Consider the following 72,089-nt stretch of genomic DNA (forward strand, 5'->3'; position numbering starts at 1 on the left):
ATAAAAGGAGATTCCTTGCCATGGAAGGCTAAAACCTCAGTTGGGGATTTCTATTGAACAGTTGATGTAAAACCTTTTTCATATCTAATTAAGTGTGTTTTATGTGTTCATTGCTTCTATCGGTGCTTGATTGTTGCATGCTTTTGGTCTGATCACCCATTGGTGTGTGCTGTTAGGAACTTTAGCATTAGGAAATGTACTATTTCCTTAGAACTTGATAGAGCAGGGCTAGATAACTGCATTGCAGGGATACGGTGTAGGGTTTTAGTTTTTATTATGTTGTGATTATAATGTTGTTTAAGTTAAGCCGAGTTCAACAAGAGGGATCTGAGAATGAAGTTTAGTTTAAATTAGTCTAAACTTGCGAGACATCAAGGTTTAGTACTTGAGCCTTCGACATACAACATAGGAACATCCTTAATTAGAGAAACATCTTTAATTGCATCAACTTGTTCAGTAGGAAGACCCAACGCTTTTAGATCACTGTTTTCACACTTATTTGTTCATGTTTACTGCTTTTCAATTAGGATATATCATACTTTTACTTCAATTCACATTTATTAATTTTTTTTTTACAAAATGCCTGATTATTGAACAAAACTTTGCTAAATAAACAAGTTCCCTGTGTTCAATACTCAGATCATTCCATTTTAATTAAATACTTGATGACCCGATGCACTTGCCGGTTAAACCACTTCCGCATAAAACAAGTAATTACAAATTTTGGAAAAAGGAACTGTGGAAGGGGGTCAACAAGTATTTATGGCGCCGTTGCTGGGGAACTTTTTCCATTTGGAAAGTTTAGTTCAGTTTGAAGGCATTAATTCATTATTCTTTGATTTATTAATTTTTGTTTTTGTTAATATTTGTTTAGTTCATAATTTATTTTCTTCTTGAATTGGTTAACTGTTGTTCCTATTAGTGTTTGCATGCGTAGATCTTCTGTAGGTGAATTGGTTCCATTGGATCTAGAAATTGAAGCCACCTTTAGAAGGAACAACGCAGAGAGAAAAAGAAAGCTTTTGCACGACAGAACAATAGCATCAATCCTTGAAGAGGATCACTTTTCTGAGTCATCATCTTCTAATTCACCTACATCCAGGGAATCTCAAACAGAAGAATTTGAAGTCGAAGTCATGGCTGAAGAGCAACCTCAATGAGTGACCTTGGAAGATTACTCAAGTACTTCGGTGCCGCAATATTTCTCAAGTGTTGTGCGGCCATAGGTTCAGGCACAAAACTTAACTTACCCACCTTCATTGATACAGCTAATACAGAGCAGTTTGTTTGATGGTTTACCAAATGAAGATCCATACTCACACTTGGCAACGTATATTGAGATTTGTAATACTGTCAAGCTTGCCAGTGTACCTGAAGATGTTATTAGGCTCAGCCAGTTTTCATTTTCTTTATCTGAGGAGGCCAAGAGATGGTTGCATTCATTCAAGGGCAACAATTTAAAGACCTGGGATGAGGTTGTTGAGAAGTTTCTAAAAAAAATATTTCCCAGAGTCTAAAACTGCAAAGGGAAAAGCTGTAATTTCTTCATTCCATCAATTTCTCAATGAATCTTTGAGTGAGGCATTAGAAAGATTCTGTAGCTTGTTGCGGAAAACTCCCACTCATGGTTTTTTAGAGCCTATACAGCTGAACATCTTCATTGATGAGTTACGGTCGCAGTCAAAGCAGTTACTCGATGCTTCTGCAGGAGGAAAAATTAAGTTGAAGACACCTGAAGAAGCCATGGACTTAATTGAAAATATGGCTGCCAGTGACCACACAATTTTGCATGATAGAGTTCATATTCCTACCAAAAAGAGTTTATTGGAGCTTTCATCTCAAGATGCCTTGTTGGCCCAAAATAAGTTGTTGTCCAAGCAACTTGAAGCTTTAACTGAAACACTAAGTAAGTTGCCAACTCAATTGCATGTTAATCAACCTTTACCTTCATCTGTTTTGCAGGTTATAGGTTGCACACTTTGTGGTGGAGCTCATGGGTCAGGCTTGTGTATTCCCACTGAAGAAACATCTCATGAAGTTAATTACATGGGAAACCAGCCTAGAAAAATTTTTAATGCAGGTGGATTTTCTAGATTTCAACATGGCCAACCTTACCAACAGCATAATCAATGGAGAACTCACCCTGGTAATCAGTTCAATAAAGACCAGGGTGGGCTACCTAACAGGCCACAGCAACAAGGGCCTAGCTTATCTGAGAGAACAACAAAGCTGGAAGAAACTCTTGCTCAGTTTATGCAGGTGTCATTGACTAATCATAAGAGCACAGAGTCAGCCATCAAAAATCTAGAGGTTCAAGTAGGGAAGCTAAATATTGACACACACAATAGCAAGAGTAATGAAACTATGTCAGGGAACAAGACAAAGCAAAAAATCCCAATCAATGACAAGCCAAATTAAATGAGAAATTAAAAGTTAGCACCGGAAAGGTTTGAATTTTCAACTTTAACACAAAGTAAAACTCACTTTCTCGTAAGATGATTGCAAGTTGTTCCCAAACCTTATGACAAAGCCTTCAACAGCGTCCTGGCAATGGGGTCGAAGTTAAAGATGTCGCTGTTTAGCCTCCAGGCAAAGAGCATTAACATCTTGATGTCATCATTGTTATCAGGGTCTTGGTCGTCAACAACGCCTACCTTGGTGAGAAAGTCCTCAAGGTTCATCATCTCCCCATCGGTGGCCTCCTCCCTGCACTTGCGGTGGTCATCATCCATGACCTCCCGTCAACATTGTCTACAACGTCAGGGATAGGAATGATGTTGGTGGTGGTGAATGGTTGGATGAGGTTTCTGATTTTCGTGAAATCAATGAAGCATCGCCCACTAGTTTCAACGACACCATCAATAATATTCAATGTTTATCTCTCTTCTAGGGTTTTGGGATTTTGGATTTAGGAGTGAAGAAGTTAGAGAGTGTATTAGTGGAACCTACAAAGTAAAGACTTGTCATCGCCGCGAGATCGGAGGGTTGGTGAAGATCTTGGAAATGACAAAAAGATAGCCATTATGATTGAGTTTCCAAGTTCAGATAGCCATGAAGAGGAGAATAGATGGTGTGAGGAGGATTAGACTGAAGTGTGAAAACACAAATATGATTAAAGGAAAGGAATGCCCATTATTCATGCAAGATCATAGTAGAAGAAGATAAAATTAGGTTTTGATAAGATTTTTAATCCTCCATGTCTTAAAATTATTAATGGTATTAAACTTACAATAACAGAAGAATCAAAATGAATCATTTAAAAAATATAAAATGTCAAAATAATTTTTTAAAAAAAAATTGAAAAAAAGAGAAACAAAATAAAAAATAAAAAACAAAACAAATCATTTTACCAAAGAAAAACACATTATTAGATTTTTTTACAATGGCAACTTTGAGACCAAAATGATTTATATGTAAATTAGACAACTAAAAAATTACTTTTAAATTTAGCAACCAAAATTATATTTAGCAAAAGAAATTTTAAAATGATTTTCACAACATTTAACCAATTTCATGTGACATTTGATGATGTGGACATTGTTAGGCACGTCAATATCGTCTCTAATGACATCAATGTCGAGGAATTAAAACCAATATTTTTTAAATTTGTAGACTTAAAAAACGTACTTTTTCTTAATTTGGAGAAGAAGAAAAATTAACCCAAAAAGAATGAAAACATATAATTATTGGAAAGGTAAAATTGCATTTTTGGTCCCCCTAGTTGTCTCCAATTTCAATTTTAGTCCCCCTTTAAATTTATTCACGAATTTTGTCCTCCAATTATGTTCAATTCCGTGAATGTGGTCCCCAAGCTCAAATTTGGACGTTCGCTCTTACAAAAGAACATTGACTAACACGTGTCATATTCTGATTGAACGATGAAAAGGTGCATCATTTTAACCATTTGTGGTAATTTTTGTTTTACCCCAACCCTAAAAGGTTCTCACAAAATCTCTAAACGTTAGGTTTGGTTTTCTGAGTGCAACAAAAGAAACTGGTTTTTTGTTGATGATAGCATGGAGAAAGATCTTCCAATTACAAATAATAGAAAGATTATTATAACTTTACCCTTACGTTTACTTTAATTGTTGTTGAATTTCTGTTATATTAATAAGGATTGAAATACAATGTAAATTTTTATGTTTTGTTTAAAATAAAAAATAATATTAAGTATAATATTAAGATTTTTAAATTAACCTAATTAATTCAATGAAATCTAGCAAATTGTCAACAATCACATTGAAAGAGTTAATGATAAAAAATTAATCTTGAAAATTAAGGGTAATTTTTTTAAAAAATAACATTTAAAAGAAAATTAAAATAATATTTTATACTAATTTTAATTTTTTAAGTTTTAAGAATAAATCTAGATTGATTTTAGGTGCACCAAATCTTTAGAAGAAATGAAGCACCATTCTAAATCCAAACAATAAATCGGTTTAGTTTAAAAACCATTCGAAATGATTTGGCTTTTTTAAATTTGGTTTGGTTTGATTTGGATTTTTTACACAATATGAATTTGTATATTAAAAAAATTAGCACCCAGAACCATCAGAATTAATGTTAGAAACAGTCAGAATTACTAGTTAAGTATTTGAAATAAAAAAGAATTGAATCCGTGATAATTTTGGGGAGAATGAAAATTAACTCTAATTAAATTGTTGACCACTTATATCAACTCATATTCGCAACTAAATGCACCCCTAGAATAAATATGATTTTTTTTTTTGCAATTATGATTTGAGTTAGGCTCCAAAGCAACCAGTATAAATTTTCATTCTTTTAAGATGAGCAAAGGCTCTATCTTGAACTTTATATTTCGGTAAACATTGTTCAAATTTTACTGATTTTTTCAATATCAAAAACCTCTATATGATAAATTTTGAGTATTTTGTTTCACTTCTACAATATTATCTAGTATACTATTTTTTTTCAAAAGAAAAATGATTTCTTTGTTTGCAGATATGACTTGAGTTTATAGAGCAAACAGTTTGATGGGCTACATAATTGTTAGGAATTTTATAATTCCTAAATAATTAATATGGGCTACATATTATATTATAATTTTTATATTAGTTATTTACATTTAGATAGGTTCAATATAAAGTGATCTAACTCAATGAGTTCATTAGACTGCCAACAACAAATTGATATGGGCTTAATGAGCGGAAACGAATTTGACCCATTAGGGAATAATAGAAATCCTAATAGGTTAAAACCTAAGACATGGTTATGATCCCCAAAACACCAAATCAAGAAACTGTTTCTCCTCTCCTCATCCGAAGAGAAAACGAAAGTCCTATAAGGAAGAAGGTGATTTGGTTGAAGAAGGTCATTAAACCAATTATTCGTGACCGCTGTAAGATTTCGTTACGTGTTGATCAAGCTCTATGGATCCAGGTATTCCTTAAAACCTCTTGATAATTTGATGTAATGTGTTTTGGTGCTCATTTGGTATTTTATAAGATTTATTAAAATTCCAACAAGTGGTATCAGAGCCACCATTACAGTTAGATTATTGGGATTTAAAGTTGTTTGATATGTATTATATCTGGATCATTTTAGTTATATGAACCCAATTTTTTTTTTGGGAGAAACTACTTCGATCAATAAAATTGTAAAAACCCCTAAATTTTTGTGTTATGGTCACAAAGTTTTTCTTTTTTTTCTTTTTTAAATGAATAAAAGGCCTCTGCATTTGATTTAGGGGTTTGTACACAGTTTTTGTTTGTGTCGCGTGTGCTTACATATTATTCTATTTTGGATAAAGGTTCTATGTATCCGACGTTAATTTTCTTGAACAATATATATTTTGTGAGCAAGAAAGTTTTTTTTTGTTTTATACATATAAGGTTTTCGAAAACTCTTTACGTTGAATACAAAGTCACGAAGACTTATATTTTTATATAAGGTCATTGTGTGTGATTTGTGAATCTATATATATGCTATTATGATGATGTTTTGTACGTGGCACAATTTCATATATATATATATATATATATCTTTTTGTTTATATGAATCAGTAATAACACAATGGTCTTTTGTCTTATATAAATAATTTATTGTTTATTTGCTAACTATTTTTCCTTTATGAATCGATGATAGGCTAATAGTTTATGATATTCTTGTGGTTAGTATAAATTTGTGATAGTACCGTGGTATGTTCGTTTCGGATGCGTAATTAGTTTACCATGATGTTGTTTTCAAATATGTATTGCTATCATAATTGGGTGCAAATTTAACCATTACGGATCCTTTCCATTTATTTGCGTGTCCGGTAATTTTAATTAAATTGATTGAACCATTATGTCGCCAAAGTAACCTCTATTGTGTAAATTTATTTAATTAAATTGCATGGATGATAGTATGAAATTATTTATGCGAATTGTGTTCGGCCCAAAGGAAGACACAATTTGGCCAAACAATAACATACCTACGATGATAAATATGTGACAATTATAAAGTTTTTTTTCCATGGGAATAATAGTCGGTCCAAAGAAAGGCTATTATTTGATAAAACTAATTGTCAATATTTGATCATTGCGTTGAGAGTACCAATTACAAATTAATTTCTCTATCCAAAGACTAGAATAAATGTTGTGTTAGGTATCTTGTGATGGATCTGTTATGGGAAATATTTGCATGTCTTGTTATAAATATTTTATATGACTTGTTTGATTATTTGTGAACAGGTTATTAATTTTTGTTCTCTCTTTAGTTAATATTGTCAGTGCTGCAAATGTTATTGCCCAAGTGAATTCTATCCCAATGTTGAATGGGACAAATTTTAAGGTCTGGAAGGAAGCCGTAGAAATTGTTCTTGGTTGTATGGATTTGGACTTGGCACTAAGGACGGAAACACCCATATCCACTCCGGAAACCTCTAATGAGGTAAAAATTGAGAAGTGGGATCGATCCAATCGAATGTGTCTTATGATTATGAAACGCTGTATTCCATAGGCATTTCAGGACTCTATTTCTGAGAGTCAAAGTGCAAAGGAATTCCATGAGAAAATTGAGTAATACTTTGCCAAAAATGAAAAAGCGGAGACAAGTAACCTTTTGGCTAAACTCATCTCCATGAAGTATAAAGGCAAAGGGAACATGAAGGAGTACATTATGGAGATGTCCAATCTTGCATTAAAACTCAAGTCACTTAAGTTAGAGCTTGGTGAAGACCTGCTCGTGCACTTGGTTTTGATCTCGCTTCCTGCACACTTTGGGTAATTCAAAGTGAGCTATAATACTCAAAAGGACAAATGGTTCCTCATTAAGCTTATATCTCACTGTGTGCAAGAGGAGGAGAGGCTGCAGAGAGATAGAACTGAAAGTTCTCACTTGACTTTGACCTCTCAGAATAAGAAAATGAAGAAGATTAAGGGTGCTACGGAAGGGACTTCTCAGCAAAAGAAACAAAAGAAGGATGAGGAATTTACCTGTTACTTCTGCAAGAAGTTGGGACACATGAAGAAAGAGTGTCCCAAGTATGTCACATGGCGTGTGAAGAAAGGTAAATTTCTTACTCTAGTTTGTTGTGAAGTAAATTTGGCTTTTGAACCTAAAGATACTTGGTGGGTAGATTCTAGTGCTACTACTCATATAAGTATGACTATGCAAGGTTGCCTGTGGAGCCGACCGTCAAGTGATGATGAAAGGTTCATCTTTGTGGGTGATGGCAAGAAGGTTGCAGTGGAAGCTATTGAAACTTTTAGATTACAGTTAAAAACTGGATTTTATTTGAATTTATTTGAGACTTTTGTTGTACCGTCTTTTAGACGAAATTTGATTTCTATTTCTAGTTTTGACAAATTTGGATTTTCTTGTTCATTTGGAAATAATAAAGTTAGTCTCTACCAAAATTCAAATATGGTTGGTTCTGGTTCTTTAATTGATAATCTTTACATGCTTGATGTTGTTAGTTCCTATAATGAAATACTGCAAATAAGTTCATGTGGTACAAAATGAAAGTTGAATGAGAATTCAGCTACCTTATGGCATAAGCGTTTAGGCCATATCTCTAAACAGAGAATTCAGAGACTTGTGTTGGATGAAATTCTTTACCCTTTGGATTTATCGGACATTGAGGTTTGTGTTGAATGCATAAAGGGAAAATGAACAAACATAAGGAAATTAGGTGCCGAAAGAGCTAAAGACGTCTTAGAACTAGTGCATACAGACATTTGTGGTCCTTTTCCTACAACTTCTTGGAATGAACAACAATATTTCATTATGTTCATAGATGACTACTCTAGATACGGTTACCTATATTTGATACATGAGAAGTCTCAATCCCTAGATGTTTTTAAAACTTTCAAGGCTGAGGTTGAACTTCAACTTGGAAAGAAAATTAAGACTGTCAAATCTGATCGTGGTGGTGAGTACTATGGTAGATATGATGGATCAGGAGAACAACGTCTAGGACCTTTTGCGCTTTTCCTCAAAGAGTGTGGAATTGTTCTGCAATACACTATGTTGGGCAAACCTAGCATGAATGGTGTAGCAGAACGAAGAAACTGAACTCTTAAGGATATGGTGAGAAGTATGATTAGTCATTCTTCTTTGCTAGAGTCACTTTGGGGAGAAGCCTTAAAGACCGCAGTTTAAATCCTTAATAGGGTGTCAAGTAAAGCAGTTAACAAAACCACTTATGAACTTTGGACTGGTAAAAGGCCAAACATTAAACATTTGCACATTTGGGGTTGTCCGGCTGAGGCAAGACCTTATAGGCCACATGAAAGAAAGCTGGACTCAAGAACAATTAGTTGCTATTTTGTTGGCTATGTTGAATGCTATTGGTGGTATAAATTTTACAATCCCACCTTAAGATCCTTTTTCGAGACGGGAAATGCAAGATTTCTTGAGGAAGTTGAGTTTGGGAAGGAAGAGAACATAAGGAATGTTGTCTTTGAGGAAGAACCTGTTATTTACAGTGATCAAGTTCTCGTACCTATTACTATTCAAGACACAACTCCAGTAATAAAAGACAATGTTCAAACTATTGACATTGTTCCAGAACAAGACAATAATGAGGTTCTCCCTCAAATACCTTTAGATCAACCTCAACAACCTCAAGAAGTGCCATTAATGAGATCCATTAGAGAGAGGAGAAGTGCAATCTCAAATAATTATATTATATTTCTCCAAGAACATAAGGATGACGTTGGTTTAACAGAGGATGATCCAATCAAGTTCTGTCAAGCTATGCACAGTTCTAACTCTAAAAAATGGATTGACGCCATGAATTATGAGATGAAGTCTATGAAAGACAATGAAGTTTGGGATCTAGTCGAATTGCCTAAAGGTGTGAAACCTATTGGTTGTAAATGGATATTTAAAACCAAGAAGGATTCAAAGGGTAATATCGAGAGATATAAGGCTCGTCTAGTTGCTAAAGGCTTTACTCAGAAGGAAGGCATTGACTATAAATAAACCTTTTCTCCAATATCTTCAAAGAATTATTTTAGAACTATAATGGCACTGGTAGCTCATTTTAACATAGAGCTACATCAGATGGATGTCAAGACTGCGTTTCTAAATGGTGACATTGAAGAAACGATTTATATGGTGCACCCAGAAAACTTTGTGTTCGGTGACTCAAAGTCCATGGTATGCAAACTAAAGAAATCTATCTATGGTCTCAAACAGGCTTCCCGTCAATGGTATTACAAGTTCCATCAAGTCATTACCTCATATGGTTTTGAGGCAAATGTAGTTGATGATTGTGTATATCATAAGTTCAGTGGGAGTAAATACATATTCTTAGTATTATATGTCGATGATATACTGCTTGCTAGCAGAGATATAGGCTTCTTACAGAAGACCAAGAGATTTCTAACGAAAAATTTTGAAATGAAAGATCTTGGGGAAGCTTATTTTGTGTTAGGTATTAAGATACTACGAGATCACTCTTAAGGTATCCTAAGGTTGTCACAACTCACAAGAGAGCTATATCGATAAAGTACTTGATAGATTCAGCATGAAAGATAGTAAACCTAGAGATACCCCAATAGCTAAAGGAGACAAATTCAGTTTCAAACAATGCCCAAATAATGACCTTAAAAGAGTTGAGATGCATAAGATTTCCTATGCGTCAGCAGTAGGAAGTCTGATGTATGCTCAAGTTTGTACTCGTCCCAACATAGCATTTGTCGTAGAAGTTCTGGGTAGATACTTGAGTAATCCTGGATTGCAGCATTGGAAGGCAGTGAAATGCGTAATGCGTTACTTGAAGAGAACAAAAGGCTACATGCTCACTTATCAGAAGTCTAACAATTTGGAGATCATCGGGTACTCAGACTCTGATTTTGCTGGATGTCAAGACAGCATACGCTCCACTTCTGGATACATATATATGTTGGCTGGAGGAGCTATCTCTTGGAAGTCTGCTAAACAAACTCTTGTAGCTTCTTCAACCATGGCTATGAAGTTCATTGCTTGTTTTGAGGCATCTAATCACGGGATATGGCTGCAAAACTTTGTCACTAGTTTGCGTGTGGTCGATGACATTGAAAATTTATTGTGAGAATAACTCTGCAGTTCTTTACTCCAACAACAATAGGAGTACAACCAAGTCAAAATTCATTGACATCAAGTTTCTGGTTGTGAAGGAAAGAGTTCAGAATAGGCAGATTTCCATAGAACATATAGGGACTGATTCCATGCTAGCTGACCCAGTTACTAAAGGTTTGGTACCTAGAGTTTTTTCATGAGCACACTACTCACATGTGTGTAATTCCTAACAGTACCTTAGTTTAGTGGGAGTCCCATATATGTTTTATATCTTGTGTTTTCCAGATATTTGTATTGTTTGGATTTTCTGCAAAAATAAAGTTAAAGTTTATCATTCTATTCTGAGCATGTTTTGTGTGCAATATTTGTATTGCACTTTGGATTGATCTCTATAAAGAATAAAGTTTGGACTAGTTGGAAATAAACATGATTAAGATTACATTGTATGTAATTTTCATGTCGTTTATCCATATTTGATCTATGTCATCGAGTATGAGAAACAGTGGTGATCATTGTGGCTTAGTCACGCTAAATTGTGATGAAAACTGTAGTGGTTTCCTTTTGCTATATGAGATGGACCAAATTGTATAAAAGGGGTCTAAAAGTAAATAACATACGGTTGCACGCCTAAAGAATTTTGTGATATAAATGTCTAAGGTTAATATGAAACCCAAGTGGGAGATTGTTAGGAATTTTATAATTCATAATTAATTAATATGTGCTACATATTATACTATAACATTTATATTAGTTATTTACATTTAGATGAGTTCAATATAAAGTGATCTAACTCAATGAGCCCATTAGACTGCCAACAGAAAGTTGATATGGGCTTAATGAGCGGAAATTAGTTTGGCTTATTAGGGGATAATGGAAACCCTAAAAGGTTAAAACCTAAGGCATGGTTATGGTCCCCAACACACCAAATCAAGAAACAGTTTCTCCTCTCCCCATCCGAAGAGAAAACGAAAGTCCCATAAGGAAGGAGGTGATTTGATTGAGGAAGGTCATTAAACCAATTGTTCGTGACCGCTGTAAGATTTCACTGCGTGTTGATCAAGTTCTATAAATTCAGGTATTCCTTAAAATCTCTTGATAATTTGGCGTAATGTGTTTTGATATTCTTTTGGTATTTTATAAGGTTTATTAAAATTCCAACACCAATTTTAAAATTTTTGTTTTTTTTTTCTTTGTAAAACAATGTTCTAATTTTACTTATTTTTCAAGATCAACGTCTTTCTCATATGCTATAACTTGATTATTTTATTTTTCTCCTACAATTACATAAGTTGAAGATGCGTAAATTGTTATTTAAAAAACAATTTTTTTCATCCATAATTTGAGTATTTAATTCACTCTTTTAAGATGAATAAGGTTCTATTTTATTTTTTTGTTTATATTTCTCATAAAGTTCGATTTATCTTAATTTATGGAAGTAGAGATCAACGACTCCTTCATATGCCACAATTTGAGACATTTGAGCCTGAAAATAAGTAACGCGGGCGAAATGCAGGCGAAATGTTATGTTGCTCAACTGTTATAATATAAATATAATCATTTGGATGTACCTTAGTTTTATTTCAATTTTTATATGAAAATATTTATAATTTATTTTAATTTACCGATCAATGATTTGTTTTTAACCAAAATATATTTAATGTTTATTATTTAATTTTATTTAAATCGTAAATGTTATAGTAATAATAAAATAATAATAATAATAGGTAACTGTTACTAAAATGAAATATAAAAAATTGTAACAGACAAGTATTTAAAAATTTTCAATAACCATTATTTTGATACAAGTATTGATTAAAAGAGTTAATATATAAGGTATTATAAAAATCAAATTTAAGAACACATTTAATAGAAAAATATTTTTCATAATAAAATTTATGCACAAATTTAATGAAAAAAATATATTTAATGAATGTAGCTAAATCAAATCAAAAAAAATTTATACTAATTTAAATTTGTTACATTTACGCACGAAATAAATTTCTAACAAACGAATCACGATTAAAAAAATGAAACTGATAAATATAGGTTTTAAAAAACAACTTTAGAATTGATTTTTTTTATAAAAAAAAACTTTTGAAACGTTTGGAACATATATTTTTATTAAAAAAAATAGTATATCATCTTAAGTTACAAATAAGCATTGCATTTTTTATAATTTATTTTTTAATTGAGTTTTTTTTTAAAATTATATATATATATATATATATATATATATATATATGTTAAATAAAAATATAAAAAATTTAAATTTAAATGAACCCGTAAATGTCACGGATTTAAAATATAGTACCAAAAATATACTACGAAATACGAATCCATACAAATTTAAATAAGGTAAGTTTAATAATAATAATTTTTAACGGAAGCTAACGGAAAATCAGAAAACAAAATAAAATGTTATATACTTGAATATGTTAAAAGAAAAGTTATATGTTTTAATATTAAAAATATACAGTATAGAATACTTGCTTCTCTTTATACTATCATATTGTGTGAAGAGAGGGGAAAGGATAATTTACTCAATAAATAATAAATTATTACTCTTTACGTCATGAAAAGCAAGATATTGTCACTCGACTTTTGGAATTGGAGGCAATTATAGGATTGTTTTGTTTGTGGACAAAAGTTGCAGTGCAACTTTCTTTGAATACTATCATATGATATGTTTGGTTAAATTTTTCTAAAAATACTTCTAGGAAAAAAATAAAATAATTTTTTATAAGTTGAGATAATATTTTTATTAATTAATTTGTATATATTATTTTATTTTTTAGAGAAATTATGAAAGCCCTACGATTTAACTAACGGAGACCTCATTTTAATTTATATATAAGCTTATCTCACTTTTTTTCTTATTTTCTTTTCTTAAAAGTATTTATAAAGAAACTTATCAAAACAGGTGCATAGTGATATGAAAAGAGTTCATAATAATTAAGAATTCTCATGCATGGTGTATTTTTTATGTATCATGGTCCCGTTGATAAATCAAGTGAAACCTATACAATCCTTTTGCTGGTAACTGCAATCTTAAGTCTTAACCAGTTGGACCACAGAACAGGTACGAGGCTTTCAGCAACATTAACACTTGTATTGTAGAGACAAGGATTAAGACGAAAGGGACCACACTTTATTTTATGCAGTTTACGTGTATTTATATATACCCCTCATCACTTTCTTTTCTTTTCTTTTTTATCACTTACTACAAGAAAAATGACTTATAAATACGGACAAAAACTGTCACTATAAATAAAAAAATATGTAGGTAAATGTATGATAGACTTTGTCTTACGGACGTTTCTTCCGTCAACTTTGAGGGGGCGTATAATGACGGCTAATTATCTGTCACTATAGGTTTTACCTACTATGTATAGTGTATAGGTAAAAGTCATTAACTTCTACTTACATTTTCTAATTGTAGGGAAAAGTTTTTAATATGTACCTATCATCTTCAACTGTAGGTAAATATGTTTAACATGAACACCTCTAATAAGAAGACAATTCTATGGTGCCAATTTGAGAGCCTAACTAGAAAGACTATGACCTGTTTGGTAACTAGGGATACACTTTGACATTGCAATCTACCCTCCTCAACCTTGCCTTGCTATAACATGAGTGTCCAAGTATTATTTTTTCTTAAATTATTACTAGTTGGAAGCTTACCAATCATCTTATACGGACACACTTAGCATAGAATCAATATTAGAGAATCTCAATTAATCCAGAAGCATATCTTTTATTACATTAGAAAGCACAACTATACAAGAGAAACAGAGAAAATCCTAACTAATAAATACCATAATAAACTCTACTACGAGTTGCACTCTTCTCATAGTTATCATTACATGGCCCCACATGCAAGCCTTATCGTCACAAGCACATAAACACATTACTCCATTAATGCATCACACGGTACTCTATTTGAAAATGGATCTTTTACTTTGTGCTTGTAAGGACTGTTGACCCTTCCACTTGATAGTTCATCGCATTTAATTTAAAAGAAAATTCATTGTATCCTATATTAACTAAGAAGAAAATAATCACATTTTTTAAGAAATAAATATGATAAAAATAGAATTTAAGAAAACAAATAGAAGCAAGTTCATCAAGTAAAAGACTAGTATTTTTTGCTAAACTTAGAGTGAGAGAAATCTTCAGACAATGTCCAAATCGTATAGAAAATAAGAAGACATTCCCAATAATTATGCATATTAAGGAACACGGGCAAATATCTTAAATTGACACATTAATCATTTAAATAATTAGAATTATTTTTTCCAGTCATCAACACTCTAAAAATAATTAGACCTTTAATGTGTCAACTATTATATTCTTTAGTACTAAAATGAATACGCCATGTGTTTCTCCAAACTGCTACCACTAATTAATCCTATATTAATGTGTCAAGAAGTGAGATTTTTGAATCTGTATCTAAAAAAAAATAAAATTGAGATATTATTTAAGATCAATTTTTGTTGTTGTCAAAATCTAAGATCGATCATTTTAACGTGGGAAACAAAATGTCATTTAGGAAATACAAAATATAATTATTTAATAAATATAATACATTATTTATTATTTATATAAATATTTATTAATTTAAAACAAAAAATATATGATAAGATATATTTCATCATAATTTTTTTATATACATAATAATTTATTTCATAATTTTCATGATTAGTTATTAACTGAAATAAAATATTATGAATTATTTAAAATTTATACACATATTTATAAAATCATTACTTTTAATAATTTAAATTATTGTAACATCTAAATTATTTAATAAATTATTACTTTAAAAAAATTATTTCTTGAATGATAAATTTTAAATTATTATAGTGTTATATTACAGTGAAATAAATCAATGACTATTATGAAGTTAAAGTTTTGATCCGACAGCTCTAAAATATTAAAATGAAGTTTACATGTATAAGCGACTATTAATTGAACAACAACAAGAAGATAATCAAGTTATTCATATTTTAATTAGTATATTTTAAAATATTTATATTAGGTTGATTTTAATCTGTATGAATAAGATAACAAATGATTTTGGATTAATATGAAATTTTACATATATGATCTGTATAAAAGAAACTTTCAATCTAAGGATGAATTTTAAGAAAATATTATCTAATTCAAGATTATAGAATAATATAATAATTCTTAAATAGTCTCTCCTTTTATTTATATATATATTCAACCATACTTTTTTATTTGGTTTTGATAACAAATTGGAAAATTCAATCTAAACCTACCCATGAACACCTAGTTCACCCTTTAGTCACAACCATCCGAAATAAAATGTGAATTGTCAATCTAGAAAATTAAAGGGCCATTTAAAACAAAATGTTAGAATTTCCCCAAGCTAACAATCTTAATTAGAAATTGATTAGAGTGAAAATGAGGAGAAATTGAGAAAAAAAAACTAAAATTTTTATTAGTAGATTTAATGAAATAAGTACATAAACTCGTTCATAAACTAAACGATTTAGATCAATTAACTAACAACAAAATAATAACTAACTATCGACAAACTAACAAAGTTCTTGCCCTCGTTCCACAAGTTTCCCCTCCCGGTGGATGGTAAGCGACAACTTTAGTCTCCTTTGATATGAAGAGAAATAACCCCCCACATAAAAGATGTTTTTTCACTGTACAAGTCAAATTTGTACTTTATATTAGATATTAGACATGACGAATGATAATTATACACCCCACTAATTTCCAATTCGCATTCACCTCATTTTTCTCCAATTCTCTCTTTATCTTTTTTTTTTAGTATTATTATTCACATATTATATCTATCATATTTTTCTCTATTTTTTTTCCTCTATCTCTTTTCCCCTTCCACCCTAAAATGAGATGAACGTATAACATTTTCTATTCCATATATACACAAGATATCAAAACAACAAAACCTAAAAGTTGTTCACTGTGGAACGATTTGTGTCACTCCTGTGGAGAACTCTCATGTCTATCTTTTATTATGCACATCAAATTGATATTTCATAAATACGAACATGATCACTTAAAGGTGATATTTATAGTGTTAATCAAATTGATCATTCAAAATATATACCAAATATTGAGTTGAGGCTATTACCAAACTATATTTGGTAGAACTTACTCATAAGTTAGTGAAAAACTTAATTATAAACTATATAAGTTAAGAGTTGAAAAACTAAAAACTTATAAATTAGTTGATTTAATTAAAAGTGTTTAAAGAAAAAAAATATTTATTAACAAAAAACCACATGTTAAAATAAGACTTAACATATAATATTTTCATATAAAGTAATTTTTTAAAATTTACTTTAAGTTTTATTTATTGTTGGATCGGTCCTATTTTTGTGACAAACGTAATTTTGGAGGCTACAAACCCAATTTTCAAACATGCATTATATTGTTTAACCAGTGTTCTTGTGTTTAATTGTACCTAAGAAACTACACTTGTATGTTTAAGAGGTATCATCAAAGGGGGAAAAGCAAAAAAATATTTGCTCACCAAGATATACCTTGCTTCTGCGCAAGATTATTGTGTTTTAAAGAACTAAAAAGTACTGGCTTATAGTAGCTTATTGGTGCAAACATAATTTTAAAAACGAATAAAAAGCATGGGAAATCAGAAAGGGTAGGAGGAGTTATGGGGGTCCATATGATATATATGAGTACGACAAAGTGAGCTAGGTTAATGATAGCATGGAGAAAGATCTTCCAATTATATAAATAATAGAAAATTTATCAATAACCTAAAGGAGTTGAATGGTGTGTTATTATTGAATATAATGGACCGTTCCTTTTTCTTAGTGGAAGCCGAAGAAGCACTATAATATGATATATGGCCATGTCTTATGTTGGTTGGTTGTGTGGGGCTTCACACAAAGCACCCCATTAATTTCCTTGTCTTTCTGTTTGTCGTTATTTTTTATCCCCACAGACACTTACTGATTATTAATTAAGAGCTAAAAAGCACAGGAAAAATGGAACTACATATAGAAACTTCAAAATTGGACAAAAGAAGTGGTGCTTGTGTTTGTATACATGTTATCTGACACTTCTCTCTGACTTCCCTTTCATCATTCCCATTTCTCTTTCCTCAGCCTTCCCATTATTTATTTTCGCATCCCTCTCTCTCTCTCTCTCTCTCTGTAATCTTATCTCCTTTTAGCTTGTCTCTCATCACCACTTGATAGTGATGAATTTTTTTAAAAGTACTAATAATAGTATAATACTACCCCCTCTTGTGTGGTGTTCATATTCTTCAAAGTCCAAAGTAGCTTCTCACTGCAGATTCTTTCCTCTTTTTTTATAGTACAGTACTAGGTAAGTGCCTCTTTCTTTCCACTCATCTTTTCACCTAAAGAACTTACATTTCGTTTCACACTTTTCTTCTATAATTCGTACATGCATTTATGAAGCCTTGTGCTGCTTTTAATTTTTGGGGTCTGTTTTTGCTTCTCTTGTGTTGTGGAGTTTAGTGGAGGCTCACTCTACCTTGTGCAAGTAAAAACCTTTGGTTGTTGATTTGAGGAATTTGTGTTTAAATCTATTTTGTTTTTAATTATGGAAGCTGTTCTTGTAGTGACAAGATGCATTATGGGGTGTTTTAGTGTATAAATTAGATCTTAGTGGGAAAATATTAACGGGAGTTCTTTAATTTGATGTACTGGCATGTCTTTCCTTTTTATTTGCTTTACTGATTTTAGATGTTCTTGGTTCTAGCTGCTATTCAAGTTTGTTTTCCTAGTCTGAACCATAAACTTAGTATTGGGGGGTGGGGGTGTTATATTTATATTTTTCAACAATAATTGAAAGGAAAATCCAAAAATGAAAACAGAAAACATTTTCTCAAGCCAATCAAGTCTCAAGTTTCTCAAACTCATGGTTATGACTCTGGGTGTTATGTTAAAAGTTAAAACCCATCTGATTTTCCGATGAATAATGGTAAACTTTTGTAATTTTTTCCTAAAAGGTTACAAAAGTTTGAGGAATTATTTCGCCAGAAAATAAAGGTTGCAAAACTGTACAACTGGGAGAGTAATCTTCTTTAAGATTCATGATTTGTGAAGGACAACTCCATAATTTGTGTTTGATGCAATGTAATGTTTGTAATTGTCTATTTGTTACTAACTAGCCTGTGGGATTGCCATATCACATTCTCAAAGTGTAATCAACCCCAATATAGATGGGCCATGTTCAAGTTACCCGAAAGAAAGAAAAAGATAGCATGATGTTGACCAGTGATGAAATTGAGACATGATGCTTATTTATCTTGTTATAAGATACATATTCTCTAGTGCTTTTGGTAAATTTTACTCCATATTATTGTTGAAAAGTGAATCCAAATTTGTTAAATGAACTTCTGCGCCAAAACCTTAACTTTGTAACTTGGATGCCTTGGAATGGTGTTGGAAACCAGGATTTTAGTTTTCTTTCTTCCATTCTTTCTTTTTCTCTTAGAGTTCACATGTAATACTATCTTTGGTTTTGTGGATATTTTTGTTTAAATAATTTTTCGTACACAAACTCTTTTTTCACCAAACTGTGAAAACTAGTGATATGATTGCATATGAATATGACGCAAAGAAGTTTGAGAAAGAACATTTGGACATAGATATAGTCTCAATAACAGTTTGAGAAAAGAGATTGTGGTTTGTCAGTAGCATTACTCTATGATTTTGGTAGACACTATTTGTTGCTGTTTCTTCTGAGTGATTCTTATTTTCATTGTGTTGTGTAAATTCAATTCAATCATTTCTTTTATCAGGCTCTCACATGTTGAACATGTTATATGATAGTTTAATTACTTGCAATTTTTCACTTAGGTTTATAAGCATTTTATGTTAGAAGTTTTGAGAAATTTGTCATGGAGTTCTTTTTTGAAAAATCTAGTGTAAATCACCTTTACCTTAAGGGAGAAGGAAATAAACTACTCCTATCTTGTTGGATGAAAACTAAATACTATGAGTGAAGGTCATATTCTCTAGTGCTCATTGCTGAAGGGTCATTCAAGCATTTGAAAGTTACACTTGAAAACTGCTATGCTATATTGTGGTTATAACTTACAAAAGACTTCAATAATATTAGAAGAAAATGATACTGAAATTCTCCATGCTTTGATTCTAAATCTCTGATTATGCATCCCTACAAGGTTTCTCTTCACCCCATTTTGCTCATTCTTTTTTTATGACATTTTCTGAATTTATTAATTGGCACTAGGGGGAGAAGTGGGGGGGTCATGTAGAAAGCAAAGTTTGTTTTGGTGGAGATAGCATGCTCAATTATTCTTTCATGACAAAACAAAAATTACTCACATTTTACTTTGAGGAGTTCATGGATTAGTTACCTGACTGTCCGAGTAATATGAGAGTTGCAAGGAGTGTTGGATAGAAGTTCTTGGTCCTGATGTTATCTGTAAGAAAGTAACTATTTAACTAGGGAGAGGTCCCATTTTTTTTTTTGGGTAAATTGGAGTGGTCTATTTTCATTTGTTGTAGAAGTAGCATATTAAAATCCTTCTACAGCCCTAACATGGAGTATGTGGAATGAAAGTTTAGTCAGAGCAACCTAGCAGTGGCTGGATTGAGTAGTTAAGCACATAAAAAATAAATATGATGTGTGTAAGCTTAAAGGTATCTTTGTAAAACCACTACAAAATTTTGGATAAACAAAAGTCTAATTTCATAAAGTTGTCAAAAGAAAAAGAATTGCATAGTTTGGTCTTTAAAATCCAACGACTTTTCTTTTTGACATGGCATTTGTTATTTCTTCTATCGACAGGCATTTGATGAGGACATAACGGAAGGTAGGTGCTTGTTTGGAATAATTTACTTTCTTTCTAGAAAAGCTTTTTTCTTTTTTCAAAATTCTAAAGAGAGCCCTTTCTGAATGCAAAATAATTTACAGGGCTTATATAAGTTTATGTTTCAAATGGCAGTATTGATAGGATAAAGATTGAGTTTTCGTTAATTGTTACCAGGTTAGTCATAAATGAAAAAATTGCTGACAGTTTGTTTGGTCATCTCTGTTATTGTAGTTTCTTACCCCAAGTAATCAGTAGCCATAGTAATATATAAATACAGTTTCCAGAATTTAATTTTGACCCATGGATCAGAGTTTTGGTTTATGAATAGTATTATCTTGCTAGTCACTGTAGACAACACTCCACATTTACTATCTATCACTCATTGAATTCATTAATGTTAGTTTTATTTAAAGTATACGTATACCTATGTTTCAGTTATATCTTCTATGGTGTGAACACTGTTTGTCAATGTCTTTTCAATTTTGAAAACTTAAAAGATCTCTTCATAGTAATTGTATAAGGATGATAGAAAATATGTTTGATATGCATTGGGACAGAGGAACACAATCATATTCAGAAGTACATGAAATATGTATATCCATCATGAGACACTCTGCATCTAAAATAATACTGGTAATTTTACTTGCTGAGAGCTGGTCAATTAAACAAGACACAACATTTGTCATAGAAGGTTTGAGTCAGCTATAAGAGAAAAATAATTCTGTGTTGTGATCCTTGAAAGGAATTCTTTGATCTTATTCTTTTCTATCTTCTGTACAACTTATTCACTAATATCCCTTTCGATTACTTACACATCTGTTATTTCTAGTATTCTTATTATATATTCTATTCTTCTTTTATCTTTGCTTTGTGAATCTCCTTTTAATACATTTTTATATCATACATGCTTAACCTAGAAAAAAAAATGTTTTCTATTATAACTTTGGTGAACTGCCGTTCAGATAATAAGCTGTATGAAACAATTGGTTCATGTAATGTGACTAACAAATCAGCTTAGGCTTATCTACTGGAAATCATTGTATAAAACGTATTAGTATCCAGACATTAATTAAATGACTTTGACGTTTAGATTTTATGTGAATAAAGGTATATGAAATGTCTTATGTCATAATTTTCTATTCTGGTGCTTATTTCCCTTTGGTTTGTGTATCATTAAACCCTTCCAAGTCTAAAGAAAAACATAAAATATATGTTTAACAATGAAATTGGGCATTTTTATTATATGTTTTTCAACATATTTGTTTGAGGAGGCACTAATGTAATTGAAGCAGTTTATATAAAATAAAATTTACATGCCTGATTTATGAATTTACTTTTGAGTTGGATAGTTACTTAGAGAGATTCATGAAATGAACTGGCATCTGCATGAGATTTATTTTGCAGTTGTCACTTGGTCTTAAGATTTGACCTATGATTAAACTTTCTGTAAAAGGAAGATATATTTTGCTTATCTAATATTATCTTATAGAAGGAGCTTTCCACAAAGTCTGCTTTTCTGCAAAGTTAATTTCTTATTTACTTTCTAAAACAGGTTGTATTTTTTGCTTATATATGAACGAATTGCATGGCCATGGTTTGCATGACTTTGATTGACCACTTGATATTAACACCAGAATTTTGTATGTTCCATGCCTTTATTATTTTGTCATAACAAATAATGTGCTTCATCATCAACGCAGGTGATACCTAAATGGTAAGCTGACCTAAGCGAAAATTTGTTCCATTCTTTCCAATTTCTTAAAAGAAGTTAGCTCACAGCAGATCCATACAAACATGATGACTCCAAACTTGAATCTGGAACCAGAAGGTGGTTTAAAAGTCCTCAGCCAAGTAGGTTTCGATAAATCAATACAAGAGACATCTCATGATCTTACCAAGGACAGCACTGCTACTTCCTCCTGTCTTACCAAGGCTGATCCTGACCCAGGTTCTGTTTCCCTTGACTTGTCCCTCAACTTCAATCCCAATGATGAAGAGTTGAAAGGCACAAGTGATACTAACTGTGAAGTAGGACCTGAAACACATGCCTCAGCATCAGCAATTCCTAGAGTTTTCTCTTGTAATTATTGTCAGCGGAAATTCTTTAGCTCGCAGGCATTAGGTGGCCACCAGAATGCTCATAAAAGGGAGAGGACAATGGCGAAGCGTGCAATGCGAATGGGGATGTTCGCTGAAAGGTACACAAGCCTAGCATCTCTGCCTCTCCATGGTTCTGCTTTTCGGTCGCTTGGACTCGAAGCTCATGCTGCAATGCACCAAGGGCATGTGCATCATTCAATGAGGGCTCCTGATATGAGTGCTGCAGCGAAATTCGGGAAAGACTATTTTCGGACACCGATCTTCGTGGAAGATGATGATGTTGGTCTGTTTTGGCCTGGAAGTTTCAGACAGATTGATGAAAGGGGTTATGTTAATTTGAGGCATGGTGAGCATGCTCATAATTCAAATACTAGTTTTGTAGTAGCAACTGCACCTCAAGCACAAACATCTGTGTCTCCTGATCTCACTCTGAGGCTTTGAGATTTTTCATCTTAATTGAATTCAAATACTAGTTTTGTGGCATGCACAAACATATCTGTACAAGCCTCCTCATGTTCTCAATGTAAAGCTTTAAAGCTTTTTCATCTTTAGTTTCATTCTCTTCAGACTTTAAATTATTGATTTATGGTGATTGTACTGTACAGTGAGACTTGTATTTTCAATGGCTTATTTAGCTTATTTGAATTTTCATTATTATTAAACTTTTATTGTCACTTATATTTGGCACCATTATTGATGTTGTAGCCACTGCACCAGGGTCCATGGATCTAATGTCTGTGTTTGGATTTCTGTTAGGAATGTAGTTTTGGTAAAACTTGTTTTTTATAGCTTTTGCTTGAACCATGATTTTGTAGTTACCATGTGTCCTTATTAAAGGGGTGATATAAAGGTTTCGAATAGTAGGGATCAAAAGAGATCTTAGTCCAAGGCTTGCATTTTGAAAGAAATTTGCCTACAAAATATTGAGGTTTGTTTGGTCAAAGTAGAAATGTTAAATTGAATTAATCATGGTTGCAATTGATTTACTCAAAAACTATGATAAGTCTTCAGAACATTAAAAGCTTACAAACTTTTCCAAGCCTTGGCAATATGAGTAGGCAATCTCAAGGTTTGAAACAGTCCTTTGATTTTTATTGAAGTATTGGCATTGTTTCATTGGTTGTTCTCATGTGATTGATTGTTAAAGAGAAACGGGGTTGTGACATTATATTCAGGGAGCCATTTCTAGAGCAGAATGCTTCTCTGATTTTTGAGTTTGATTTTGGAAAGGCTGTCAGGTAGTATTCTCAGAGAAGTGGCCACGCTTTTGTGGTCTATCTGGTGTAGGAGAAATGGTAAGATATGGGAAAATATGGACATAACCATTGTTATTGTTGTTCATTGTGCAAACCAGGTTTTGAGGAATTGGGAGAGTGCTCGTCAGAAGACTTCTTGTCTTCCCATGCAGCAAGTTCATCATTTGCCTCTGCAGAAACTGCCTTCAGGTTTGGTGAAGTGCAATACTGATGTTGCGATGTTCACTAACCAAGGTAAGTTTGCCATGGGTTTATGCTTGAGAGATGATTCTAGTGCTTTTATTTGCGCAAAATTCTGTTCCTTTTTTTGGGCTAGTCAATGCCTTGGCTTTGCCTGAGGCTATTAATTGGATGGCTGATTTGGGTTACAATAGAGCTATTATAGAGTCTGATTGTAAATGGATTATTGAGGGGATTAAAGGAGATGGTATAGAGCATACAAATTTAGGTGTTATTATCTGTTTATGAAGGTATATGTTATCTTCTTTTCCTAACTTTGAGATAAGTTTTGTTAGGAGGCAAGCTAACTTTTCGCTCATCATTTAGTGAGGGCGGCAAAATTTCATACTAGCCACTAGATTTATGATTACATACCATCTTGTATTGAGACTTTTATTATTAATGAAATGGGTGTTAAATCCGACGGTCCAATATTCTATATCTGGAAAATCCAAGATTACTCATTGTTTTGATGATAATAAAAATATAAATTGTTGATGGACTAATGGTTTATGTTAAATGAGATATACTTGTTATAAGCTCAATTGGTAACATATCTCTACCCTTATGCTTTTACAAGTTATCATTCAAAAAGATATTAAAACTTTTTTTTATTAATAACTTAATTTAATGTCCAATGCATTGTTAGAAAACAAGCATCCAACCCTTTGTGAAACCCGTGTCAATACACTGAGTCATGCTTTGTACATTCAAAGGACATTCACTTTTACCAAGTGTTTTATGCTAAGCTTATATGATGGCCAATTATGAATGAAACACATGTTTGCGTACACAAGACGAAATTATATCTTGATGATTCCATTTTGTCTTTTATAATTTGAATTGCTAACTTTTGAATTTTAGGTGTACTAAGATAGAGACAAATTGGAATATCACCGCATACAAGGAATCAAGTAGTACAAGTAGTGGAGTAGAGAGCAGAAGATGTAGTGTATTGTTACCCCTGTCTCTCTCTCTCCTCAACAAGTTGTCACGTAGCAGAAAAGGACAACTTGTTGATAACAAAAACATTTGAGGAAGACTCTAATCTGACAATGGATATTTTTTGAAGCATATATAAAGACCCTTAAGCATGAGAGTGAAATACGAAGAATTATTACAAGCTATCATATTCTCTCAAGTGTGGTTACTTTGCTAAATTCATTGGACAAGAAGTCTACACAAGCTTAATTTGTTATTCTTTGCTTTGCAAAGTCAGTTTTGTGTAATATTTTTTACATTGTTATATCCTTTCTGTGAGAGTTGAATCTTTGTATTCATTTAAACCTTTGTTTTTTGTGAAAGCTAAGAGTGACTTAGTGTTAAACAATATTTGAGTGTTCTTAAACTTAAGAGGGGTTTAAGAGTGTGCCATAAGTGACCTTGAGAATATTGTTGTAACCAAAAGTGTAGGACTGAATACTTGCTTGTAATCAAGTTCGATTACTTTGTAATCAAGTTTGATTACTAGAATCATTTATAGTTTGTAAAAGAGTTTTGGACGTAGCTTAGGTTGAGTGAACCAATATAAATGAAGTGTTTCTACTTTGCTCTTTAGTTATTTAACAAATTAATTGTTTCTACTTCGTTTTTTAGTTATTTAACTTATATTCTCTTGAACATATCTCTACACACTTGGACGTACTAGTTTACACTTGGTAAACATTTGTGAAAAATTATATAAGTGATTGAACGACAATCATTGTTTTATTGAAACTATTTTTTAGTCTTTGAACAATACATCAAAAAATTCATTTTCAACACCTCGTAGTGAAAATTACATACATTTTGAAAAAAAAAATTATATTTTGTCTAACAAACTATTCAATCCTATGTATCGAGAGACAAATCAAGTGATTGATCTTTCATCCAAGTTTGGTTTAGCCTTAGGGAATGATTCGAGAATTTTCTCTTTTTGTCCTAGTTTTATTTTGAATGTCGTAATGGTTAATGTAATTTTTGTTGGATTTGCCCGTGGTTTTTAAATAAATTTTCTTTTTTGGGACCTTAGCCCCTCTTCATCACAAAAATTATCTTCAACCACGAATCTTGACATCAAACAATCCTCTCAAAATCAAATCATTTTCCAAAAAGAATTTGAACGTTAAATTTGGTCCTAAGTGTTGAACAAAATGATTGAAAAGGAAAGGGAGTAAGAAAATGATGGAAGGGAAAATTGCAAAGAATAAGAAAGAGGTTGTAAAAAGAAAAAAAGAAAAAGAAAAAGATCTGATCCTGGCCAGTTAGCTAAGAACAAAGTAAGTTTTCAATTTTGTACCTAAATTTGATAAGCATAATTTTAGTTTCTAAAATTAATAAAATAAAAAATCATTTCTGAATTTGTGTGAAGTGATTCACTTTAGTTCAACCATATATCAACTCATTTTTATTTTTATTAACATAACATTGTACATGGCACAACACAATTTGTAAACTTTCTAATTTAGTCTCTAAATTTGACATGCACCTATTATCTTATTATCTCTGAGTTTGATAAAATTAAAAAATAAAATAGTTCCTAATATATATTTCATCATTCACATTTATCCAAATATTAATTTATTTATATTAACAATGTGTTAGTTAATTTCATAAATATCATATACATGTGACATATGAAATGACATTTATGTCCAAGTTAAAAGGTTTAAGGTTTTAATTTTTTTTATTGATAAATGTTAACTTAATAGTTTTGTAAAAAATATTAGTTAGAAGAATTCGAACCTACATTTGTTTTCTCTCTTTTCCCTTTATCATTTTTCAATTATTGGACAAACCTTATATCTCCAACCAAGTAGAATCTCTTACCACATCAAATGGAGATCATCTCAAATACTATGTGAGAATGTGATAAATATAGCAAAACTGATATTCCAAAAGTGACTCTTTAAAAGATTTTAAGATTTTAAAAATAAAATAAATTTAAATACTATATTTTAACAAATTGTTCAAAATATTTATTTTAACTTTTAAAAATTTAAAATTAGTAATAAGAAAAACTAATTAGCTATTACACTGTCAGCAAAAATAAAAGAATAAAGACTAAAATATATGTCTGATCTTTATAATATACTTTTTTTTATTATTTTGTAGATTTAGCTCCTATCAAAAAATTGTTTTATTTTTCAATTTTAGTTCTGATGCTATTTTTTAATCTTTATAAAGTTGTAAATTTGTTGGTCTTACTATAAATAACATTAAATCTTGGTAAACAATTTAAAAATTTTAATTTCAAATCTTTACGATATTGTTTAGAAAAAAATATTATCATAAGAATTTTTTAGATTAAAGATATTATTTGTAAACTAGAAATTTGTTTTCTCATTTAAGAAGATACTAGATTTATAAATTAATAAGATTTGTAAATAATGATCTTATCCGTGTGGAATCCTTGTGTCATAGTTGTCTCGGCAACTAGGAAATCAAATTATGTTCCAATTGATATGGTTGTCACTCGAAGTCAAAATCCTCCAATACTCATGAAGAACAATTTGTGAGAATAATACAAAAAGTGAAAGATAACTGTCATTAGGAGTTAAAATGAAATTTAAAAATTTTAATTGAAGGGATAATTATTGGAAAATAATTCAGATTTTTTTAATTTTAAATCTCTAAAATATTATTTAAGAAAAAAAAATATCATCTTATCTTTATGATTTATTTAGATTCTGAACATATCATTTATAGATTAGAGATTTATTTATTTTTATTTAAGATTGTGATGTTAGATTTCGGTTCTTACCCCCCAAAACTTATTGTGAGATTGCATAACTTAGAATGAAAACTCAAATCATATTAAATAACTTGTTTTTAATCTTATAGTATTGCTCTCTTGTTTTATGATGTATCATCGTTGTTCGTAATAAAAGAATTGTGTATTTTTTTTTTCTCAACGTTGAGAATGTTTTTTAATACTGCATAATTATCATGTCATCGTGACAACAACTAAAACAGTTAAACAAAATTTTATATACATATTGATTGAAGCCAAAAGAAATTCAGAATATTGTCCGTTTTAATCGAGACTATAGAACATTTTCACCAACTTTGACCACGAGTCTTGACCTGAAAAAAACCCTCTCAAGATCAAATCACTTTCCCAAGGGAATTCGAACGTTAAATTTGGTCCAAAGTGTTGAACAAAACGAGTGAAAAGGAAAATGATGAACACTACAAAATTGCAAAAAGCATAAGAACGAGTTTGTAAAAAGAGACCTGGTCCTGGTCGTGTTGGCAGAAGAATAAAGTCATGGTCAAAACCAGGTCCCACTCTAGTCTGTAATTCCATCCATCTCCAAGGGCTAAGACTGTAAATTGACTTGTGGAGTAAGCCTGACCTTTTCTTATTTTGACTAACACATCAAATTTGTTTCTAATATTTAAAAGTTAAAATTACAATCTTCAGTCTTAGAAATTATATTTTTTTGAGGCAGTCTCACAAATGATAAACTATTATTTTAAAATTTATATTTATCAAATATTAATTATTTTAATGTTTAGATTTACCAAATATTAATTATTTTATTTTTATAAATTTGAAAACTAATATAATGCTCATTTAGTATTATTAAGAGTTAAAATAAAAGTTTAGTTTTCAAGTACTATTAATGTGAATTTTTTATAATATTGCATAATAAAAAATCATCTTGATTATAACTCTTAAAAATAGTTATTATAAACTCAATCAATTTATTATACATAGAATTTATAATTAAATAATAATATAAAATTATTTATTTTTACACGATCACCCAGCTAGAAAAATAGATTTTTCACCTCGATTATTAAGAATTTTTAACATAAGTTATTAATCAGTTGTTTAAAAATCAATATTGTTTTCTTCTCACCAACATTGATTTTAAAAATAACATCGATTTTTAGAAAAATCGATGTAGTCAGAAAACAACAACATCGATTTTTCTTAAAATTGATGTTGTTTTTTGGATTTTTTTAATATCCTATTTAATTTTTTAATTATCAACTTGTAATTATTCATATCACAACTTATCATTCGAAGTTGTAAAAAGAACATATAAAATAAGTCATGTACCAAAAGTTATTGACAAAGTATATCATGCACCAAGAGTACTCTAATTACAAATGTACTTTAATTACAAATTTACTTTAATATACCACAAAAAAATAGTCATAAACATTTACATATTGATGATAGTAGAGTGCTAATGTACTTTAATTATAGACAAATCTAAAATAAAACAAAGTTAGAAGTTGTATCTAGGAACTCAAATATAATTAATTTGAGTTCTAGCTTGCAAATTTTGTGATTGCGCAAAATTCCTTCATCCATTTTCAATTTTTGAAGTCTTCCTATAATGATTGTAAACTATCCTACACTTCGTAGTCCCTTTCAAGTTCAGATGAGTAAATCTTGCAGCTTTCATAAAAGAGTACATGGTACTCGACGCATCATGAGATTAACATGAAATTCATATTAGATATGTATATGATTTTACAATTTGAAATCCTGATGAGTACTTAATTACTCACTAAACTACTGCAAGTCACTTTATACTTAGTCACAAGGACTTTAAAAGTGACTGAGTTGGGAACTTGATGGTACAATGAGTGTCATTTAAGGTAAGTTTTTGGTTCAGAGTTACTTTTGAAGAAGAAAACACTTTGTCCATAGTGGGTCAAGGTCACCTGATGATTTTCTGTGAGCCCATAGAACTCTCTAAGTTCGGTCCATTTGGCAAGTAGAGTTGGGCTCACCAAATCTTGGTTATATATATGTGACAGAATGCATGTTACCACAAGAGTGTAGCAGATGTCAAGTAGGCTCTAGTTCATCCTTTCATCTTACAACAAATGACTTACTGACTTCACATTTAACAAGCAAATTAATATAAGCAAAAGTGTTATATCATGTCATGTTTATTTGAGAATAGTGTTGAAATTTCTAACTCGATCCATAACATGAACAATGTTGAATATTTCCTCTATTTTTTTTGTTAATCTTCATCATTGTGTTAGCCATTGCCTTCCCGTTCTGTTGATCTTCATCCATCGTTTCTAAATACCATTTAATATATAAAGATGACATTTAGTAGATTTTGTCAAACCAACGCAAAGTGAGAGTGAGAACACAACAAACATAGAAACAACCAAACACAGAAACATACACAATAGATTTCATTCCTAAGGTTGTGATAGAATTCTCACACAAATATGATACATTTGACACCAACATGATACATTTCCTAAGGCTGTGGCACATTTGATTCCTATTTTGGGGGCCTAAGGTTGTGACACAATTCTCACACCAGCACAAAGCCCCATTAACAAGCATTTTCATGACCAAACACAAACACATAAACAAACAAATACACAAACACAAAAACAACCAAACACAGAAATAAAACTTACCTTTTGTGGCTGAGAACTGAAACGACAATGAGAGTGACATTCGTGAGGAGAAGGAGAATGAGAGGTGTAGCGTCGACAAGAGAACACAGTGGTAGCACGGTGGGCACGTCGCGCCACGACAAGTTGAGTCACGATGAGAGAGCAAGAGAGTTGCGAGGAAGAGGAGATGAGAGGTGCAACATTGTGAGAATCGTGAGAATTGAAACGATACAAAAATGGATTTGGGCACCAGAACCCTTCTTTTATAAAAAAAAAAAAACAAACAACATCGATTTCTCTAAAAAATTGGCATTGTCTAAGCAAAGACAACATCAATTTTAAAAAAACCGATGTTAATGATGACATCTTATTTACGAAAATGTCACTGTGTATTTTTTAACATCGACTTTCGTCATAACCGATGTTATCTTGACAATGTTGAAAGTCAATTTTCTAATGGTATTAATAGATATATTATTTTATTCTTAAAATAATAATTAACAATAAAGTTTAGGCTAAATTATTATTTTGACCTCTAAAAATGTAACGCAATATTACATTAATTATTTAAACTAATTTTTTAAATAAGTTCATGAACTTTTTAATTGTTTCATTTAAATATCTAAACTTGACTATTTATTTATTGTCTTTTTTATTCTTAAACATATGTAAATATTATTACCTAAGTGAAATTTTTTTTCTTCAATTTAAGACTAATGTGATTGCCGAATTTCACGTTCATAAATTTATTTAAAATTTTCTTTTAGGAATATAACGTGACAACTCTCTCTCTCTCTCTCTCTCTATATATATATAATACTATAAAAATTTACACAATGAATCAATTGAAAATATATGTGCTAAATATATTTTTTAAATTAATTATTATAAAAATTAATAGTTTTATTAGAAAAAAGATTATGTATAAATAATATACATTTTTTACACGGTCATCTAATTATGATTTATTATGGATGATAAATTTATTGACTTTTAAAATAATTATCTTAAAATAATTCAAATAATATTTTATAATTGAATAAAAATATAAAATTATTTTATATTATTAGTATATAACTAATAAACTCAGTGCAAATGACAAATTGTGGTTAAATGGTGTTAAAAAAGTAAATAATATATATTTACTATAAAGAATTTTTATTCTTTCATCTAATTATTATTTGTGATTTGTGATGTATGATAAGTATGGTAGACATGGTAAGTATGTGAGTTTTTTGACTAAGGAAAAAGTGACTTTTATTACATATCTTATCTCATTTTATTGACTTAAATTTTTGCAGATAATCAAATACAAGAGTTATCCTACAATGATTTTTGCGGTTAGAACATGGAAAAAACATTCCGTAAATTAAAATTTTAATAATTTTAAAGATTAAATGATATTTGTATAATTTTAAATATTAAATTGAGGAGTAAACGGTTGAAAAGTGAAACTCCCACGCGTTGCAGGGTTGAGTTATCAGTCTCGTGTTGATTGAGGAATCAAAACCGAAGCTCGGAACCAAGGAAAAACGCCCGCGATTCTCGCTTGCTTTTCGGAACTATCCCTGTTTCGTGTCTCAAACACAGTTTTGTTTTTGGTCTTTGTTCTCTCACTCTTTCTCTCTGTCTTTGCCTTTGGTAAGCGCTTTTCCTTGTCTTTATTTTCCTGTTTCCTGTTCCATCTGCCATGATTGGAGGCAAAGATCTTGTTCCCAATGGCGTTGGCTCCGAGGGTGAGAACTCAAGGAGCAAGGTGCAACAACATCAGCATCATGATTTTGCTCATGCTAACAAGGAACACCCTCAAGAGAAAAAACCAAGTTTTGACGAGTTTCAGTCAACACCCTCAAAGGTTTCCATTTCTGGGTTGCAAGAGTTGACCCTCAGCTACCTCTGTGAGAACCCAAAATTGGGTTTTGTTGAGAGAGAGGTTGGTGATAGAAGCTCGGTGAAGGGCAAAGAAGTTGTTGTTTATGGGAATTCTGATCAGGATGAGAAATGCCTAACTGGGTTGGGTATGCCTATCTGGCGTGACGAATTAAGGTTAAAATCGTCGATGGTAGAGGTGTCCACATTTAGTGCGCAACAGTACCTTGAACAAGATTGTCTTCGAAGGAAGATATCCATCGGAAAGCAAAAGCAAGATCAAGATGAGAAATGGGTAGAGAGGGATTTCTTGAGTTTGAGTGAGACTAGGGAGGCTTCTTCAAATAGATCCATTGAGGAAGAGTGTGAGAGGGAGAAGAATGATGGCAGCAAGAAGCAGAAGCTTGAGACTCTTAGCCTCTCTCTTGCTTTGCCTGATGTGTCGCTCTCTCTCACAGCCTCAAACGCTTTGCAAAATGGCGACCAACTCGTTAGGCCAAAGCCTTGTAAGCCATCCACAAGGACCACAACTACGATAAATTCGTGTTCAAATGATTACACAGCAGCTTCTGTGTCTCACTCTTACTCTCACCCTTTCTCACACAACCAAAGTTGCTCACTCACCCGAAATTCAACCGAGAATTTTGAGTATTCACACAGCAAAGATGATCAAATTTGGCATTGTGGAGAGGGGACTAATGGCTCGGTTCATAGCAGGTTCAAGCCAATTGGAGATGGGGTTGCTTTGGCCAATTATTCCTTCATGCAAGGGAATAGTCAGTATAAGGCTACTAGTTCAGATAACCAATCTTTTTTCCCTTCAGAATTGCCTGCAAGAGTGAGATTTGAAGGTCAGTCAGAATGCTCAAGAGGAAACAATTCTGGGGATTTAAGAGGCTTGGAAGGTGTGAATGGTGGGAAAATGCAGTTTTCTACATCAGAGAGAGTTCTAAGAGACATTGTGTCTGAGTCTATCCCAGCCATGGCATTGACATTTCAGGAGTTCACTGAAGAAGTCATAACTTCAATTAAGGAACACTTGAAAGGTCTCATTGAAATGCCAGAGAAGAAAGGGGAATTAGAGAGCCTCCAGAACCAGCTAGGCCGAAGATCTGACCTCACCAGAGAGACTCTTTCAAACTCTCATAAGCAGCAGCTAGAGATTTTGGCTTCCATCAAGATGGGGCTTGGAAGTTTCTTGTCCGGTCAGTTCCAATTCATGGAGATGGTGGATGTTTTCTTGTACATGAGATGTAGAAATGTGAACTGCAAGAGCTTACTTCCTGTTGATGACTGTGACTGCAAGATCTGTTCAGGGAATAAGGGTTTTTGCAGTTCTTGCATGTGTCCTGTTTGTATGAGCTTTGATTGTGCAAGTAACACTTGTAGTTGGGTTGGTTGTGATGTTTGTTCTCACTGGTGTCATGCTGCCTGTGCCATTCAGAGGAATCTAATCAAACCTGGTCCTAGTTTGAAGGGTCCTTCTGGAACCTCTGAGGTGCAGTTTCATTGCATTGGCTGTGGACATGCTTCAGAAATGTATGGCTTTGTCAAAGATGTCTTTGTGTGTTGTGGCAAGGATTGGGGGCTAGAAACCTTGGCAAAAGAGCTTGACTGTGTGAGGAGGATTTTCCAGGGAAGTGAAGATCGCAAAGGGAAGGAATTGCATATTAAAACGGAAAATATGCTGTTAAAGCTTCATGCTAAACTGGTTTCTCCTTTGGATGCCTGCAACCACATCATACAGTTTTTCAACTGTAAGTCTCTGAACTGTTAGTTTTCATATTCATTTTATCTGTTCAAGTGTTTATCAAAACAATTGTGTTATAAAGCATTAATGTTGATATATGGAGATTTTCTTTTTTAGAAAGTAATAATGACTGACATTCAGACAATGAGGCAGAGCATTGACTTGCTATTTAACTTTTTAAAATGAGTTATCTTTCCATTTCTTATATTTCTATAACCACAATACTTGAGAATGCTATTTATAATATAAATGATTTTCAGATCTAGCTATGTAGAGTATTATATAAGATTAGTTATCAATTATCATACTATGGCATTTGATGTCTAACTGATTCAAGATTTCTATGTCATTTGACAATTGAGTTATGGAATGACTTTGTACTTTATAAATTATTTGTTCCTTCTCAGTAGGGCATTTGATATCGTGTTGACTCAGTTGTTTATTCTAGATTGCAGAAATTAAAGACAAGGAATGTCCTTTTAACACAGGCATCTATGTGTTACATAATAACTGGTTCTAGTCTTCTGGTGCTTGATTTTGGTGAATAATGAATTATGTTACATGTAGCACTCATGCCTAAGATGGGTTTTACAGATTTGGTAGATGACTGAGATGAATTTCTTTGATCGTTAGGCATTAGCCACTTAATTAATTGAAAAGAGATTATTCCATCAAATTCAAATGTCCCCACAAGTGTGTATCCTTTTTCATTTTTACCTTAGATCTTGCTATTTTTTTTTAATAAAAAAAGCTTGGTTGTAATTATACTGATGATAAGTGATATCTAACTTTAAATTTTTTTCCGGATAAATAGATACGGATGGCATGTCTGAATTTCCTCCTTCTGTATCCTCAAAGGATTTGTCTACATCTAAGGCTAACCTAACAATGGACACAACATCGTCTCTTCCACAATCTACTTCTCTAATGCCAATATACACTTTTGACATGAGCTACACTAGGTCAAATGATGTTCAACAAAAAGACCTCAAATCCTCCCTCTTAAGTGAACAAAAAAAAGAGACTGATTTCCACTTGGAGCCTCTATTAGGGAAAGGAGAAGGGCTCGAAAGCTTGGAGAGCATAGTGAGGATAAAAGAGGTCGAAGCCAGAATGTTCCAAAACAAGGCAGATGAGGCAAGGAGAGAGGCAGAGGGGTTCCAGAAGATGATCAAGACAAAGGCTGCACAGATGGAAGAAGAGTATGCAGAAAGGATTGGCAAGATTTGCTTGCATGAGGCAGAGGAAAAGTGGAAGAAGAAATTTGATGAACTCAATGTCTTGCAAAATTCCCACTATGATTACTTCAACATGAAAAACAGAATGCAAGATGAGATCCATGGATTGTTGAAGAGAATAGAAGCAACAAAGCAGCAACGGGTTTAATTTATTTTGTTCTTCTTTAATATTTTTCTCTCTAGAACACTAGTAAAATGTGTGTACTTTATTGATCTAGTGCCAATGTGTACTTTCTATTGATAAATTCAAGATTCAAGTTTTTTATCCTGCACTTTTTTTGTACCAAATTGAGAGGGGCTTAAACGTGAATTTAGCCATGTCCTTCAGAAGAGCTTGCAATTCTTGTTTATGATCTAAGCCAAAATAAGGTAGTGAATTTTTTTCTTTCTTTTGTTTTGATAAAGAAATTTTTTCTTTATATGTATCCTTTTTTTTCTGACATATTTGATTTCTCGTTTTTTTTTACCAAATTAGTGTAGTTTGCTTTTTAAAATTACTAAACTAATGTACTTTTCTAAAAACTTGCCAATACTGAGTAAACTATACTTCACCTTCACGAGGTCGGCTTCCTTTTTATTTAATTTATTTTAATTTTATTTATCACAGTTTACTAACGACCAAAAACATATTTAATTATCTAAATTTGTTATAAATTATGTGTAAATTAAAAAAACACTAATTTGATAAGACTTAAATATATTGAAGATCTATGAAATACATCTGAATTTCGCAATTGATTTTTGAAATTTTTTTACTTTTCGTCGAGTTCCTAAAACTTAAAAAATTTTGTGAAAAATTTCTACCGTTAGTCTCCGTCCAAAAATGTGATGATGTGTCTGTTAGTTGGACACACCAATGATACACTATGAAGTTATGTCAGAGGTGTCAATGACAAAGCGTATCACTTGGATTTTTTTATTTTTATATTTAATTTAATAAACTATTTTATTAATAAACTATTTTACCTTTCTCTTCTCTCTCCCTAATCTTCTATCCCCCACCACCCTCCAAATCAACAGTCAGAAACTAACTGAGACATAAATGTGTTTTCCCTTGGAGTCATAGACACCCTTTTGATTAATTGAACATTTGGTTTGCTTGTAATGTTTCTTGTTCATCTTTAGTTGTTATACTTTTGGCCCCCTTTTAGGTTTTAGTGATTTTTCAAAGACCTAGGTTGGAATTCGCAAGATCTGAGGTTTTTTGGATTTGGGAGTTGCGAAAGTAGAGATTTTGTTGGGTTTTGGGGATGAAGATTGAGGTGGGGTTGGGAGGGTTGTAGACTGAGGAGGAGAAAGTGACGGTGGTGGAGGTTTTGGGTTGAGGGGCGTTCAATAACTTGGTGGCGATTTTGGTTTCCAACGATAATTTGTTAATGGCATTTGGGAGCGACAAAAATCTGTAGAACAAGTTGTCGGATCTTGTGGAGTGCCTAAACGCATCGAACTTCAGTTGAAACTAACCATCTTTTGGCAAATTTTGCAGTCAAAGTATGGGGTTGGATTTTGGGGTGGGGGCATAGGTGTTGTAGGGAGCCAAGAGAGGGAGAAGAAGTTGGAGAAGTGAGAATTTTTTATGATGAGAAGGTGCATAGGAAGAGGAAGAGGGTATTGCAGAAGCTGCACATGACATTTGGGGGTTCTAATGAGGACATTTATGCTTTTGGATTGGACTGTGTTACCGATACGAAAATGTTCTTTCTTGCTTCCATGTACTTCTCTTTTTTCCCCGAGGGCTTGGGGGTCTAAGTAAGTGTTTTGTTTCTGGGAAGCATTTGTGGATTTCGGATATGTTTAAAATCTAATTTTGATTACTGTGTGAGGTCTTTCTTGGCCAAATCTTCTAGGATTCAAACTGTAGTTTTGGTGCCTACTGATTTGGGGGTGGTGTGTTGATGTATGTTGTAATTCAGTTAGTTAGTTAAGAGTTAGTTAGTGATTCATTTTGAAGTTAGTTTAATAGCTATGAAGTTTGTTATAATTACATGTGTGCAGTGTGTATAAAAATAATAGTGATCATCAATAAGAAGCATGAGAGTGCAGAAGTTTTTTTTTTCCAGAATTTTAAGTCCCCTCTATTTTCTCTCAATCAATTCCTTCATCATCTTCTTTTATTCTCTAACATAGAGTGACAGTGAGTGTATAGTGTGAGAACTTTATTGTTCAAACATGGTGGAGATGGTAGAGGATAGAAGAAGATCGGGGAGAGAGAAGAAAAAGGTAAAATAGTTTATTAAATTAAATATGAAAATAAAAAAAATCAGGTGACATGCTATGTCATTGATGCTTTTGACATGGTTTCATACATGTATTGCTGACGTGTCCACCTAACAAACACATCCTCATGTTTTGGACGGAGACTAAAGACAGAGATCTCCCACAAAATTTTTGAAGTTTTAGAGACCCAATGAAAAGAAATTATTTTCAGGAATCAATTACGAAATTCAAGTATATTTTAGAGATCTCGAACATATTTAAGCCATTTCATAATTTTTAAAAGTTAACTACACTAATTTGGTCAAAAAGTCTTATACCAGCACTGAATTTTGGAAGACAGTATGAGAATGGATCTATATTCTGATTTCTTAAGTTGGTGCCTGTTTGAACCCGACAAGTGCACCGGATCGCACAAGTAAAATAAAACGGTAAGAATCGAGTATCGAACTCTCGGGGAACTTGTGTTACTTGGTAAAGCTATATTCAGTGAATATGTGCCTAGTATGAAAAGAGATGTGTCAACTATGCATAGGTATGTAAACTAACTATTAAAAGGAAAATCACGTGAGTAATGATGTGTAAAGACAAGTAGACAATACGTTGGTCTTCCCATTAGATGTCTGATGTTAAAAGGATATTCTCTACTTAACAATGCTCATGTGTTCTATGGTGTCTCCTGATATGCTTAACCCCGATTCCTCATGATAGTCTAGCCTAATCCCGATCAAGCATCGTCCTCAGATTCCTCTTGTTGGACTAAATTTGACCAGAACCGCATTAAGACAAATATACAAACAACTAGGTTACTGTACCCCGATCCCCCATGATAATACGATAAACTAGCCCTGTCCTATCAAGTTCTAAGAATCAGACCAGTTTCCACTGTTGAATGACCCTAACAAAGCATGCATCTATGTGATCAAGGCAAAAACACACTGAAATGACATACTGATAGCACATAGAAAACATAAAACATCATTAAATAGATATACAGATATTTACATCAAGTACCTACAAGGAAGAACCAACAGAGGATTTAGCTCTCCATAATTGGGAAGTTTCCTTTACAACAAAGAGAAGAGAAAAATGAAGGATTAAAAAAATACAAGTGGTGAGGATGTCTCCTCCACCTCTAGAACCTCGCAATCACTCACAAACTCATCTCAAGCTCTCAGGACGACTTCCTCTTCAAGCTTCGTTCTCTGCAGGTCTTCGCACAATAAAATCTCTCAAAACTCTCTGGACTCGGACCCTTCTCTCTCTAGAATCTCTCACATGCAGAAGCTCTTCGAGAAAATGGCCAAAATCCTCTCCAAAATCTGATTTTAGGCTTAAATAGGTGGCTTAGTTTGTGCTAGCGCGCTTAGGACGACTATGGTCCCCTCAGCGCGCATTAGTGGATTTCAGCTTAGTGTGTGCTTTTCTCGCTCAACGGATGGAGTGAAGCGGTGCACTTAGCGGGATGACCCTTCGCTCAGTGCAAATGCACAACTCATCACAATGGTGTGCTTAGCCAAGAGAATGGTGTGCTTAGCAGATGGCTCGCTAAGCCAGCAGATTGGTTTAGCGAGCAGATGAAAATCAACATTTCACAAACTTGCCTAATTAACCTGAAATTGAGAGGAAATGGTTATTAAACACACAAAATGGGAGTACTAAGTATTTATTACCTATCTTTAACAAAAAGTAATTACAACACTACAAAATAATCATAAATTGGAGGAGTTTGATACAATTTACACAGGTTTTATACACAAAAGTTAGTCTTATTCATCGACTAACAACTCCCCCAAATTTACAGTTTTGCTTGTCCTCAAGCAAATAAAGAACAACTCACTGGTCCCCTAAGTGACAAAAACATGTAGTGACTATGTACAAAGGTGTATGCACAAAAGTTATTGATTGCATGATAAAAGGATGAAACAAAATGCCCTCATCACTTGTCTTTCACAAAGCATGTAGTTATTCAAAGAGAAGAATAAAATGTAACCTGTACAATTAGATGAAGTTAGGCATAAGACAAATATCAAGGAAAGCAGCTTAAACCACAGTCTCACAACTTCTGTTTCACTCAAGCACAAGTGTTTAAGCTATTCATTAATAACAACTAGCAAGAGGTCCAATCTTTGAACTTCATCTCATGTCATCAAGTCAGAAATGCATAAATAGAATCAGAAGGACTTTTATAGGCTTGTAGTGAGGTTTGGCTACAAAAATAATTGGTTTTTCTAGGATTCAAAGGCTTAGATTCTAAGAGAGCACAAATCCTAGACTCATCCAAATATTTCTTTCAATACAATTAGCCTTCTTACCAGCCTTTCACTTTAATTTGTCTTTGACCTTATTAAAACAACACACATTTTCTTTGATTGCTCCTTTTTTTTTTGTTTTTTTAACACACAACTTATTTGTTGTGTGTGTTGATGCTTTACCTTTTACTTTACATCCCAATCAACTCCCCCAAATTTGGGGTAATTTGCCTTGAACTATCTGCTCTCCTAGAATCTAAACAAGGTATCTGGAGATATTCATTCAAGTTCAGGGTTCAATTTTGAAAATGTAATTTAGCTCACAAAGGGTGCAAGGGATACAATTATCATTCAAGGTAAGCTTTTTGGTCAATTGCCTTGTATATACAATCATGGCCTTCATCATGTCCTCATTCATACATTTCATTCTAAATTTCAATGATTGATGCAAAGACTATTACTCAAAGCTAGTCGTTCACTCACAGTTTTAGATCACGCTCTCACCGGTTATGGTTCAAGCTTTTCTTTCTCAATCAACCTGTCTATTGCCTAACAATTCTAATTTCAAGTTCGCATTCTTGTTCTTTCTTTGTCTAACATACATACTTGCTCAAACTTATGAAAAGAAACACAAACTCCATCACAATCATGCATTCAATCCAAAATCAATTCATAACACCAATTTTCACAAAAAGATAAAAATGTTTCACTGCATAATCATCCAAGTCAAGTTAAACTATTCCATATGCTTCAAAACAAGCATACTAGCTATCCACAAACAAAAAAGCAGTGTATATAAACATTAACCAAAATAACTAAGACACTAAACTGAAATATAATAATTATATAAAAAATATCCAAAAAGCAAAATCCTCAGGAATTTAAAATCCCTGAGACAGGTCCTGTGTGTCCTGTGTCTGAGCATCCTCCTCATCTGTCTGATGGAAAAACAGGGGAATCAGAGAGAGCAACAACTTCTCCAAATAAGGAATCAGAAAGATCAACATCTTCTCAAGCTGGGAATTCAGGGGGAGCAACAGCTTCTCCAGATGGGGAATCAGAGATGATATTCAAAGATGGAGATGGGGGAACTACTTCAAGCTTAGGAGAAGAAGGTGGATTCACCACTGGAGATTGTGGATCAGCTGGCACTGGTTCAACCCGTGCAGGTGTGGGCTCAGGAGGAGCAGCCTCGTTGGGTCTCACCAATGGAGGTTGAGCTCCAGGCCAAGCTACTTGCTCAAGAAAATGCTCCATAGGTATGATTGGCCTGTGGTGAGCCAATTCTCACAGGCTGTGCATGATAATAAATTGTGCTCGGAATAAGCTTTGTAGCATAGGGACTAAGGTTTGCGAGCTTTGGACATCCGGTCCTATGGTTGCTGACGGAGGAGCTGGAGTAGATGATGAAGGGATGTCATCTGCTCTAGCCCTTTTTCTCGATACCATCTGTAACTAAAAAGAACTCAAAATTCCTTAGACAAATTTATTCAAGTTTAAAAACAGAAATAAAGGCTGAAATTAATGATGGGTGCTTAGCGGGATACAGCTCGCTCAGCGCGCCCTCAGAAATATAACATATCGGCTTAGCGAAACAGCGTGCGCTTCAGCCTAATCAACTCCGCAACAAATATGCGCTAAGCTCAGCAGGGTTACGCTTAGCGGCACCATGAAATTCAAAAAATTCACTAAGTATGGGCGCTTAGCGAGCCAGGCTCGCTTAGCCCAATGGTTGCCGCAACAAAATGTGCTTAGCTTAGGTAGGCTCGGCTTAGCGCGCGGCTTTCAACAAAAAAATTGACTAAGTTACCTGGACTTAGCGAATCAGCCTTGCTTAGCCACAGGCATTTCAGCAAGAGGATGAGTGTTCATCCTCAAAAGATGAACTCGCTTAGCGCGGTAGACGCGCTTAGCGAGTTCTTCCAAAAACGCATATATTCAATGAATATTGATGAAATCGCTTAGCTTGGTAGGTGCACTGAGCGAGTTCATCGCATTTTCCAGAAAAAAACGCAGAAAACGCAGTATGTTTTCTTTCATTTTTCAAGCCTCTAAAAGGCAGATCAAACATGCAAACCAGTCAAAACTATCTACACAACACAATCATATATAAAGTCCTAATCTTTAAATACTTTTAAAAAGATTCAAACCCTAAGAATCAAAAGCTAAATCTCAGGTTTTCTAACCTAAGGTTCAACAAAATAGAAGAGAAAAAAGAAATAGGGAACTTACTTGGATCCTTGTTAGCTGGTGATGCGTGAAGATGCAGAAGAAAGTGAAAATGCAGGAAATTGAGTGCAAGAGAGAAGATCCAGGCAGTTTCAACAATTTCTAGCAAATGTGAGTGTAACTGCCATTACACTCACATAAGCCGTTTTGCTTCTCTTGCTTAGCGAGCCACTCCGCTAAGCGAGCCAGAGAGACGTTTGGTTTCTCAAAGTGGGTCGTTTAGCGGAACTTCGCGCTTAGCCCAAGTTTGAAATTCAAAATCTATTTTTTTAACACACAAAGGGCTTGGCTTGGCACGCAGATGGACCACTTAGCGAGTTCTGTAGATCAAAATACCTATAACTCTCGCTAAGCCTGGTTCTGGGCCGGCTTAGTTAGAATAATGCATGTTGATTACAGACGGGTAGGCGCTTAGCGGTTGATGGATCGCTTAGCGCTGCTTTGGCCGCAAGGAATTGGGCTTAGCAGGCATGAGTAGCACTTAGCTCAATGAACCCCAATTTAGGTCGCATCGAAATGGGCTTAGCGGCGACATCTCGTGCTTAGCCAGAGAATACAATACGCTTAGCGAGCAGGCCATCGCTTAGCCCAATTCAGTTCAAATTGAAATGGGCTTAGCTCAACCTTGGCCAGCTTAGCGGACCAAATCAGCCTGAGATGCAAGGGTTGAGCGCTAAGCGCTAGAGACTCTCGGCTTAGCATATGACCAAAGTTGTACTTAGTGCGAGGCTTGCGCTTAGCGAAAGAACTATTTTTCAGAAAAAATTTCTAAGAGATTTTTCAGTCCTTTCCTTAAGAAATTGAAACCCTTATATCTATCATTCAAAAACAAGCTGATATACTCCAATGTACCGATTATGAAGCAAGTTCCACATGATACAATGCATAAAATAAAACAAACTAACATAAATTAGAACTGGGTTGCCTCCCAGGAAACGCTTCTTTAACGTCATTAGCTTGACGCTTTTACCTCAATGGGCAAAATCACGTTTTGGTTCTTACTTCTAGAACCTCCTTACCCACTTCCATTACCTGTAAATAGACATTTTATTCTGGAGCAGGCTTGTCTTCAACAAATAAATCAAAATCAATTTTCTGATCTTCAAAGCCTATTTCCAGCTTCTTTCTCCCCATATCAACTATGCAGCTCATAGTTAACATGAATGGCCTTCCTAATATTATAGGAATGCCATTACCTTCACAGATATCCATTACCACAAAGTCTGTCGGGAAGATAAAATGTTTCACTCTGACCAGCATATCTTCAATTACTCCATATGGTCTGGTAATGGAGCGGTCAGCAAGTTGTAAAGTCATCCTAGTGGGTATGATCTCCAACTCTCCCAACCTTCTACACATGGAGAGTGGCATTAAATTAATACTGGCTCCCAGGTCAATAAGAACCTTTCCCACAGTGACTTCTCCAATTGAACAAGGAATGGTTACACTCCCAGGGTCTTTATGCTTGGGTGGAAGGATCTTTTGAATCACAACACTACAATTTCCTTCCACAACAATGTTTTCTTGGTGAATATACTTGTGTTTCCTTGTCAACATATCCTTTAAGAACTTGGAGTAGTGGCATCTATTGTAAAGCTTCTTCGAAGGGCATGATTATTTCTAGTTTCTTAAAAATATCTAAGAATCTTGCCAAATGGCAGTCCTTCTCCTTCTTGGAAGGTACCACAGGATATGGTACTTCTGCACCTTCATTCACAACTTTTTCTCTTTTCTTCTCTCTAGCTTGCTCACTTCTACTCCTATCTTCATTCTTATTTTTTTCATCTTTTTCAATTTTTTCATTTTCTTTTTCTTTTTCCATTTCCTTTTCTCTTTCTTGGTCATTTAATTCTTTTTTCTTGACCATTATTTGTTTTTCTTTTTCTTGATTTCTTTCACCTATCACCTCAACTTTCTTTTCATCAGTACCTTTCTTTTCAGCAGCTTTCTTCTTGGACACGACACTATCCTCATCCTCCGCCTCCATAAACCTCTTACTCCTTGTCATCACAACTTTGCATTCCTCCTTGGGATTCTTTTTTGTATTCGCCATAAAACTGTTGGATGACTTGTCAGCTATCTGCTTGGCCAGTTGTCCTACTTGGACCTCAAGGATTTTCAGTGCTGACTCAGTGCTTTTATGATTTGACATTGTTACCTGCATAAACTGAGTCAAAGTCTCCTCCAGCTTAGTAGTCCTCTGAAAGATGTTAGGCCCTTGTTGGATTGGCATGTTAGAAGGTCCACCCTGGTCTTTGTTGAATTGATTGTCAGGGTGTGATCTCCACTATCCTTGTTGATTATAAGGACCCTGCTGGAAGCCTGAGAATCCTTCTTGAGTATATCCTTGTCTCTATTGATTTCCCATATAGTGAACTTCTTGAGTGTTTTCTTTAATGGGAATACATTGGCCTGTTTCATGAGCCTCACCACAGATGGTACAACCCGTAACCTGCAAAACAGAAGAATGTGTAGGTTGACCAATAGGCAGTTTGGTTGGCAACTTACCAAGTGTTTCTGTTAAAATCTCAAGTTGCCTAGAAAGCAACTTATTCTGTGCCAATAAAGCGTCATGTGATGATAGTTCTAACAAGCTTTTCTTTGTGGATTGATGAACTCTGTCGTGCAAAATGACATGATCGCAGGCTGGCATATTCTTAATTAGCTCAGTTGCCTCTTTAGGGCTCTTCAGCTTTATTTTCCCCCTGCTGAAGCATCTAGCAGTTGCTTGGTTTGTGGTCTCAGTCCATCTATAAACATATTCAATTGAATTGGCTAAGAGAACCCATGGGTGGGAGTCTTTCTCAATAAACCTTTAAACCTCTCCAACGCTTCACTCAAGGACTCGTCAGGGAACTGATGAAATGAAGAGATTGCAGCTTTCCCTTCCGCAGTCTTTGACTCTGGGAAATATTTCTTCAGAAACTTTTCAACAACTTCTTCCCAGGTTTTCAGACTGTTACCCTTAAATGAGTGGATCCACCTTTTGGCTTCTTTTGCCAAGGAAAATGAAAATAGACTGAGTCTAATGGCTTCATCTGGCACGCCTGCAATCTTTACAGTGTTACAGATTTCAATGAATGTTGCCAAATGTGCATAGGGGTCCTCATTTGGTAGTCCTTGGAATAATTTCCCCTGTATTAAATGAATCAAAGAATGAGGGTAGTTTATGTTGTGAGCTTGCACTTCAGGACGTGCAATGCTGGTAAAGAATTACGGCACTGAACTGCTTGAATAGTCCTCAAGGGTAACTCTTTGTTGGTGCTCATCAGCCATGGAAATGGCTTCTGGTAAATAAGTCGCGGATTCCCTTGATGATGGTGAGTCAGATGATGAAGAATAAGAAAAATGAGTTTCTTCCTCTAGAATGGACGCTACTGTCCTGTCTTGCAGTAATTTTCTTCTCCTCTCGACTCTGTTCCTTCTCAACGTAGCTTCAATCTCCAAGTCCAGAGGAACTAAATTGCCTGTGGGAGATCTATGCATATAAAACACTAACAACAACAACGATTATCCAGTTCAAGAGGAAAACAAATATAAATAGAAAGTAAATATTCACAGTTTATCAAATAATAAAGAATAGACACCTAGCCTTGTCCTATCAAGTTCTAAGAATCAGACCAGTTTCCACTGTTGAATGACCCTAACAAAGCATGCATCTACATGATCAAGGCAAAAACACACTAAAATGACATACTGATAGCACAGAGAACACATAAAACATCATTAAATAGATATACAGGTATTTAAATCAAGTACCTACAAGGAAGAACCAACAGAGGATTTAGCTCTCCATAACTAGGAAGTTTCCTTTACAACAAAGAGAAGAGAAAAATGAAGGATTAAAGAAATACAAGTGGTGAGGATGTCTCCTTCACCTCTAGAACCTCACAATCACTCACAAACTCATCTCAAGCTCTTAAGACGACTTCCTCTTCAAGCTCCATTCTCTGCAGGTCTTCACACAACAAAATCTCTCAAAACTCTCTGGACTCGGACCCTTCTCTCTCTAGAATCTCTCACATGCAGAAGCTCTTCGAGAAAATGGCTAAAATCCTCTCCAAAATCTGATTTCAGGCTTAAATAGGTGGCTTTGTTTGTGCTAGCGCGTTTAGCGTGACTATGGACCGCTCAACGTGCATTAGTGGATTTTGGCTTAGCGCTTGCTTTTCTTGCTCAGTAGATGAAGTGAAGCGGTGCGCTTAGCGGGACGACCCTTTGCTCAGCGCAAATGCACAACTCATCTTTTTTTCAGATTCTTCCTCGTGCTCAGCCAAGAGAATGGTGCGCTCAGCGGATGGCTCGCTAAGCCAGCAGATGGGCTTAGTAAGTAGATGAAAATCAGTACTTCACAAACTTGCCTAATTAACCTAAAATTAAGAGGAAATGGTTATTAAACACACAAAATGGGAGTACTAAGTATTTATTACCTATCTTTAACAAAAAGTAATTACAACACTACAAAATAACCATAAATTGGAGGAGTTTGATACAATTTACACAGGTATTATACACAAAAGTTAGTCGTATTCATCGACTAATAGTTCTTGATATGATTGATAGATTATTCTTAGCTTTGCTACATAGTGATGTAGGAGAAATTTAAGAATATGAGGGTTCTTACCAAGTTATTACATAAATAAAACTATACTAGGATGACCAAGCAATAAGACTATATTAGAGGTGGAGAGAGAATATATATTTGATATTATTAGTTATAGGACACAAAGCAGATGGGGCAAAATAAAGGAGAATAAAATGTTAGAAAAGCATAAACAGCACGTGTGGACAACAAGATATAAAGGTATAGAGAGAGGATAGTAGCAAAACTGATAAGATATATTTCTTGTTTGTAACTTGATTTTGTTTACTTTGAACTTGTTATAGGAAAACTTTCAATAGAAAAACTAGCGTGATGCAATCCTACCCCCCAAGGGCATTGGATAGAAAACTCCAAGAAGATTGAGTTAAAGATGCAAGAGAAGGCCCTAGGCTTCTCATGAGCCTTAGGGTAGATTTTGGGCCCATGGACTAAGTATGAGCCCACTTATCTTTGTACATATTAGATTAAGGTTTCATTATTTTTGGGCCTTATATTTAGGGCTCCATAATGTAGGTAAGGTATCCTAGAAATGTAGGATTTTTCAGTCCTTGTATTTTAGGGCACCTAGACTAGTTTTTATATTAGGGGTAATTTTGTAATTTCACATGCATTAAGTGAATATTTGATGTATGTGTTGAAAAATAAATTTAATTGAATTGGGAGAAGCCCAATCCAATAAAATTTTAGAGGGGGAGGTGAACATTTGTTTGCTATTCTGTTGTAGGCCCATGCGAATCGCTTTCAATGGTGCCCTCCCTACACATTATTCATGGACTTGTTTATTTGAACACTACTAATTATTGAGGCCTACAATAAAAATGACATATGCCTACATAGGCTTTTGCCTATAGACCTAAATTACTGTAGGTAAAAGTAAAAAAATACTTATACCTACCATTGCTTATTATAGGTAAAATTCAAAAATTTGTACCTACTATTATTTGGTGTAGATAAAAGTCAAAATAACTTCTACTTACAAATGCTTAATGTAGGTAAAATTTCAAAAAATGTACACCTATGATTACTTGATGTAGGTAAAATCTTATAAAACTTGTACCTACAGTCCATCCATTAATGTAGATAAAGTTTAAAAATTTCTACCTATAAATACATAGTGTAGGTAAAATTCTAATAAATAAATATATATTAAAATAATTATTTTAAAAAAGTTCATCATAGACTCAACAACATAATTATTTCCAAAAACATCCCAAAAATAACAATGAAAGGAAAAAATAGTTTGACTCTCACAGAAATTATCAACTCTTTATTTAAAAAAAAAGAAAGAAGTGATAAAAGTTACTCTTTATTAAAAAATAAAAAATAGTTTGATTCTCACATATATTATTAACTATTTATTAAAAAAAAGAAACAGGAAGAAGTTGTAAAAGTTACTCTTTAAATACTCAGCGAAATGGGGTCCACGGGTGCAAAGGTAATGACCATGCTATTCTGCGCCTTCTCTCTGCTTCAAATCATTTTCTTCTCTCTGCATCTTCTTTGCCTTCTTAGGGTTTGGGTTTGTGCTTGTGCTTGCTGCGTGCTTCTGTCACTCATTTTCTGGTGAGGAAAACAACATTCTTCTTCTTACCTCATGGATTTCTCTTTCATTGCTCTTTGTGATGATCACATGCTGCATTTGTTGTTTTCTGATTATTTTTCTTCCTTTTATTTCATCCTCAGTGTTTGTTTCACCGTTTAATCGAGGCTTATTGTTGGTTGAAATGTGCATGAAATGAATTACTACTACTACTGATGAATTTCAATGAGGTGGTAGTTGATGCATCTTTAATATGAAATGCATGTGTTCGTGAATAATTTGAAGCACTAATCAATTAATGTAGCTGACTGTTGCGAGTAATCGCTTCTTTGGAAGTGTTCCTGTACATCTCTGCTATTTGAGGCAAATTTGTCTCTTGGATCTTTCAAGGAATAACTTGTTAGAAGGAATTCCAACATGTCTGAGCAATTTTACTGCAATGAGGGAAATGGGAGTAATCCGAAGAAAAATTGTTACGAGACAAAGGTTGACATATGGAGTTATGTCCTCAAATGTTTATGACTCTAATGTGTTATTGATGTGGAAGGGTCAGGAATATTTGTATTTGAATCCTGAGTTTCTTTTGAAGAGCATTGATCTCTCAAGTAATGATTTAACAGGTGAAATACCAAAGGAGGTAAGATATTTACTTGAATTAGTTTCTTTGAATTTATCAAGAAACAGATTAAGTGGAGAAATTCTTCCTGAGATTGGGAATTTAACTTCACTAGAGTTATCAAGAAATCATTTCTCTTGTGAAGTTCCTTCTACTCTTTCCAAAATTGATCGTCTTGCCATGTTAGACTTATCTAACAACTATCTTGTTGGAAGAATCCCCTGGGGAAGACAGCTTCAGACCTTTAGTGCCTCTACTTTTGAAGGAAATACCGATCTTTGTGGTGAACCACTTAACAAAAGCTGCCCTGTAAATGGCACAGCAACAAAGCCTCAAGGACCAGCAATTCATGATGATGATGACAATTCAGTTTTCTGTGAAGCATTATATATGAGCTTGGGGTTAGGATTCTTCACAGGCTTTTGGGGCTTAATAGGTACAATACCACTTTGGCAATCGTGGAGAAATGCTTACCTGATGTTCTTAAACAAACTGACAGAATATATATTAGTAATGGTTGAAGTGAACATAGCAAAGTCCCATAGGTGGCTCAAGGGCTAGTGGGTACGTAATTCTAATAACTTCTTCACTTAAATAATGCTAGCTCCAAGAAGTATTGTTCTACTTCATTATATCATTTAAACATTGTCTGAATTTCATGTTTCTTTAGTTTGTGAATTTACTAATGGTAGTTACTTCTCCAAGAAACGATTATTTTTCTCAATGTAAAGAAATTATAGATGTTTTCAAATGGCTTTTCTGATGTTTAAACCTCTTAAATTATGTTTACTTATATACCTTTTTGTACTCTAATGACCGACTAGATTTTCAGTTTCATTTAGTTTATCACTAAAATTTTGACTCTTAATTTTTCTTCATCACCATCAATGTCTGTAATCTGAATTGATCACGAAATTTTTAGTTTATGGGGGATTAGCTACAACAGTCTAAGCGGATTGCTGGAAGTTTACGATATTTAGTATTGAAGCTTACATTATAAAATCTGCCTCAAGCTTTCTATAACCACAACTTAGTTCCATAATGACTATTTAATTAAGAATTTTTTCTGCATTGTTTTGATAGGAGCCAGTTCTTCCTGGATGTTTCTTGTGAGCCAGGGCCGTTGGACTGATGTCCATGATTGAGAGAGTACTGAATTAATTCTACACTTGTACTTTAAATATGCATAACCATTGTTTTTTCAAAGTTTTCATTGTCAAAAAATGGGCCAGGCTAATATAGTTTGCACAACTTTTTCCTGACACAATCAATCATTTTAATATTCAAGTTGCTTGTTAGCCTCATATGCTTTTTCAGGCTGTCCGGGTCAATATTTTCAGAGGATTCAAGTAAGCTACACTTTTATATCTATATCATTGGCTATTATCCCGTTATGTTGATTTTTCTTACAAATATTGGATTTGATTCTGCAGATTCTCACTTTCATGGTGGGCCTACACATTTCCGATGAGCATGTTGAGTGGGAGGATATACATGAGCAACGTGCACTCAACGTCTTTTTGGCCGTTGGTGATTGTGTTCTAGTTGGCTTCCAGGTGATCAACTTCTCTTAAATTGAATATTTTCTTCTCAAATATTAATGCAAATGTGAGTTAATAGCCATGGCTGAAAAATGCAAGTTCCTTGTACCTGTTACTGTATGAGAAAATTGCTTTATTTTAAATAAAAAATGCAAGTTCCTTGTACTTGTTACTGTATGAGAAAATTGCTTTATTTTAAATAAAAAATGCAAGTTCCTTCCATCTGTTATTTGATTTTTCTCTTGGAGTATGTTGGACTTGCTGATGCAAGCTCCATTGGAGCTTGTAGGCCTAGGATCTTCTTCATCAATGGATTCCTTTGCTTCTTGGAAGATAAATGGCAGCGGAATGGAGAAGGAAGAGAGAGAGGAGACGCCACTTCAAGGAGAAGATGAGTCTAGAAGAAGCTCACCACCATAGGAGGCCATGGATAAGAGCTTGGAGGAAGAAGGAGATGAATGAAGGGAGAGAGAGAGAAGAGCACGGAATTTTGTGCTCAAAAGGAGCTCTGAAATCTAAAGTTAATATTCAAATGATCAAAGTTGAAAAAAAATGCACACACATGACCTCTATTTATAGCCTAAGTGTCACACAAAATTGGAGGGAAATTCAAATTTCACTTGAATTTGAAATTGAATTTGTGGAGCCAAACTTTGGAGCCAAAATTTCACTAATTATGATTAGTGAATTTTAGTTATGGTTCAGCCCACTAATCCAAGATCAATTCCAAGATTCTCCACTAAGTGTGCTTAGGTGTCATGAGGCATGAAAAGCATGAAGGACATGCACAAAGTGTGACTATATGATGTGGCAATGGGGTGTAGTAAGCAAATGCTCACCTCCCCCTCTAAAATTTAATTGGATTGGGCTTCTACCAATTCAATTAAATTTATTTCCAACCACACACATCAAATATCCACTTAGTGCATGTGAAATTACAAAACTACCCCTAATACAAAAACTAGTCTAGGTGCCCTAAAATACAAGGGCTGAAAAATCCTATATTTCTAGGGTACCCTACCTACATTATGGAGCCCTAAATACAAGGCCCAAAATTAATGAAACCTTAATCTAATATGTACCAAGATAAGTGGGCTCATACTTAGCCCATGGGCCCGAAATCTACCCTAAGGCTCATGAGAACCCTAGGGCCTTCTCTTGCATTTTTGACCCAATCTTCTTGGAGTCTTCTATCCAATGCCCTTGGGGGGTAGGATTGCATCACTTGCCATGGCTGAAATGTATTTATCATCACATGTCCATTATCTGGTCAATGATTTTTCTAACTATATTGCTCGTGTATGTTGATTTTAGGCAGCGGTGGAAGCATAGGCCAACATCGTGCATGAAGTTAAGGAGAAAATCCCATTACCTATCGTCCAGGTTGGTTGGTGACTTTTATGTGTTGCTACCATTTTTTCAAGGGTTTGGTTTAATAATGTTTTCATTTCCACACAATAATGTTGCAATTGGTTTCCTGATTCCTACAATACAGTTTTACACAAGAGGCCAATATTGAGGTATATTTATGTTGAATGAGATCTTTAATTGCTAGATTATTAGAAGGAGATGGCCTCTGTCATCAATTTGACACTCATACCAACACATGTCTATAGTTATTGTCCTTTCTTCAGTTCTGTTCTGTGAAATTTAAAGTTTATATGAGCTATTATTTTTTGTGGTTTTAAAGTCTCATGACTGGAGGCTTTTTTTTTTTATATTAACAGTGTACCTAGATTAAAACCTCTTATCCTCCCTAGACTGCTCAATGATATTATTTATTTGTTTAATTTCACTTGTGGTTCTTAAATTTAGACTTTGTACAATGTTGGTCTCTTAAGTTTTAATTTGTGTGAAAAATCAAGCCCCTCTATTTTTAACATTAAATTAATTTAATTCTCCTAAACTTTCTTATAATGGATAATTTGAAATAGTCATACTAGTTAAAAATTTATTGGAAATTTGATGGGTTGTATTTGCTCAACAACCTGTAAGGGGACTAAAACTACACAACTATAGTAGGACTAAAAATACAATTAAACCTTGTTTATTTTGTTACTTGCACTGTTTTTGCTCATCTGAAATCTTCAGAAGCCATAATTTGTAATCCTTCAATTGCCGATCTTTGAGGGGGTGTTTAATTTATTAGTTATTGCAACAATGTGTGCGGTTTTAAATAAGAAATCATGTGTTTTAGCTGTTGCTATTTTCATGCTTTTCATCACCCTGCTTTCTCGTGCAGGAACAAAAGTCTCCTAGAAAGAAGAATCCAGTCTTTGGCCCATTAGGCATGGTTATAAAAGTCTAGCCTCAAACTTGGTAGGGTAATTGCAAGAATTTCAATTTTTATAATGTGATTATCATTGAGATAATTAAAATCAGTGTTTTTTATTTGTCAATTTTTCTTTATCTTGATACTATTGGTTTTTCTTTTTTCTTTTTCCTTGTTTTTTTTTTAATTTTTATAGCTTGCATATTCTTCCAATTTAAATGTCATTTTTCATGTGATAATTAAAAAAAAATATGAACAGGTAAGTAGCAGTAAAGATTTATTATTATTATTATTATACGATTTTTACTTACAGTTGAAGTTGATAGATACAAATTAAAATTTTTTATCTACAGTTAGGAGATGTAAGTAAAAATTAATGACTTTTACTTATACACTATACAGGTAAAATCTATAGTGACAGACAATTAGCTGTCATTACACGCCTCCTTAATCCTCAAAGTTGATGGAAGAAATATTGGTAGAATAAAGTCTAAAGTCTATCATGCATTTATCTATGGATTTTTTTATTTATATTGACAATTTTTTTCCTAAGTATAGGTTATTTTTTTTAGTGAGGCTTCGTGCACCAATAGGAGGCTCGATGCACGTTTTATCCTTGCATATATCATTTCTCAGAAGCAGTCAAGTCACTTACAATTGCAGAAGCAGTCAAGTCACTTACAATTGCAGAAGCAGTCAACACTATAATCTTACAACGGAATAGAATTCACATCACTCTTGAGCAATGTAATCATTATATAGTTTGGCCAATCATTACGTAGTTTTGTTATATGGGGGCACAATATTTTATTTATTTTTATTTATCTTTGAGCATATTTTTATTACATGATAAAATATCAATGATAAATATATATAATCAAATCAACGTGAATTGCCTGGGATGAAAATTTACACGCCCTTAAATTATTCTAAAATTAGATGCAAACCAAGGCGTTGCAAGGCTAATTTAGAAAGTAAAAATTTTAGTTTTTTTGCTTAAAAGGTGTATTTTAATTTGCGTACAATGAACATTATCTCTGTTGTGTTACATGAAAAAGTGTCTCTTGAATAAGAGTTATTAGATGCAACAAAAGTAAAATGATGTAACAGGGGCAAACGATTAAAGGTAAAATATTTATTCTTGCTGTAACAACATATACTAAAATGTTGCATAGAAACTATTTGCGAACCACAAGGCCTTAGAACACATGATAACTATGTGGAGATGGAGTTCTGAGTTAATAGCAGAGTGATTCTTGCAAATTTAGAAAAGAAACCAAGTAATTATATGTGGCAAAGAATCACTTGTGAGAGAACAAAGCAACAACGGGTTTTGTATTTATTGTTGATTTTTTTCCTTTTCTTTCTAAGAACTCATAAAATGTATGTAATTTTATTAATCTTGTGCCGTTGCCCATTGAAATTATGTTTGAATAAACTTATACACAATTACTAGTATATACATTTTCCTTTTTTCTGAGTTGTATTTGATTTGGCATTACTCTTAGAAATTAGATTTGTACTTAAGTACTTAATCCAACAAAACCAATTTATAAAATAAAATTTGTCCTTACTTTTATTTATATGCTCTATTTTAATTATATCATTAGTCTAGAATTTCCAACGTATGCTACTTGATGATCCAACAACATATGATATATAGTAGGTAGGTTGATAGACTTAATAACAATCATTATTATTATAAATTTTAATACCATCTTAAAATTTAAATTTGGAACTAGTATAGATATATGGTTTGGAAACCAATATATTCCGCCTGATTTGTTATGCTGACCCCTAACAATATGCTACTTGATGATATAAATCCTCTTAGCCTTGATGACATCATTGTAAGACAACTTTAAGATTCTGAGGGTTCTTATTTATTTATGTTACGTAAACAAAATTAAACAAAGACTGAAGAGAGAAAGTGTTTGATATGATCAGTTTTAGAACACTTGGTAGATTAATATGGGAGCCCAAACATGTTTGGATGTGTTTTCAAGGAACACAAACTAATAATCTCATAATTGTCTTTTGAATTTGACATGAAAATAATTAAAGATGCAAGTAGAAACGTGTGTACGTACCACCACATTAAATTAAACGCGAGTTGAATGGTGCCCTCCCTAGAAATATTGTTCTGGGACTTGTTTATTTGAGCACCAGTTATTGCAGCTTCGTGCATCACACGTGGCTTGGTTTTCTATCCAAAATTCAAACTAATTTACCAATATGTGGCACATCTGATAGATTACTGCCACTCAAATCAGTGCGTGACCAAAAAGCTTAAATTGGATTATGCACCTTCTAGCCTTGTATATGTTGTTTTATCATCTCTCAAATCTCAATTGGATTGACTTTAAGCAAACTTTCTATAAATATTTTTGGGCAAGTCATTTGCATATTATAATATGCTATCGTGGATTACTTGGGCAAATGTAATCATTATACTTGGGCAACTTAAAATAGGCAGTACTGTATTTCTTTCACGAGGGCAACATTTTTGCATTTTTTTTATCATATATTTATGTAAAATATCTAACTGTTTTGTAAAAAATTAATCTCTGCTTACTATTTACAAAAGAGATCCAGCACACTTGTTGGTTGAGTAGATTATGTACATATATAAACTCCTTTATATTTGTATTCAATTCTTATGAAAAAAATACTACTTGTCATTTTAGTAAGATATCCTTAACAATTTTTTTATTCACTAGACTAGAGATCCAAATCAATTTTTACTCGAACCATGTTGATAATTTTTTTTAATCTTTGAATCTATTTTATTACATGATAAAATATTAATGATGTATAAATAAATTCATATGTTATACATTTGAATATATATTTTTAAGCTTGAAGACATTTTTAATATACTTTTTCACTATCTAAATACGTATATTAGACTCCAATTAATCAAAGTCAAGTTAAATAGATTCATTAAAGAAAATAAATTTTTCTCAAAACTTATTTTTTCATTCACAGATATATTTAAAGGAAGTATATTATTTGTTAATTTATTTGAATTAGTTTCTTTTATTTTCCTTATAATTATTTATTATAAATTTTATTTTTTATATATTACATAATTTGAGAACAGTTAAATCTTTACTATAAATATTTTACGCCGTTAACAAATTAGTATTCACCCTAAATATGATTTTTAAAACAATTATTATTAACATCACCAATACCAATCTTACAACTGGTTACAAGACATGATTGAATTAATGATAGTCTGAATCTTTTCAAGCTTTCTTTGAAAAGTATCTGTATACTGTGTGAAAACTTGTTAATAAAAATGAGTGGCTGGGATGAAATATTACGTACACTTCTTGCTATGATTGTAAAATTACAGAGTTCTTGATCTAATCAGTTATATATATATATATATATATGATTTAACGGGTTTGGTTTTTTATGTCCCCTATGCTTTTGTCATAATGTTTTTATACCTTCTAATATATTTTGGGGCGAATGTCTTGTAACATTTGGTTGGGGTGGTGCACACTTTTATAGGAAAAAAAAAGTCTGGACTACCACAACCAAATATTATATGTTGTTTGCCTTTTTGTTATCTTTGTTTGTCTTTTTTTCCCTTTAAATTAATATATATATATATATATATATATATATATATATATATATATATATAACTTTTTTTATCAATTGAAACTTTTTAAGTAATTTATAATGAAAAAAATTCACACAAAATTTTACTAAAAATTGGAAAAACATGAAATTACCGTGACGTGGAAGTAAACCCTCGAGTTCATCCTTTTAAAATGTTTCAGTACATCATATTGTTATTTTGATTGACACAGTTATAATAAGTTATGAAACTGTGAGAATGGAGTGCATATTTTTTTTTCGTGAATAATGGAATGCATGCATATTGATAAGTGTCATAATTTAGTTATTTTTGGGTTAAAAATATTTAGTACTTATCTTTTGATTGTAATAGTTTTCTAATAAATTTTTCTTCTTTCTAGTTGTTTTATATATTATATATTTATTAATGTTTTTGTTTAAATATGGAAGATTCATCTATGATTTTTGATAGTTATTTGTTGGATTAAAAAAACAAGTTAAAAGGATGGACAAAATTGTCATTTTTCAAAGATTTCAGGCATCCATTCACCCAAGATAGCAACTAACTCATGTGGGCTAAATCAAGTTTCTTCATGCATAAGTAATCAACTCGCCCGGGTGAGTGAGTGCCTTCAGCACTAAGTAAGAAATTTGCTTGGACGGACTATAGCTCGCCTGGGCAAATTTTTCTACACCTCTTAGTTCTTTTCTATAAATAGCCATGCAAATGAAGAAGACAGAGATAGAGAGAATATGTGAGAAACTTAGGAAGTGAAGAAGAAAATGGAAAATGGAGCCCGGACGTTGGAGAGTTGTGACCTTGGATCACTTCCTTCGTCATTTCTCATGTTGATCTTGTGCTCTATGTAATGATCGATTAATTTTTCTCAAGGATTGAATGTAATCTTTGTACCCTTATGTATCTCTTTTGATATTATATATGTATGAATCTTTTGATTCTATTTGATCACTATTTTCATGAAATTGGATTCTAAGTTTGATTGGGAAGTACTCTTAGCATTTGAACTGAATGAAGTTACTTTTTACGTTATGTTACTAGAAACAGAGCATTATGTTGCTAGAAATAAAGCATAACATTTTGATTGCAAATAGCACGAGATTATATATGATTGTAATGCTAGGATATTTACTTCATATGCGAGGGATCGATATTCGCTAAATATTCTTAGGATTCTTGAGTACGAGGAATCAATTTGGGGTAACTTAATGTGTGCATTAGTAATGTTAGAAAATAATTCATATATGTTAATCTTATTAGGATATTGAGGGTATGAATGATGAAATCCAATCTTATATTTTTCTTAAATTAATTGAATTTGTTATTATTGTTTCCGTAAATTTTACGTATTTCTGACACACTAAATTTCATTATTTATGTTATTTTCGTAATTTTGTTATTTAAGTTATCTTTCGTTAGTTAAACAAACCCATGATAATTCGATTAAATTTATACATAACTATTTGAAACGGTTTATTTTTATCAGAATGAATTAGGTAAACTCAAATTTCTACGGGGATGATCTCTTTTTATAAATCAGTAACTACCTGTAACGATAATTGGTACGTTTGCCAAAGTCTAACATATTTCCTTGTTGCTTTTTTAGGTCATCATATTATTATTTATTATTAATCATATAAAATATGTATTTATGGTATTCACTTAGACCAACCAGATATCAATTGTCATGTTTATATTTCTTTAACTAATCAAGCTTATTGTGGAAGAGGGTCAAAGAAATTGAATTTATTGAATTATGATAGGATGATAATTAAATAATTTAAAATACAGAAAATAATTGTTACAACGAACACAAATACTTTTGATTAGTAATTTTTGGGAGAATGACAAAGAGGGTAACAAAAACGGCAAAGAGGAAGAGTAAGAGACCATTGGAGTTGACAATTAGTCCCTCTTGGCTGCGGAAAAGCTGTAAAAACTGGAAATATTCGACCAAACTCGTCTCAGCTGTGCCAACTGCAAGGAGAAATATGGCCATGCCCATAAACCTGTGCCATGGCAAAAGGGAAGCTCTACTAGACATTTCTGCACCGGGGAAGAAATAAGCGAAGAAACCCAATGTATAATGTAAAAAGAAATTAAAAAAAATGTTTTATTATAAGAGTTTAACGTAATTAGTGAAAAAGTCAACAAATTCCTTATATATAATAATTTCTGATTAAATAATAGTAGGAAAAAAGATTATACTGTAAATGCATGTATTATTGACTTTTATTAATATGATTTATTCAGCAACTGATTATGCATGTCTACTAAAGAATGACAAAGTGTTTAGAAGAATTATAAAAATAATTTATGTTGTATATTTTTTTTAATATACTCTTTAATACATTTTTATTAATATATTATTTATTATTAATTATTTATTAAAATTATAAAATTATGAAGGAAACTTGTCAAATAAAGAGTAAAACTCATACAATTGTTAGAAAAATCATAAAATATATGCTAGGTTCTTATAAAATAAAATAGCTTTGTTGGATGTCAACAAAAAATAGCTCCAGTTAATGTGAGCTGAAAAACAATTCTAACCGAGATCGAGTGAAAAATATCACCAACAGACATTGGTTAAAAAATAGTCGCAACCGACATTAACTAAAAACAACCCCAACAATTATGAGTATAAAAGAGCAAAGTAAACTTTTAAAAAGATAAAAAATCATTTTGAAAAAAAATTATAAAAAACCAAAATAATCATTCAGCTTATTTTTCCTATCCCCCAAAGCCTCTCGAGCTCCCCTCCCAGTGTCTTCATCTCACACTTCTCCATTGCCCCTCTCTCCTCCTACGGACCCTTTCTCCGTCGTGATCTCCTCTCCCATGGGCAACTACTACAGATCCCCGACCGTTGTTGCCTACGAGGATGTGAAATTGATTTTCTCCAACGTCTCCATCGCAAAGCAGAAGGCATCGATCACAGTTCTCACGGTGTGCCGAAAGAGAGCATCAAGGATTGGTACCTGGTGGACCGTGAGCTCGGGTACGACGAGTTTGATGTGACATACCTTTGCATCGACCGTCACACGCGCGAGTTGCTCGCATGCAAGAGCATCTCCAAGAGGAAGCTCCACACAGCCATCGACGTCGAGGACGTGCGCCACGACATCCTTCAGGACTCGGTGGAGCGCCACCTCGACATCCTGGCCGCCATAGGCGCTGTTGTGGACCTCGACGTATGTCTCCCAACGTAAGCTCTCTTTGTCAACCTCCAATGTCACAGACACTATTTTCTGCAACTCTAGGCCGATTTACACCAAGTATGAAGATTTTGATTAATTTAACCTTTTGTTGCATGCATCAATCTTGTTTCTTGCATCACTTGACATTTTATTTCTTTGGTGATAGTATTTCAGGAAAGAATTTTCTCTGCACCCCTTCCTCACAAATTTGTATGGGCTTCTCAATCTTTGTTCGTTGTATCATATGAATCATGAACACAGATAGTATCTATACTATCATGAACTCAAAAAATCTGCAAAACTTCTTTTTGGTAAATTCCATATAAAACTCAAGTGTTATACTTTCATTTCAAGTTTTCTCTAAAACTTTTCAATTAGTCCTTATGATACTTTGAGCTAATAACTCAAAATACTTTTGCTCACTTGTGTTGATGATTAGCTTGGTTTTTGAATTGCATTATTTTCCTTGTTATGGATACATAGTTATGAAATATCTTGATGACATATATGTCAACTAGGTATTTATCTTTGTAGAATATTGATATAGTGGTAGTTTGTCCTAGTTATTGATATAGTGTAATTGAAATATCATGATGACATGTTTGTCAACTAGGTTTTTATCTTTTTAGAATATAGACATGCTACTTTCTAGCCGTAAATTACAGAAGAAAGGTGAAGAAATAATTTATTTTTCATTCATTCTTTAGTTTCACTAAAATTCAATTTAAAATTTTTAGTGTGATTGTGTGATACTCAAACTATATATGTTCATCAAGGTAATTATATTATGCTATATTTTCTTTGTTGTTAATAATACCAAATGCTTTGTATTTCCAATAATGTTTTCATATAAGATTTTGTAACTAATGTGATATTGTAATGAAAAAAATATTTTAATTTAAAATTAATATATTTTTTATAAATTGGTTATGGTTGTGTCATTGTAAAAATAGACAAAATGTTAAAAAAATTAAAAAAATAACATTGGTTTTGACCAAAACCGATATTATAAAAGAACTTTCTACATTGAGTTTGGCTAAAACCGATGTCGTAAGCATATTTAACATTGATTTTTTTAGAACCAATGTAGAAAAAACTTCATAATACACAATTTGACATTAGTTTTTTCAGAACCGATGTAAAAATCGCTTTAAAATGCACCTTATAACATTAGTTTTAAGCAAAACCGATGTTGTGAGTGCAAAAAACATCGGTTTTGCCTAAAACCGATGTTGGTTTTTGCATATTTTATATTTTTTTGGTTTATTTCTTATAATACAACATCAATTTTCTTAAAAACAGATGTTGTTTAGTGCATTTTAACATCAGTTTCATAATTGATGTTAGCATTAATACTTTTAACGTTGATAATTTCAATATAAATTTATAATCGATTTCAAGCTCATTTCGATTACACTTTTCAACAGCTAACTTGAGGCAACATTTGTATGTTGCACAATTAAACTTTAACTTAAAGGGGAGTTAGAATCACGATAGGCCAATGTTATTAATGGAAAGTTACCTGTAAGCCAACTAGGAGGTGAACCACCTTCACCAACCTCCTTTTTCCAAGCATTGACTTGTACATCATGATAGCTGTTGTAAGTAATATTATTGTGGAAGTTATAACACCAAATGAATTCACAAGTGGTCGCATTGGAACAATCATGAAAATTTATAGAAAGAGACTTTTCTTGATAAATTACTACTTTGAAATTTATAGAAGTCACAATATCATAATAAAAATTACAAAGAGAAAATGTTAGACTAGGGGAAAAATAGAAAAAAAAACATGGAAATTGAGCTGAAAGCCTATGAAAAAAATGTGAATGAATTTTGCAATAAAAAATTATTAGAAATTGAAATACAAGTGATTTCTTATCCCTTTAATAGGACCGGCTTAATTTCAGCCATAAAGTTCAATTTTTGGTGTCATCATAATTGCAAAATGACATAATTACAATCACAGCAAACACATTTGTCTGGAATTTCTCGAAATATTAAAGATTGCAATAAAATTGAGTATAACTACAATTTAAAACCGTAGTACAAATATATAATCGCTAAGGACTTTAAATAAAATGAAAGCTATTTGACTTTTTTCAATCAAACTATCACTAGTGCAGAAAGACCATTCTACGTCGATTATTAGAAGCCTTCTATGACGGTTTCAAACCGTCTTTGAAGGCTACGTCATGGAAAGTGTTGACTTTTCACGATGGCCCCTTAAAAATCGTTTTAGAAAAGGCTACCATTCTAAGATGATTCTTAAGTGAAAACCATCTTAGAATGGTAGTATTCAAAGATGGTTATCGTTCTAAGACGCTAAAAACCATGTTAGACTAAACACCGTCTTTGAATGCTACCATTCTAAGATGGGTTTTAGTTAAAAACCGTCTTAGATACTGCACCTAGGATGACTCTCGTTCATCAGGTCACCATGCTTCTGTAGTAGTGAATATAAAAGAAACCTTTAGATCACTTACAAAAGAATAACTTGTACAAGCTATGAATTACTAACTTTTAAGCAATACCAAAATGTTAATGAGAATTACATTGAAAACAACCAAGACACATGCATAGCTACATAAGATAGATCCAAAAGACTCACCTTAGAAAGTTGAGGATATAGATACAACATCCTTGAAAACATGTACACTCCTCTTGGCTACTGAATATACAGCAACAGCTGTGTATAAACAAAATGTGGCATAAGAGTATTAGAAATATGGCAAAATAAAATGGATAATGCATTAGCTATTAATACTTTCTACCAATGAAAATGGTTAATGATAATGTTGAAACACAAAAGCACTAGAAATTTATAGATATTTTTCAACATGGTACCTGCCATACATGAAACCTTCTAAGATGCTTATGTAGGTGGGATAAAAGTAACTCCACCATTGGGCTTAAATAAAATTCAGACATACACTAAACCAGTAGTGGTTTCTAATCAGTTAATGAATGAAACTTAATATGTACCATGTTAATTTGGAGACCACCAATGACACATCAATCCATAATCAACATTATATTTCTCAAAAATAATAATTTAGTTATATGTAGCTGAATCAAGGGACGACAAGTTCTACAAGTATGTGTCAATCTTGACATAAGTAACTAACATGAGGAACTAAAGCCGAAGGGAACAGAACTAATTCAAAACATGCCAACAGAAATTCACATTTTCAAATTTACAGAGTACCAATAATTTGTCTCCTGCTCTAAATGAATTTTCGCTATGACATGTCACTACTCAATACCGTCAACATTGTGTAGGTAGAATAAATACTCATGAGCAACAAGTATACTATTTGAATAAAACAAACTTAATGAAAGGCAAGACACTAAAGCATAAACTTTTCCATTGAATCAAGTTCTTTATCCAATGCAGCATCATAATCCTTGACCTAAGACCATTAAACAAAGTTATAGCATGCCAAATGTAAACCAACATTGCACCAAAAAATTAAATTAAAAAATCCATACCGCTTCTTTCAGTTGTCCAACAACATGGTAGTAGGAAGCACGTAAATACAAACATTCAATGTTGCTGCCATCAATGCTTAACCCTATTGTCAAATCCTTGATACCCTTTTTTTTCATCCTAACCCAAGTTATAAATGAAATCCAATAACTGTAACACCCTGATATATATATCTATATATTATTAGTAATTATGTTTGATGTTTGATTATTTGTTGCGTTATTTTCATCCGTAATTATTTTTAAGGAAGTTAATTTAGTTAATAGAGGGGTGTGGATAGATAAGGATCTAGTTTCTCAAAGAAGCCTCTTGAGAAAGCTTCTCAAAGAAGCCACGAGGAAGCTTCTGGGGGAAGCCTCTTAATGAAGCTTCTAGAGAAAGCTACATGAAGCTACCTTGGTAAAAACGCTGCCCAGCCTTCGTTAACCGTTAGATCTTCTGAAAATTTGGTCTGCAACTCCGCAAGAAACTTTTCCATTATCTGACCGTTGGGATCTTTGAGAAGATGTCTGGAGTGTGCTATAAGCCTCTTAATGAAGCTTCTGGAGGAAGCCTCTTAATGAAACTTCTAGAGAAAACTACATGAAGCTGCCTCGGTAGAAACGCTGCCCAGCCTTTGTTAACCGTTGGATCTTCTCGAAATTTGGTTTGCGACTTCACAAGACACTTTAACATGATTTAACCATTGGGATCTTTGAGAAAAAATCTGGAGGGTGCTAGAAGCTTCCATTCCCGAGAGCATCTCTTATTTAAGCATTTCAGCCTTTGCTTTCTTGTAGCTTAGGAAAAATGCCATTTCTTCTTCTTTCTTTCTTCCAAATCCATTTCTAAAGTTCCAAGTACTTTCTCCATCACCCACATCCACCATTAGCCACCACAAACCCACACCGAGAGGAACCCTTCAACCGAAGCAGAATTTCCAACTTGGCTTGCGGTTTCGGTAGAGAACGAAAACCCTAATATGATCTTTCGTTTTCTTTCGAGGTAGCCATGGTTCTATGCTTGTTTCTTGTTAGTTTCATCTTGTCTTTGCATCTTTTCTAACTTTGCAACCGCCATTGCATGTCTTACGCTTCCTTTGAAAAACTTAGAGAAAGAGACTTTGTAAACATTATCCTTTCATGAAATGCATGTTATTTTCGTAACCTACACTGAACCCCGGTCACATTGGCGTGGTCGGAATTTCCAAATTACGTTCCTTTGTAAAACCCGAAATACTCTCAGCTTTTTCATGTAGTGATGTGGGTGTTTGACCCAGAGCACTGTTACTAGCTTTGCTTTTTGAAATCCATACTAAGTCTCCTTCGTTTTGGCATAGTAGAGGCTTGCGTGGAATCGACGAGCAAGGACGAAAATGAATCTTCAAGTGACACGACGAGGAATCCGCGAGGTAGCTCACGATAGGTAAGGGGAGTTTATTATAAAATTTACTGTTTTAACACCATAGTTAGGGTCAGGGAACCTAGCTATGAGGATATCTGCCTGTCCCTGTTGCATGCTGATTTTTCTTCAAAAAAAATTACGTTTTAACTAATGGGATGCAATATATATATGTATTGTGATGAATGATATTGTTTGGTTGTTTGAAATGTGTTGTTTGAAGACCGTGCGTGTGGAAATGATATTGTTGTGTTTGTTTGAATTGTTGTTGATGTTGCTATTGAGGATTTTAATTGATATGTGATGATAATGATAATTATGATGATATTGATTTGAGATGATGTTGTTAATAAAGACCATGTCAACATGAATTGTTATTATTGATGAATATGTGAATATGAAATGAGGTTGTTGTTGTTGTTGATAACGTCATTGAGATGAGATGATATTTATGTTGTGAATGGCATGGAAATACGATTTGTTGATTGATGTTGGAAATGCATTGGCATGTGCATGTTGTGTATGTTCGTGGGGGGCACTGTGCACTGACCTTTCAGGATCTTTGGCACTAGCTTTTGGCCAGGTTCATACGTTGGATGTTGTGTATGATCGTGGGGGGCACTGTGCACTGACCTTCCAGGGTCTTTGGCACTAGCTTTTGGCCACGATCATACGTCGTATGAAGTGTATGTCATGGGGGGGGGTAGAGTGCACTGACCTTGTCGGATGGCCCAGACGTGGGTAACTAGCGTGGTTAGATAATCTAAGCATTCCTGAGGGGATGCTTAGGTGCTTTAATTGGTCCATGGTCTTTGGCATTTACCTTTGGCCGTGATCATAGCTCATACGACACAGGAAATAGAGTAACTGTGGCCAAGTGTACTTTGTACTAGGGGGCTGTCACCTGGTAGGGAACACCTTTGGGCTCCCAGGCTGATCACCTATGGGAGGGGGGCTGTTACGTGCACAACCGGGTGGTCTCGACAAACTCAGCACAGTTCCCTAAGTGAGAGTGTCGTGTAGACACGCTTAGGCTATTTCCTGATATTTGGTTGTTGTTGGTACGTACCACATTGCATCTGAGTGTTGAGTTAGGTGCATGCATCATTCTGTGCAGTCTTGATTGGGTCCATGGATGAATGATGAGTAATTGTTGGATGTGAATGATGAATATTTGTTGGATATGAGTGTTGAATAATGATTTTTGTGTATGCTTATCATGTTTGCCTATGTTCCTTGCTAGTTGTGGTTATTTGGAATTGGTATTGGTTCTTTTATAATAAACTCACCCTTGCAATTTTGTATCGTGTGGTTGATACCTGTGATGATCACGAACCTTGTTCGTGGGAGCAGAATGACACTGGCAGGGTGTAGGGAGTAAGATTCTGGTGAGGAGCCGCCGAGTCGACGTGATGACGTTGGCGTTATTTTGGGAGAGAGTTGTGTTTTGTAATCAACTCCTCCGTAGTTGGTTTTTAAGTTTTATTTTGTTGAGTTAAAGATGTAAAACTAGAATTTTAATTTTATATATATATATATATATATGAACATATTTAATTTTCGTTATGTGTATGACATGTACCGAATTATTGTTTCTATGTAATTATGCATAATCACTTAAGTAATGGCGTGTTGTTGGATGAATTTATGTTGTAACAAAATCACTTCTATTTTCATAATAAAAAATTAAGGGAGTTCTTTTTATAAAAATTGAAATTATCGAATATCAGAGTGTGGATACCGTAGCGACGAGGCGGGTCGTTACAATAACAACATAATAAAGTAGAAAACTACAAAATTTAGCATTGATGATTGGTATGAAAATTTTAAAAGCAATTTACATGGATGCAACTGCCATTATGAATTCAAACTCAAGGAATTTTTGCACTTCTACCAATATACCCATTGTACAATAATTCATATACAATTTATCACTCTAGAATTGATGTGAATCCCCCTTGCCTTGCTTCAATTCGGATCAATTCTAGGATGAAATTTGTACACCAATTGAACCGAAAACATATTTTAACTTTTATTCGTTTCTCAGCCTACAAAACTCAGATTGGGACGATTCCAAATCGAGGTGAAAGAGGACATTCTGAAACACAATTTAGGAACAAAAAACACCAAAAAAAGTTAAGTAAAACGAGAGATATTCAAATAAGAAATTCAGACAGAATTACAAAATTAGCATTGCGAAAATTAGCAAGGACACAAAAAATGTGAACGGGAGAACAAGATAGGCGCCATAAACAATGATGTCTGATAAGCCTTGAGGATCGTCACAAGAATTGAGAAATTCTTGATAAGATCAAATGGTTCAAGGAAGAATCCTAACAGAGAAAATTCTCACACTTCAATGATAAAACCAGCAAAATGCCTATATCCATTCACTTCACAATTGATTTATACAAATTAGTTCTCATGTACTTGGTAGAAAATAAAAGAAACATAAAATCTCACATTGTAAGCATAACTAAAATGCCTTAGTGGTTAAGTGAGGCATAATTAAGCTTGAGGTCTAAGTCTCAAAACTAGCTACAAGGTCTTTATTATTATTATCTTTTTGTTAAATGCCTTAGTCAATAATTGTCTTATGTTCTCACTCAAAGTAAGCAATACATGTGACTAGCAACTCATGCAGGCCTCTAGATGTTGGGTCCCTTCATACAATTGGATTGTCCTCATATTAGTCACTTTTGTCATGGGCCCTCCTATGCCTTGTATTGGGTCTTGGGCTTCCTTTTGGGCTTGGGTGTGGTCTTTGATGTCCTCATCATTCCCTCCTTCTTGAAAAGCATTTGCCCTCAAATCAACTAAATCATCACCTGCATCGAAAAGAGATAGATCAGCCACATTAAAAGTAGGACTTATACCATACTCACCCAACAAATCAATTTTGTAGGCATTATCATTGATCTTGGCCATTACTTGAAAAGGACCATTTCCTCTTGGCATAAGCTTTGACTTCCTTTGAGAAGGGAATCGTTCTTTCTTAAAATGCATTCATACCCAGTCACCTGGTTCAAATGTTACCTTTTTCCTTCCTTTGTTTGCATACTTTGTATACCCTTCTATTTTCTTCTCAATTTGGGCCTTGATTTTCTCATGCAACTTCTTGACATATTCTACTTTAACCTACCCAGACTTATCTTTAAATTGAGAAATGATTGGTAAAGGAAACAAATCCAAAGGAGTCAAAGGATTAAAATCGTAAACAATTTCAAAGAGTGACATCTGAGTAATACCATGTACAATCCTACTATAAGCAAATTCAACATGTGGTAAAACACTCTTCCCAAGTCCTAAGATTTTTCTTAATGACAACTCTAAGAAGAGCAGAAAAAGTTCTATCGACCACCTCAGTTTGCTAATCGATTTGGGGATGACATGTAATTGAAAACAACAGTTTAGTTCCCAACTTACCCCACAAAGTCTGCCAAAAATGACTAAGAAATTTGGAATCTCGATCACTTATAATACTTCTATGTAAACCATGCAATCTTACCACCTCTCTGAAGAACAAATTAGTAACATGACAAGCATCACCTACCTTCTTGAGCCATCTTAGAAAACCATTCAACCACCACAAAAATAGAGTCATTTTCTCCCTTGGATCGAGGAAAACCTAGAACAAAATCTATTGAAATGTCAATCTAAGGATGTTCAGGAACTGGCAATGGAGTATACTAACCATGTGGCATGACCTTGGATTTAGCTTTCTTACAAACAAGACATTTATCACAAAACTTATGCATATCATGCTTCATGTGAGACCAATAGAAATGTTCATGCAAGGTGTCATATATATTTTGTACCCCAAAGTGGCCCATTAAGCCCCCTTCATGTGCCTCTTTAATAAGCAAGTCCCTGATTGAACCCTTAGGCACACAAAGTCTCTTGTCCCTTAACAAATACCCATCATGCCTAAAATACCCATCAGATGCAGTATGAGAACATGTTTGATATATATAAGCAAAGTCAGCATCATGATCATACAATTCCTTAATGTACTCAAAACCAAGGAACTTATTTTCAAGGGTAGACAATAATGCATACCTGCGGGACAGTGCATCAGCGGCCACATTATTCTTACCTTTCTTGTGCTTGATCACATGGGGGAATTGTTCAAGAAATTCCACATATTTGGCATGCCTCTTGTTCAACTTTCCTTGTCCTTTCAAGTATTTCAAAGACTTATGATCACTGTGAATAACAAATTCCTTGGGCAAGAGATAATACTGCCAAGTCTGCAAAGCTCTAATTAAGGCATACAATTCCTTATCATATGTAGAATAGCTAAGAGCAGCCCCATTCAATTTCTCACTAAAATATGCAATGGGATGCTCCTCTTGCATCAACACTGCTCCTATGCCTACCCCAAATGCATCACATTCAAGCTTAAAGGATTTAGCAAAATTAGGCAAAGCAAGAACAGGAACATTAGTTAACTTTTATTTCAAAGCAATAAAAGCCTTCTCTTGTTGATCCCCCCATTCAAAAACAACATTTTTCTTAACAATTTCATTTAGATGTGCAGCCAAAGTGCTAAAATCTCTAACAAACCTCCTATAGAAACTTGCTAGGTCATGAAAGCTCCTTACCTCACTTATATTTTAGGGGGTTGGCCAATCATGAATGGCTTTCACCTTCTCTAGATCAACCTGCATTCCTTGTGTGCTAACAATAAATCCAAGAAAAATGACATGGTCCATACAAAACACACATCTTTCCACGTTAGCATACAATTTCTCACACCTAAGTGCTTCCAAAATACACCTCAAATGCACAACATGGTCATCATAAGATTTGCTATAAATAAGAATATCATCAAAATAGACCACAATAAAATTTCCTATAAATTTCCTTAACACATGATTCATTAATCTCGTGAAGGTATTGGGAGCATTGGTTAACCCGAAGGGAATAACCAACAATTCATACAACCCATATTTAGTTTTAAAGGTTGTTTTCCAATCATCTCCTTCTCTAATTCTAATTTGATGATATCCACTTTTCAAGTCAATTTTAGAGAAGACACAAGCACCATACAATTCATCCAACAAGTCATCTAACCTAGGAATGAGATGTTCATACTTTACTGTGATGTTATTGATGGCTCTACAATCTGTGCACATCCTCCAAGTTCTATCTTTCTTAGGGACTAGAATGAATGGAGCTACACTTGGGCTCAAGCTTTCTTTAACCCACCCCTTTTGCATCAAGTCTTCAATTTGAATCTCCTCGATTTCTTGGGGATTGCTCCAATAGGCTGGCCTATTAGGCAATGAAGCTCCAGGAATGAGATCAATTTGATGCTCAATGCCCCTAAGTGGGGGTAGGCCTTGAGGCACTTATTTGGGAAATACATCTTCAAAATCCTACAACAAAGAAGAAACCTCTTTTGGAAGAGAGTTAGTAAGACATGCACCCTTTGAATTACACTCTTTACTCAAAAGTAAGAGTATTGGCTTTCTCGGTTGCATAGCCCTTTTCACTTCTTTTTCTTTTATAAACATATTTGATTCTTTTCTCTCTTTCTCTTTTCCACCCTCTTTTTCCTTTTTCTTTTCACTCTGTTTTTCTTTTCTTTTTTCTCTCTGCTTTTCTTTTCTTTCTCATTTTTAATTAATCATCACTAACTTCTCTTAGAGCCAATGGTGCAAGAGTTGTTTTGCGATCTTTATGCACAAAAGTGAACTTATTGGTGAAACCTTCTTGCACAAATCTCCTATCACACTACCAAGGCCTCCCAAGAAGCAAATGAAAAGCCTCCATATGCACCACATCATACAAAACAAAATGTTCATATTTCCTTATGGAGAAGTCTACTTCAGTTTGCCTATTCACAGTCATCTGACCATCTTCACTAAGACATTGAAGTTTGTATGGTCACGGGTGTGGTTTAGTCTCCAAATTCATTTTTGAAACCATCCTTGCACTAGTCAAATTAGTGCAACTCCCACTATCACTGATCAAAGAGCATAACTTCCCATGGAAAATATTTTCTCTTTGATAGTCATCCAATTCAACCGCTTGACTACCCAACATCCTTCTAATCATGAACAAATATCCTTTTGACTCTCTTTCCTCTTCATGCTTGTCTTCATCGCTAGATGGGGCAGATTCTGAAGAAGATTCACTAATTATTTCTCTATCCTCCTTAAGTAACATAGTCTTCTTAGTTGGACATTGAGAAGCTATGTGATCTCTTCCCAAACACTTGAAGCACTTAATCTCACTACTCCTTGCTTTCTTAAGTGCCTCATCGAACTTGTTTTGATTTCTTTGAGCTGTAACATTGGGATTGCTTGTTGATGACCCCCTCCTTCTTATTTCTATCCTTCCAACCAGGAGAGTGAAAATTAGATGAACTCCTCCTCATGGCACTCTTTCTCTTCAATTGTTGTTCCACCTTAGAAGCTTGATGTACTAAGTCTTCCAACTCCACAACAACCTTTATATCACTATGTAGCCCATGTAGGAAACAAGCCATAGTAGCCTCTCGATCCTCCATAACATTAGCTCTAATAATGGAAACCTCCATCTCCTTGTAATACTCATCAACACTTCTACTACCTTGTGTGAGTCTTTGTAGCTTTTTATGAAGGTCTCTTTGATAATGAGAAGGAACAAATCTTCTTTTCATCAACCTTTTCATTTCTTCCCAACTATCCACTAAGGGTTCTTCATATCTTGCCTTCTCTCTTTGTAATTGGTTCCACTAGATGAGAGCATAGTCAGTAAGTTCCATGACTGCCACCTTCATCTTTTTATCCTCGGTGTAATTGTGGCATGCAAATAGTTGCTCAATTTTCATTTCCCACTCCAAATATGCTTCTGGATCACTTTTTCCTTGAAAAGGGGGTATGTTGAACTTTACTCCTTCAATTCTGTCCTCTCTAGCATCATCCTCATTATTTCTCCATCTCCTCCTTTTACCTCCACCATCATCACCATTTCCTTGGTTTTTTAGTTGTTCAATTCTCCCATACAACTCCTCGGTATGTTCTGTTAACATTCTTTGCATTTGGGCTGTAATGGCCTCAATCAACAATCTATTGTCTCCCCCTAGAGGAGGGGTACCATCACCACTTGTACCTGTCATATTTCAAGTAAAGGACCAGAGAAAAAAATGAAGTAATAGGACCTCACCACTCTTCTCACGTGTTTATACTCAAAGATGTATCACTCGTGTATAGTGCTCTCTTTTATGGCATTTTCTCTAATGTTTCACTCTTTGCCTTTTACCACTCTTTCCCTCACTTAAAGTTCTTACTTGAACCAACAATCTATAATCAAGAAGCACTTTTAAAGATAGCAATCACAGAGCTTAAACATAAATTAGCACAAAAAAATGCAAAGAAGTAGTAAAGAACAATTTTACTACCAACAAACAAGCAAAACAAACATTAATTTTATGGAAAAACAATTATTAGAGAAGACACTTGACACTTAAGAATTTAATCAAACAAGTGGGGTGCAATGAATTTGCTCTGAATACCAAATGATGTGAATCCCCCTTGCCTTGCTTCAATTTGGATCAATTCAAGGACGAAATTCGTACACCAATTGAACCAGAAACGTATTTGCTCTGAATACCAAATGATGTGAATCCCCCTTGCCTTGCTTCTATTCGGATCAATTCTAGGACGAAATTTGTACACCAATTGAACCATAAATGTATTTTAACTTTTATTTGTTTCTCAGCCTACAGAACTCAAATTGGGACGATTCCAAATTGAGGTGAAAGAGGACATTCTAAAACACAATTTAGGCAAAAAAAAAAAAAACTGAAAAAAGTTAATTAAAATGAGAGATATGCAAATAAGAAATTCGAATAGAATTAGCATTGCGGAAATTAACAAGGACACAAAAAATGCGAAAAGAAGTACAAGATCGGCGCCACAAACAATGATGTCTGATAAGTCTTGAGGATCGCCACATGAATTGAGCAATTCTTGATAAGATCAAATGGTTCAAGGAAGAACCCTAATAGA

At 33.4% G+C, this 72,089-nt stretch overlaps 3 protein-coding genes across 6 annotated transcripts; all 3 read left to right on the forward strand.

Moving 5' to 3' along the window:
• Positions 1–9,976: 9,976 nt before the first annotated feature.
• LOC121175199 (secreted RxLR effector protein 161-like) lies at positions 9,977–10,522 on the forward strand. Its single transcript, XM_041017526.1, has one exon. The coding sequence runs from the start codon at positions 9,977–9,979 to the stop codon at positions 10,520–10,522; it is 546 nt and encodes a 181-aa protein (XP_040873460.1).
• Positions 10,523–17,521: 6,999 nt separating this feature from the next.
• On the forward strand, positions 17,522–23,080 carry LOC100777133 (zinc finger protein 7). Of its 4 annotated transcripts, XM_014778090.3 has the most exons (3): positions 17,565–17,859; positions 20,317–20,341; positions 22,042–23,080. In XM_014778090.3, exon 3 carries the CDS (start codon positions 22,136–22,138, stop codon positions 22,880–22,882), a length of 747 nt encoding a protein of 248 aa, XP_014633576.1. In that variant the 5' UTR covers positions 17,565–17,859; positions 20,317–20,341; positions 22,042–22,135; the 3' UTR covers positions 22,883–23,080. The 4 variants fall into 4 exon arrangements, with proteins under 4 accessions (XP_006583751.1, XP_014633576.1, XP_006583752.1 ...); XM_006583688.4 differs by lacking the exon at positions 20,317–20,341 and having other exon boundaries at positions 17,522–17,859; XM_006583689.4 differs by lacking the exons at positions 17,565–17,859; positions 20,317–20,341 and adding an exon at positions 17,877–18,039.
• An 8,651-nt stretch (positions 23,081–31,731) lies between these two features.
• Positions 31,732–35,404, forward strand: LOC100820248 (protein OBERON 3). Its single transcript, XM_006583690.4, has 2 exons — positions 31,732–33,908; positions 34,716–35,404. The coding sequence occupies exons 1-2, from the start codon at positions 31,973–31,975 to the stop codon at positions 35,285–35,287; spliced, it is 2,508 nt and encodes an 835-aa protein (XP_006583753.1). The 5' UTR covers positions 31,732–31,972; the 3' UTR covers positions 35,288–35,404.
• Positions 35,405–72,089: the final 36,685 nt, after the last annotated feature.

Source organism: Glycine max, chromosome 7 (assembly GCF_000004515.6).
Source record: "Glycine max cultivar Williams 82 chromosome 7, Glycine_max_v4.0, whole genome shotgun sequence".
Classification (NCBI taxonomy): Eukaryota; Viridiplantae; Streptophyta; class Magnoliopsida; order Fabales; family Fabaceae; genus Glycine; species Glycine max.

Coding starts and splice junctions, on each gene's coding strand:
- LOC100777133 (XM_006583688.4), top strand. CDS start 22,136: ATGATGACTCCAAACTTGAATCTGGAACCAGAAGGTGGTTTAAAAGTC.
- LOC121175199 (XM_041017526.1), top strand. CDS start 9,977: ATGAAAGATAGTAAACCTAGAGATACCCCAATAGCTAAAGGAGACAAA.
- LOC100820248 (XM_006583690.4), top strand. CDS start 31,973: ATGATTGGAGGCAAAGATCTTGTTCCCAATGGCGTTGGCTCCGAGGGT. Junction 33,909..34,715: donor CATCATACAGTTTTTCAACT/GTAAGTCTCTGA, acceptor CCGGATAAATAG/ATACGGATGGCATGTCTGAA.